This window comes from Papio anubis, chromosome 6 (genome assembly GCF_008728515.1).
Source record: "Papio anubis isolate 15944 chromosome 6, Panubis1.0, whole genome shotgun sequence".
Classification (NCBI taxonomy): domain Eukaryota; kingdom Metazoa; phylum Chordata; class Mammalia; order Primates; family Cercopithecidae; genus Papio; species Papio anubis.
In genome coordinates, this window is record NC_044981.1 from 12253199 (window position 1) to 12325287 (window position 72089).

The window sequence follows — 72089 nt, forward strand, 5'->3', positions numbered from 1 at the left end:
TAATTTTCAGTTAATTAACTTTACTTAAGCTGTGACTATTTCAGGAGTAACAGTCCTGCTTGGAAATTCTTCACATTCTGTAAAGATGTATTAAAGGCAGAATAGCAACATTATCACCTCAAATTTTCACGAGGAGGTAAAACTAAAATCATGTACAACAATCTCAATGACTTATATCGACATAATGAAGAGTATGAAAAAGAGAGTAAGACAAAAATGAGGAACCAAAAGCACATTTGATGTTGCTAATCTAATTTCAAAATAACAGACTTAACAAGCATGCTCTAAGAAAATAATCCTATATATCTCTGAGTCTTCAAGAGCAGATATATTTAAAAGCCTGTTGAAATGATTTCTGCGAACTGACAATTGAAGCAGTTGAAGATTAAGGATTATTCAGATTTTCACAGTCTATGATGCCTAGGTACAAATCTCTTCTTTGTATGCATATTACTAAAAAAATTTCCTAAATTCCATTTTGCTGGTCACAAAAAGTTATTGACAAATTAAATGTGCCCTTTCTGCATCTTCTGTATCAGTTGTTGGGACAAGCAGGATCCACCAGAAGTCCTTTTCAATTTAACAGGATTCATGGTGAGTTTATGCTGAATTCGCTAAATATCTCTTTTACATGCTCAATGAGGGATTTTGGGGACACAAGTTAACAACATAATGAGTCTGGCTGTGGAAATATCTGTAGAATGGAAAATCAGTAAAGACAATTACAATCAACAATGACTACACATGATGAAGGCCTCAGGTGATTTAGGAATTGTAAATATACACTATCTTAATCATAGTTTCCAGTTGTGTTTGGAAAATAATTATGAGACAGTATATTTTAACAGAATTACCTATCTTAAGAAAGATTACAGGACTCTTCAATTCTTACTCTGATTGAAGACAAACTACATGGAGTATAAGAGGTTTTGGAACTGGTTTGTCACGCTTATAAAAGAAAGTCCCTCTCACATGTAAAAAGGCTGCTGGAACAAAATAAAGCCTCAATATTGCATGCTGCAGATGATAATCCCAGTCTAGCAGGGCGTACTACCCACCAACTATTTTTTCAGAGAAAGTAGTTTGTTCTTTGCAACCCGCTCAAGAAATAATCAAACTGAGGAGTCTTAAGAGTGCAAATAATTCTGACATAATTACTGCTATTAAAATACTCATATCACCCTGCTTTGGAAGAAATGCTGCAATTAGTATACAGACAGTGTATACTAATTAGTATAATTGCAAGTGGAGGTGCAGAGGGAAAGTCAGACATTATTCTTTTATTTGAAAAGCTGGCTGGGTGTGGTGGCACATGCCTGTAATCCCAGCACTGAGAGGCCAAAGCCGGCAGATCCTCTGAGGCCAGGAGTTTGAGACCAGACTGGGCAATATAATGAGACCTCCATCTTTTTTTTTTTAAAGAAAGAAAGAAATTAGCTAGTGTGGCGGTACATGCCTGTAGTCCCAGCTACTCAGGAGACTGAGCAGGGAGGATGGCTTGAGCCTGGGAGGTCGAGGCTGCCAGTGAGCTGTGATTGCACCACTGCACTCCAGCCTGGGTGTCGGAGTGAGACCATGTCTCAAAAAATAAAATAAAATAAAATAAAATGAAGCCAATTACATTCAATTGCAGCATTTCTAGATCAAAGGTTTGAGGACATATTTTCATCAAATGATTTATTTAAATGTGAAATATACCAGGCATCAAAGTATAAGTGAAGGTAAAAATCAGAAGCGTGATTCTGAAAGTGTTCGGAAAGCATCTCCTTTCAACTATGTGTGAACCTTCCATTGGTGAGGTTGTATCAGTGGAACTACATCATCACCATTGACCAAATCTTCAAGGCTAGGAGTTTAAAACAAAGTGTCTTTCCCTTCTTTGGTTCTGTAAGGAAAGCTCACTGACAACATCTCTATCTCTATCAGCAGTGCCTATCTTGATAAAGCTAGACAAGATAGCTCCCTTTCACCATGATGAAACTGAGCATTCATTCAACATCATCTGTGTGCAGCATGGTACCCACTGGAGCAGTCTAGTGACTAACACGGCCACAGAATTGCCTGTCCTCAGCCATGACATCAAATTTTACAAATTAAACTACTAAAAATGTTAATAACATTTATAATGCTCATTATAATTCATAATATAATTACGGTAAATTTTGGGTTAATTATATATTCCTGTCATTTATTTTATGTTGATAGTACATGGTGTTGGCTAAATATTAATTCTTAACATTTGGCCTTTCTATATTTCTTTAAAATGTGTGGTCACTATCCTTCTACTTAATAGTATCCTGAAAATATTGGCTAATGCATTAAATCATGAAATAGAAATGAAGTATAATTCCTGAAGGAGAGGAGATAAAATAAATACTATTTACAGATGACACAAATATATGCTCGGAAACCTATGAGCATCAACTGGAATAGTTTTAGAATTAATGAGCGTTCATTAGCAACCTAAAATGTTAGCAGCATAGAGATTTAAAGTAAGATTTAAATAATCAGAAAGATATAACTTTTACTAGTGAAAAAAATTGGCACTGTAAAGATGTAAATACTTCTTAATTAATTTGTTGGTTTAACAAACTCCTGGTCAAATTTCCAGCAGAATTTCTTTTAGAGCGTAAATATCAAAATATCACCTAGAGAAATAAGTGGGTAAAAGTGGCTAATTTTTAAAAATTAAAGTGATGGAAAGAGAATTAATCTTTCAGATAGATACTAAATTACAAAGTAATATTAAGTAAAATGGTATGATTTTTACTGAAAGAAAAGGAAAGATAGCTCTGAAACAAAATAGATGGAAATATATTACAAACCTATGGAGAAGGGAAGGAATTTGTTGTAAATACCTTAAGGATAATTAGTTCTTTGGGGAGAAACAATCAAGAACCTCCTCTCTTGAATTAATATTTAATGAGCTTGCAGTAGTGCCTGACACAAGTATGCTTTATATAGGTATTTATTAAATGAATAAAGCAAACAAGATACCAAGATAAATCTAAAAACTTTAAAGTAAAATAATTAACCCTATAGAAAAAAATACTGGTGATTTGAGAATTTCTCTACAAAAATGATAAAAATTGATTTATTTAGTACATTTGTTCCATGCCAGAAGCAAAATACAAAGCAAACAAACATCTGGGTAAAATATTTCTTAGCAAACATGGTAGACAAATATATAAAAAGCTCTTGCAAATCAATAAGAACATTAGTAAGAGTTCTTGTTAAGTAAAGAACATAGACAAGTGACAAAAATATGACATTCTGGTAGATTTATGATAATAATACTTATTCAAGGCCACACAATTTTTAAAAATCGGTAAAGACTTCAAATAATCTCCATATTTTAGAATATTGTTAAAATTTTAAAATCAAAAGTAAGGAGCTCATGATTAAAAGGATCTCATAATGAAAATCAAGCTTCTTGCCTTCTCCTCCCTACTCTGAGTTCAATTCTCTGAAAGCAAGCGCTTAACTTTGTTGCTTCTCATATTTACCTTCATGTCTCTGAGTGGTAAACCTAAACTGCTTTTCTTATTTTATCAGTTTTATATCTTAGATATTGATTTCTGCAGTAACAAATGAAATTCCAGCTCTCAGTGCATACTTTCCTTTTTCCCATTCTATTCATGTAATTATATCACTTTTGAATCACTAATGTCCTATGACCATGTAAATATGGTTCCCTGTGAAACTCACTAATGTTTTATGATTATATGTCTTTTACTGTCTTTTGCCCCCCTGTCCCTCTGGAGTTTCTGATTGCCCTTATTTTTTTATAGTACTAATTGCCTTTATCATATTGTTTTTTTCAAACGCTTGATTATATCAGGTGTGTTAGCAAATTATCTCCTGGACTTAGACCACTGTTCCATAAACCTAGATCTTTTTGCACCAATCTTGGCTACTTGCTCTGCAAAGATTTGTTGAAATGTTATATGGAAAGAGGGTGTGGTGAGACACTCAAACAGTGCTGGTAGAGTATAAATTGTTACAACCACTCTAGAAAGCAAGTCGTCACTATGTGACAAAAGCTATAAACATTCAAAGACTTTGACCCTACTTTTCACTTCTAGAAATTGCTTCTAAGAAAATACTCAGAAATGTCATTCAGATTTCTGTGCAAAGATGATAACTGTAACGATGTTTATGTGAAAAAGTGGAAGGAACTTGAGTGTCCAGTTATTTGTGAGTTGTTAATAGATTGTGGAGTACTCTGGATTCATTAAAATTCATTGGTAGAGCACTTGTTGAAATCTGCTTCGAGGAAACCCCTGGAAGAGAAAAGTAGCTATCTTCAAGCCACTGAAACTGAAGTATAATAAGAGAACCATGTGATTCCAGCAAGTCCTCAACAGAGCCAACAGAGTCTGCTTTCAAAGGAATCTGCAAATTGAAGGATACAAACAGGTACACTCTGAAATCTCAAGTGTGGAATTAATTGCTGTAGTGTGGCTGTGCACATGGGCAACCGTACGTACCTATGTAGCATGCATGTTCCAGACAGGTAACAGGGGCTTGATTTTTTAATGTAATGATGGTTGTGATGCTCCCAAGCAATGAGAAAGAGGATAGCTATGGATGAATGGCTGTAGGGTATAGGTAAGGATGTGAAACTGACACAGAAGGGAAGAGGTGTTATTAAATAAAGGCTGAATGTTCACACAGGGGATACAGAATATTTCCCCTAACGCTAAGGTGCTGAGGAAAGGCTGTGTGGGAGATGAGTAGATGCACCTTGAGAATTACAATGGGAATTATGTCATCAGGGAAAATCCAGGTTTCACCTGGGATGAGGCGGAGGAGGATGTATTTAAAGAACAGATTGTAAATTTCTGAGCTGCTTGGCAGCAGAACAGGGTTTCCAGAAGACATATGGTTAGAGTTAAGGAAGGGTCAAAAGGGGAAGGATGTGTCACAGAAAGGTCAGGCTGCTCTCAATGGAATGGAGAATTATAACATAGACATGGGGAGGGGGAGGTCACCAGAATTAGTCCCTTAGGTAACTAGGGAGGAGAAATTCTTGGAATTGAGGGGTACAGAGCAAAGGCATCAACAGAACCAATGGGACAGACCTGGCAGCCCCAGCCTTTCAAATGAAACTTTGGAATGAACTTGGGAGGATGCCTCCACAAACTATTGTTTCAAGTATCTCAGGTACACCTAATTGCTATAGGCCTATCAGCATTATTGAGGCTGACTTCAGGCACAAATATTTTGGGGAAAACCTGATGGCTAAGTAATTTGAATGACTGCCTTGAAGGGAATGAAGTGGTAGGGAAGATGGATTTGGAATTACCTGTTCATTAAAGTAAAAGTATAGATGAGAGAGGGTTTGGGGTACACCAGCAAAAGACAGAAAATGCAGTATTAGCTCAAGAAACCTGGGCCAGGTTTTGTGCCTTGAGGGAGCAAGAGGCTTGTGTGGGAACCTTCTGGGACTGTGTGAAATCCTGGCTGAGTTTTGAGTCAAGGTCGACCAGATGCAGGTCTGGCTTCCCCGAGAGTGGATCTCACTCTCTTGCTGAAGCACACATCTGCTGGGAGTGGCTCTGACTTTGGACTCAAGGAAGAGTGAGAGTAAATTAGTAAATAAACTAAAACAGGAAATAAAAATGATGTATGGTTTATAAGTAGACACATAAAAATTTTCAAGGCCGGGCACGGCGGCTCATGCCTGTAATCCTAGCACTTTGGGAGGCCAAGGTGGGTGGATCACCAGAGATCAGGAGGTCGAAACCAGCCTGACCAACATGGTGAAACCCCATCTCTACTAAAAATATAAAAATTAACCGGGTGTGGTTGCGGGCACCTGTAATCCCAGCTACTCGGGAAGCTGAGGCAAGAGAATCGCTTAAACCTGGGAGGGGGAGGTTGCAGTGAGCAGAGATTGCGCCATTGCACTCCAGTCTGGGTGACAAAAGCAAAACCCTGTCTTAAAAAAAAAAAAAAAAAAAAAATTCAATTAACCACTTGACAGTGTTTTGCTCTCCCAGTTCTCCAAATGTTTATGTTTAACCTAGGGCATAATTCAAAGTGGGTGGAGTTGTGGGAGCTGAGTGTTTATATGTTCTTTCTTATTTCTGGGTAATTATAAGGAGTCAATGTGCACATTTTCTTTAGAGCAGAACACATAACTGTGAAGACAACCCTATCATCTTAAAAATATTTGCATTTCAAATATTTTATTGGCCCAAATTTTGAGAAAGGGATCACACAGATAAAAGAAAATGTACTGCATATTCTGACAGACAAAGAAGATTCAGGGAATCGCCAATACTTTTAAGCCAGCTTGTGATCTCATTCCAGATTTCTAAGTAGCTAGACTTGAGTTTCCAAATTTCACCTGCTAAATGTACAATTTTGGGTAAATCTAGGAAACACTGTCCAGTCTTCAAAAGCAGTGAAAGCCACTTCTTTGAGGAATTAGCATAAAAAGAATCTGTTACAAATGTGGGTGTACAAGTGCAAATTTTTGATGGAGAACAAAAATTCACCCAAGCTCTGGTTGTTAGCTCTGCTTTCACACAGGGTACTAGGCATTCACAGACCAGCCCCATTTTTCATTCCTTTGACATAGTCCAGCCCCACCTCTTTGGGTTTGTAGAGAGACTTCTATCTTCCTGATACTCATTTCTTGACTTCCATCATCAGAGTTCTCACGGAAAAACCTTTCACCACCATAAATCAAGTTGGATGTTATTGATACTTGGCCTGGAGTTACACAAACACAATGAGATCGTGGAAGAGAGGGTTAAATGGATTATTCTGGACATCTTTCATGAAAATTGAGGCTCCTCACATTTCTCTCCTGTTTTTGTTTTTCTGAGTGGCTTCTTAATTTCAGTATCATTTTCTTTATCCTTTCCAGTTCCTTGATAAGAAAAGGAAGGAATGTGTTTCCTAGAAACTGTCTTTGTGAACTAACCTTTGCATTTTAAGTGATACTTCTGTTGTCTTGATTTCTAAAGATCATGAAGGTCTAGCTTTCCTAAAACTTAAGTTTGAGTTCATGAATTGTTATTTTGAACCTCACTGAAATGTTTAAAATTATTTCCATTGAGGAAAAAATTTCATTCTACCAATACAACTATTTTTATCTGTAACACTCAAGGGGTTTTGTTGAGTGAAGAATGAAGAGTAATTCCTAATATAAAATGAATAGGCATGTAAGCTTTCATAGTAATACGAATATTCTCATTTTTCCTATGGGTAGGTCTTTGCTCATCAAGATCCCAATGGCTCTAGTAAGAGAAGAAACCCAGGCACCTGAAGCAGTACAGATGGTAGCAAGGGCTTGTGATTAGGAGCTTGGAGTATAAGAGAGCACAACTCTGGCTTGAATCTTTAGCTCCAATAACTGTATAGACGTGAAAAAAGATTCTTTACCTCTCTACTCCTCAGTGTTTGTAGGCGACTAAAGTAGGTATGGAAAAGTGGGTTTCAGATAATGGTTCTGAAGGGCAGAATAATCATTTTTCCAAAAATAATAGAAGCAGATATATAAGAGAATATTATTTGAATTTCTTGTTTAAATACAGTAAGTGGGTTGGAAGGGAAAGAATTGAAGAGAGAGTGCTCTAGACCAGGGGTGTCCAATCTTTTGGATTCCTTGAGCCACATTGGAAGAAGAAGAATTGTTTTGGGCCACACATAAAACACACTAACACTAACGATAACTGATGAGCTAAAAAAAATTGCAAAAAAACTCAGTGTTTTAAGAAAGTCTACAAATTTGTGTTGGGCCTCATTCAAAGCCATCCTGGACCACATGCTGCCCATGGGCCATGGGTTAGACAATCTTGCTCTAGACAAAAGTCATGGCATGAAGATATCCTCAGAGGCAGAAATGGGGAGAACTAGAGAAGATGAGCTGGGGAGTAGGAGGAGATGAAGAAAGCAAGAGATGACTAAGACAGTCCTCTCTGCCCACAAGTTCATAATACTAATCATGGATCTTTTTTACTGGAATTTGATATCACAGGTCACTTGATTTCTTAACTGGGGATTTCTTTTATAAGTCATATCCTAAACTTTGCTGTTCCCTCTCTATTTATTTGAAAAGACAAGGCCAACACATAAAAGAGAATAAAGGGCTATACAATTTATCCAACACATAAAAGTGCAAAAGGATTGCAGAGTCAGAGATGAACGTGGGATGGAGTATGGCTGCAGGCTCCAAGGATCGAATCAGGCTTCAAGAAGTTTCCAAAATGTCAGCAGCAAGTGGAGGTCTTGTTGCTAGCTTTGACCAGGTTGTAGACAGCTTGTACTAGACCTGTCCAATGCCAAGCGAAATGTGCCTGATACGTAATAACTTCTGAATTTGTTAAGGGAATGAAAATAAGAATCTACCTGCTATGGGCTGAACTGTGTCTCTTTCCTCCTCAAATTCATTTGTTGAAGCGCTAACTCCCAGCACCTCAGAATGCCACTGTATTTGAGATAGGGTGTTTAAAGAAGTAATTACGGTAAAATGGAGTTACTACGGTGTGGTCTAACCCAGTGACCAGTGACTAGTGTCCTCATAAGAAGAGGAGTTTATGACAAAGACAGAAAGATACCAGACATGTGCATGCACAGAGGGTTGCCCCTGTGAAGACAGAGGGAGATGGTGGCCCTCTACAAGCTAAGGAAGGAGGCTTCAGAAACATAACCCTGCTGGCGTCTTGATCTTGGGCTTCTACGCTCTAGAATTGTGAGAAAGTACATGTCTGTTGTTGAAGCCACCCAGTCTGTAATTATTTGTTATGGCAGCCCTAAATAACTCATACACTACCCATTTTGTTTTACTTTGCCTTCAAATAACAATGATGTCTTAGTTACATGTGTTGTCTAGTCCCATGATAGTAACTCATTTTTTACCAGCCCTAAATGAGTTATTTAGGGAGAGAGGAGAAAATAAATTTGGAGAAATGCAGAACATAATGAATGCAGAACAGAAACAAAAGTATACATGAAAAAGTCTATAGTTGCGATGGTGTAAGGCTACCCTGGTAAGTTGAGCGAACCCTTCCCTTCTTTCCCAGTGACTCAGAGACTGGTCACTGCTTGACAAAGTTTCTCCCTAGAGAATTCACTGGTATTAGAAGAGGACGCAGAAACCAGGGCCACCCTCTTAAGTCATTGTTTCGGAGATAGGCCAGTGTGGGGGAAGATGTGATGAGACATGGAAGCTCGAATTTGAGCCTTGGTTAGGGAACTGAGCAGACCATAGGAATTGCTTGGGTGGGGAAAAATTAATTACTTGATTTTGTCTCACACTTTGATACATGCAAAATAAGTTTAGAACAAACATCAAGGAAGAAAGAGGAGCTAATAATGATTGAGTCATACCTTTTAAGGAATATGTGTCAAAGATAGCCTTGAAAGAGAAAAGAAGCGGAGAAGATACTCCAAAAACTCAAAATGGAATGTCAGGTGTGGGCAAAAAGAGTTTGGAATAACAGGGAAAGGGTTGACAGCAGAGCAGCAGCAGGGAAGAACACAATGGGACTGGTGCTATTCCAGGTGCTAATCAATGCCCTGGAACTGCTCTCACTGATCTAATGGGGATACAGGCAGGAAAGGCACAGTCCATCTTCTCCAAAATCTCCCAGCCCAGTGATGAGTACTGACAGGTAAATTGTGACAACTCTACAGACTTGTAAGTGCTGAGGTGGGAACCCATGGTGTGCACTGGGAGCACAGAGGAGGGACCTCTTTCCTGGTGCTAAGGGAAGGGGGTCAGAGGAGGCCTCCCTAGGAAAGGTGACATCTAAGCAGAGTCCTGACTGAGAGTAGGGGCTAGGCCAGCAAAGAGATGTGTGGAAGTGCATTTCAGGCCTGTGGAAAGTTTGTGAGACGAGACAGCATGACTCATTGATGGAACCACAGGAAGGTATTAAGGCTGGAGTAGAATTTCTGAAATGTGATCTTTTCTCAGTGGTAGGGAGGAAGGGCAAAGGGGGAGATGTATAGTGTCTCTCTCAGAACTTAAAAATTCTTCTTTTTTGATAATGCAGTTAATATGTGTGTACCTCATCTGGATGATTTGCACATATTCAAGAGTGATTACGGTAAACAAGAATTTAAGACAACACCAAATCCAGCAATATATTTTAAAATGTTTTTAATTTACACATAATTGTACATACTGGTATGCCTCATTTTATTGTGCTCTCCTTTGTTGCCCTTTGCAGATAATGTATTTTTTATAAATTGAAGGTTTGTAGCAACCTTGCATTGAGCAAGTCTGTTGGCACCATTTTTCCAACAGAAGTGCTCACTTCATATCTCTGTGTCACATTTTGGTAATTCTTCCAACATTTCGAACTGTATCATTATTATTTTTCTGTTATGGTGGCCTGTGGTCAGTGATCTTTGATGTTACTATTATAATTGCTATGGTTTAAAGGTACATTCCAAAACTCATGCTGAAACTTAATCCTCAACGTGACAATATTGGGAGCTGGGGGCCTTTAGAAGGTGATTGAATCATGAGGACTCTGCCTTTCTGAATTGATTAACACATTCATAAATTCATGGATTTAGAGGCCTTCACAGGAGGGGAACTGGTGGCTTTCGAAGAAGAGGAAGTGAGACCTGAGATAGCACATTAACATCCTCAGCCCCCTCACCATCTGCACCACCTCAGGGTTCTGCAGAGTCCCCACCAGCAAGGAGGCCCTCACCAGATGCAGCACTTTGACCTTGGACTTCTCAGCCTCCATAAGTATAAGAAATACATTTCTTTTCTTTATAAATCACCCAGTTTCAGGTATCCTGTTGTAAGAAACAGAAAACAGACTAAGTTCATTGGGACACCACAAACTGTGCCCATATAAGACAGCAGACCGAACCCATAATGTGTCTGCTCTGACTGCCCTACCGACTGGCTGTTCCCTCTCTCTTTTCTCTCTTCAGGCCTCTCTATTACTTGAGACTAAACAATATTGAAATTAGGCCAACTAGTAACCCTACAATGTTTTGTGTGTGAGTGTTTAAGTGAAAGGGAGGGTCACACTTCTCTCACTTTAAATCAAAAGCTGGAAATGATTAAGCTTAGTGAGGAAGGTATATCAAAAGCCGAATAGGCCAAAAGCCATGTCTCTTGAATCAAACAGTTAACCAAGTTGTGAATGCAAAGGAAAAGTTCTTAAAAGAAATTAAAAGTGCTACTCAAGGTAACACATGAATTATAAGAAAGCAGAACAGCCAGATTGTTGATATGGAGAAAGTTTTAGTGGTCTGGTTAGAAGAACAAACCAGCCACAGCATTTCCTTAAGCCAAAACCTAATCCAGAGCAAGGCCCTAACTATTCAATTCTATGAAGGCTGAGAGAGGTGAGGAAGCTGCAGAAGACAAGTATGACACTAGCAGAGGTTGGTTCATGAGGTTTAAGGAAAGAAGCTATCTCCATAACATAAAAGTGCAAGGTGAAGCAGCAAGCATTAATGTAGTAGCTACAGCAAATTATCTAGATATCTACCTAAGATCATTGAGGAAGGTGGCTACACTAAACAACAGATCTTCAATGTAGATAAAACAACCTTCTATTGGAAGAAGATGCTATCTAGGACTTTCATACTAGAGAGAAGTCAATGCCTGGCTTCAAAGCTTCAAAGGACAGGTTGACACTCTTGTCAGAGGCAAATGCGGCTGGTAACTTTATGTTGAAGCCAGTGCTCATTTATCATTTCAAAAATCCTAGGACTTTTAAGAATTATGCTAAAATCTGCTCTTATTTTGCCACATAAATGGAACAACAAAGCCTGGATGACAGCACATCTATTTATAGCATTATATACTGAATATTTTAAGCTCACTGTTTAGACCTATATATATATATATTTTTTTTTTTTTTTGAAAAAAGGCTTTCAAAATACTACTACTCATTGACAATGCACCTGGTCACCCAAGAGTTCTGATGAGGATGTACAAAGAGATTAATGTTTTCATACCTGCTAACACAACATCCATTCTGTAGCCCATGGATCAAGGAGTAATTTTGACTTTCAAGCCTTGTAATTTAAGAAACTCATTTTATAATGCCATAGCTGCCATAGACAGTGATTCCTTTGATGGATCTGGGCAAAGTGAATGGAAAGCGTTCTGGAAAGGATTAACCATTCTAGAGGCAGAATAATCCCATTTAACTACTTTTTCTTCTGTTGCATATGCTTTTGAGGTCTTATCTGAACAATCCTTGCCCAGACAAATATCACAAAATGTTTTCCCTATGTTTTCTTCTAGTAGATTTATCTTTTTAGGTCTTGCATTTAGGTATTTAATCCATTTTGAGTTGCTTTTTGTAATGATGAGAGACAGAGGTCTAGTTTTACTTTTCTGTATGTGGTTATCCAGTTTTCCTGGCACCATTTGTTGAAGAGATTGTCCTTTCCTCAATATGTGTTCTCGGCACCTTTGTCAAAATTAGTTAGCTGTAAATGTGTGGATTTATTTCTGTATCCTCTATTCTGTTCCATTGGTCTCTGTGTCTATTTTTATGCCAGTACCATGCTGTTTTGGTTACTATGACATTGTAGTACATTTTGAAGTCAGAGAGTGTGATGGCTCCAGCTTTATTCTTTTTGCTCAAAATTGCTTTGGTTATTTGGAGCCTTTTCTGGTTTCATATGAATTTTAGGATTGACTTTTTTCTATTTCTGTGAAATATAATTTTGTGAAAAATATCATTGGTATTTTAAAAGGGATTGTATTGAATCTGTAGATCACTTTGAGTAGTATGGACATTTTAACAATAGTAATTCTTCCAGTCCATGAACATGAGACCTCTTTCCATTTATTTGTGTCCTCTTCAATTCCTATCATAAATGTTTTACAGTTTTTATTGTGGAGTGTTTTCACCTCCCTGATTAAATTTATTCCTGGATATCTTAATTTTTGTAGCTAGCATAAATGAGATTGCTTTCTTTATTTCTTTTTCAGAGAGTTCTCTATTGTTTTATAGAAATGCTACTGATTTTTGCATGTTGAATTTTGCATCCTGAAACATAAATTAATTAGTTGATGGTTCTAAAGGTTTTTTTTGATAGAGTCTTTAGGTTTTTCTATATGTAAGTTCATATCATTTGCAGACAGACACAATTTGACTTCTTCTTTTTCAATTTGAATGACCTTTCTTTCTCTTGCCTAATTGTGCTTGCCAGGACCTCCATTACTGTTTTTTAATAAAAGTGCTGAAAGTGGGCATCTTTGTCTTGTTCCAGATCTTAGAGAAAGAGCTTTAAACTTTTCCTCCTTTAGTATGATTTAACTGTGGATTTGTCATATATGGCCTTTATTGTGTTGAGGTATGTTACTTCTATTTGTTGAGAGTTTTTATTATGATGTGATGTTGAATTTTATCAAAAGCTTTTTCTACATCTATTTAAATGATTATATGGTTTTTGTCCTTGATTCTACAATGTTTATTGATTTAGGTATGCTGAACCATCCTTGAGTCCATGGAATAAATCCCACATAATCATGATAAGTGATCTTTTTAATGAACTGTTGAATTCAGCTTGCTACTATTTTGTTAACTTTTTTTTGTTTTTGCATCTATGTTCATCAAGGAGATTGGCCTATGGTTTCCTTTTTTGGTTATGTTCTTGTCTAGTGTTAGTATCTGGGTAATGCTGGCTTTATACAATTAATTTACCTCCTTTTCAATTTTTTGGAATAATTTGAAAGCATTGATGTTCATTTTTTAAAAATGTTTGGTAGAATTCAGCAGTGAAGCCATTTGATCCTGGGCTTTTCTTTTATGGGAGATGCTTTATTATTGATTTAATCTTGTTATTTTTTATTGTTCTGCTCTGTTTTCTGTTTCTTCATAATTCAATTTTGGTAGTATATGTACCTAGAAACTTATCCATTTCTTCTAGATTTAGCTTTTTATGAAAGTCACTTATGATCCTTTGTATTTCTAGGATCACTTCTAATGTCTCTTTTTTCACTGCTGACTTTATGTATTTGGCTTTTATCTTTATTTCATAGTTAGTCTGGCTAAAGATTGGTTGATTTTATTTATCTTTTCAAAAGAACAATTATTGGTTATATTGATCTTTTTAATTTTTTTCTCTATTTTGTTTATTGCTGCTCTGATCCTTATTATTTCTTTCCTTCTACTAATTTTGGCTTTGGTTTGTTCTTGTATTTCTAGTTTCTTGAGGTACAATATTAGGTTATTTATTTGAGATTTTTCTACTTTGTTCATATAGATGTTAATTGCTATATACTTCCCTCTTAGAATTGTTTTTGCTGTATCCCATAGGTTTTGGTATATTGTATTTCCATTTTCATTTCTATTAAATTATTTATTAATTTCCTTTTTAATTTCTTTATTGACCCATTGGTCTTTCTGGAGCTGGTTTAGTTTCTATATATTTGTATGGTTTCCAAAATTTCTCCTGTTACTGATTTCTAATTTTATTCCATTGTGGTCTGAAAAGTTACTTGACATAATTTTGATTTAAAAAAAAATTTTCTTGTGGCCTAACATATGATCTATCCTGGAGAAGATTTCATGTGCTGTTGAGAAGAATGTTTATTCTGTAGCGGTTGGGTGGAATGTTCCATAATGACTGTTAGGTACATTGGGTTTACAGTGCGGTTTAAATATGATGTTTCTTTGTTGATTTTCTGTCTGAATGATCTGTCCATTGCTGAAAGTGGGGTGTTGTAGTCCTCTACTATCATTGTATTGAGGTCTCTCCCTCCCTTTAGGTCTAATAATATTTGCTTTACATATTTGGGTGCTCAACTGCTAGTTGCACGTATATTTACAATTGTCATATGTACTACTACTGCTCTCTTTTGGTTTCTCTTTGCAGTCAAGATTATTATTGATAGGTAAAGACTTACTCCTGCTGTTTTGTTAATTGTTTTCTGGTTGTTTTATTTATCTTTTGTCCCTTGCTTCCTCTTTTATGGCTACATTTATGTTTGGGTGATTTTCTGTAGTAATTAAGTTTTATTTCTTTCTCTGTCATTTGTGTATCTGCAGTAATATTTTTCTTTGCAGTTATTATGGGGCTTACATAAAAAATTGTATAGTTATAATAGACTATTTTAAACTGATAATAAGATAACTTTGGTTGCATACAAATATTCTAGACTTTTACTCTCCTTCTACAATTTTTAATTTTGCTGCTTAATTTATACCTCTTTATATTGTGTGTTCCCTAACAACTTATTGTAGCTCGACTTATCATTGACCATGTTCACTTTTTAACTCCACGGTAGAGATATGAAAGATTATGTACCAACATTATGGTAATGAAGTATTTTGAATGTGATAATAGTTTTACCTTTACCAGTGAGATTAGACTTTCGTATGTTTTATGATAGTAATTATCATCCTTTTGCTTCCAATTGGAATACTTCCTTAAGCATTTTTTGTAACGCTGGTCTAGTGGTGATGAATTCCCTCAGCTTTTGCTTGTCTGAGAAAAAATGTATTTCTCCTTCATTTCTGAAGATAGCTTTGCTGAGTATACTATTATACAGGACATTTTAATGACAGTTTGAATATATTATCTCATTTTGTTCTGGCTTGTAAGGTTTCTTTTGAGAAATCTGCTCATAGTCTAATAGAAATTCTTATGTATGTGACTTGATATTTTTCTCAAAAAGCCCCCAAATTCAAAAACTTTTTTGTTTTGAGAATGTCATAAATGACTAAGCTAGAAAGAGAGACGAAAGTAAAGTTGGAGAAATGCAGGACAATCAGTAGATGGAGAACAGAAACAAAAGTCTACATAAAAAATACAGTTGAGATGGTGTACGGCTACCATAATGTAAGGTTAAGGGAATCCTCTCTTTCTTTTTCAGTGACTCAGAGACTGGTCACTGCTTGATAAAATTTTTTTCTAGAGAATTCACTAGTATTAGAAGAGAACACAGAAACCAGGGCTACCTTTTAAACTCATTGTTTCAGATATAAGGTGAGAAGTGGTGTGTTGAGGCAGAGAAGCTGGAATTTGAGCTTTGGTTAGGAAAATAAAGAGACCATAGGAAGAGCTGCAGTGAGGAAAAATTAATTATGTGACTTCTTCTCACACTTACATACATGCAAAATAAGTTTACATAATAATTATTGAGTCATACTCTTTTTTTTTTTTTTTTTTTTGAGACAGAGTTTCACTCTTATCACCTAAGCTGGAGGGCAAAGGCATGATCTCGGTTCACTGCAACCTCCACCTCCTTCATTCAAGCAATGCTCCTACCTCAGCTTCCGGAGTAGCTGGGATTGTAGACATGTGCCACCACGCCCCTTTTTTTGTATTTTTAGTTGAGATGGGGTTTCACCATGTTGGCCAAGCTGGCCTTGAACTCCTGACCTCAGGTGATCCACCCACTTCGGCCTCCCAAAATGCTGGGATTACAGGCGTGGGCTGACTGCACCCAGCTGAGTCATACTCTTTAAGGAATATGTGTGTCAAAGATAGCCTTGAAAGAGAAAAGAAGTGAAGAAGATGTCTCAGAAGCTCTAAATGGAATGTCAGGTGTGGACAAAAAGAGTTTGGGATAACAGGGAAAGGGTTTAGAGCAGAGCAGGAGGGAAGAACACAATGGGACTGGTGCTATTACAGGTGCTAATCAATGCCCTGGAACTGCTGTGACTGATCTAATGGGGACACAGGCAGGAAAGACATAGTCCCTCTTCTCCAAAGTCTCCCAACCTAGTGATGAGCACTGACAAGTAAATAGTGACAACTCTACAGACTTGTAAGTGCTAAGGTGGGAACCCATGGTGTGCACTGGGAGCACAGACGAGGAATCCCTTGCCTAGTGCTAAGGGAAGGGGGTCAGAAGAGGCCTCCCCAGGAAAGGTGACATCCAAACCAAGTCCTGACATAGAGTGGGGGCTAGGCCAGCAAAGACATGTGTGGAAATGCATTTCAGGCCTGTGGAAAGTTTGTGAGATGAGAGACCATGACTCATTCATGGAACCGCAGGTAGGTATTATGGCTGGGATAGAATAATTTTTCTGAAATGTGGTCTTTTCTCAGTGGTAGGGAGGAAGGGGAAAGGGAGAGATGCACAGTGTCTCTCTCAGAACTTAAACATTTTAATAAGGCAATTAATGTACATGTATATATACTACAAATCATTTGGATGATTTACATATATTCAAGAGCTATAACAGTAAAGAAAATGTAAGACAATACCAAATTCAGCATTTGTTTTTCCTTTTAAAAGGATATATTTAAATACTGATGAGAGATGCACTAGAATTGTAGGCAGGACTTTTATTTTATTTATTTATTTATTTTTTCAGTTATTGCTTACCTGCAAAGTTCCTAGTCCTAACAGTAGTTCAGGAATCCACAAATTTCTGAAGTGTGAGCTAGCACCCCAATTCATCTGACCATAGGAAAGGTTTTACTGGACTGGTACAATTCAAGGGAGATTCTTGCACTGTCCTTGAGTTTCAGTAAGTGCCTTTCCTTTCAGAGATACTGGAGAATTAGAACTGTGAAGAAAGTCTTCCAGTGTACAAAACAGAAGCACAAAAAGAGCCATTGACCTTAATGGGACATTTGAGGAGGTTGTACAATTAAAAGAGGGTTGGGGTGCTAATGGGGCTTGAGGTGCTAAATAGAGGGTAGATTCTTTACTTACCCATAAATTGTACTTGGCTTCCACATCATCCGGAAGAAATTTCATCTGTTACTTTCACTTGGTCTTCACTCTTATTTTAAAAAACCCTTCTCTTCAGAGCAGAGCAGGTATCTGGTGAATTATCACTGTGACTAAACAAATTGTCTTTTGCCCAGTAAATTTTAAATATGTATATTACCCACCATGGAATTTATTAGGCCAGCTAAAACTTGAGTAGGAGATGTAACTAATTTTAATGGATTTCATTTTGATGTAGATAAGCACTAAAATTTAGAAAAGCATGAGGCAATTAGCAACTTAAGACCTTGCTAATAAAATGCTATTTTACTTTCTGACAGAGAGTGCAATAGACAGAGATCAATTCTAAGAGTAAATTGGTTGAATATTAGTGCAGAGCCCTGTGATGCCATCAAAACGTATTAGGCATATTTACTATATCATGGGAAAGTCCTCAATAATAGCACATACCTCCCTGATGGAAAAAGTGGCCATTTATTTTTAAAACTTTTATTTATCTCAGCTCAAATGTTTAGGTATGTTTCTCCCCCAGTTAGAATATTAGAATAGGGACTGTATTGTTTATAACTAACTGTATCACTAGCATTTAGAACACTATCTGGTCTCTAATAGGCTCTCCATAAATATTTTCAGAATAAATTAGAATCATCTGCACACCTACTTTGACATACACTGTCTGGTGCTTTCAGATCTGCTGCACTCGATTTTTGTCAGAGCTAGTCAGATGTCCCATTGGTCCATGTGGAAGCTGAGGCTCAGAGAAGCTAACTATCCAAGGACAAATAGCTAGCAAGTGTCAGATGTGGGATTCAGCCCAAGCCTTCTTACTTCACTCTCAAGAATGTTTTCTTGTTTACCTTGGATTTAAGGAACAATTCTGGTTCTTTGCTGGGAGGACTGGGCCCTGGCTGCTAGAAAGCTTTTTGAATTCTTTCTTCCTTCTGCTAGTATCTTTTCCCCAAAAGACCCCTGATATGAACTAGATAAGTTACTACTGGATTTCCTTCCAGGTTTCAATGTTTAGTGATATACCAAGACATCATGCCACCTCAAAACACTTCTAACCCAAGAGCACCTTTAGTGGTACCTGTGAGGGCCCCTCAGGACTCTGGCTCATAAATGGGCTCTCAGGCTTCAGGGCCCTCATTTGGCCACTCAGGGCTCTTCCCTCATAAACATGCTTCCTTGTGTCACATGGACAGACAGAAAGTACTGTCCTGATGAATCATTTTTGGCTCTGAAGCCACTTCTCACTCAGGGGGCAAGAGAGGGATGTGATAGAGTCTTTGCCTGAATTCTTGAAGGGAGAGGCTTGGCCTGGTTACACATATTTCTTTTGTTAGAAAATCCTGATTAAAATAGACATCTTTTACTTGACCCAGCAGATCTGTAGTTGTTTATTTTCTCTCTATTATAACCAAAATTTAGTTTTTCCCCAACCTTTGGACTTGACCATGAAGATGATAACCATTTTTAGGTATTTATATAATATTTATAATATATTTTATGCAATGTTTATATTATATACATTTTATAAATGTAAAATTTCTCGCTTTCTTCATAACAAGATCTGGGGCAAACAATTTCAGGTAGGTTAAACAAATGGTATTTTTAAAAGTTGTAGGGGACACTTTACGGGTAGAGGCCTTGCACCCGTGTCTCCCTCCTTAATTAGCTGGTTAGACTGCAGACTCACTCTCTGAGTGAGAGGGTCTTGGTTTGTATATTTGGGGGCACCGTGTGTGTGTGTGTGTGTGTGTGTGTGCATGCCCGTGTGTATTTGTACACAAGTTAAAAAATAAGAATCCTAACGCACAAGGAGTTTTATTGTTTACACAAAGATGTTGGTAGTTTCAGGGAAATTTCTAGGAAGGGGACTTTCCATCCGGATGGCATTTTCCAGTAGCAGAAAGAGAAGAGAACGATGTGACTCTTAGTGCAAGCACTGTGCTGGGAACTCCATGTACGCTATGAGTTCAATTTGTACTTAAAAATAAGTTTTACTGAGTACCTTCTAAAAGTAAGTTACTGTGCAAAAGCTGGGAAAACAAAGATGAATAAAGTACATTCCTTTACGCCAAGGAATTTACAATCTGGAAGGTGAGGCAGGTGAACAACTGGTGATTATAATTGGGTGTAATAAGGGTTATGCAAGAAGTCTGTACCGACTTATTATGCAGGAGGACTTAGGAGAGGCACCCATATTTTGTCTTAGCCAGACAAGGCTTGATAAATACGTATGTGGAGGGGTTTTAGGGAAGACTTCCCCAAGGAGGTGACATTCACCTTGAGTCTTCAAACGCCAGTCCAGAAGCACAGGCACAGCTTCACTGCAGGCAGAGGGTAAAACACACAAAGCTCCCAGAGGCAGAGCTGGACAAGTTCAAGGCCCCTGCTCAAATACCTATGACTGGGAGGCAGGGCCGTTTTGAAATGTTCAGATTCATTTTGATGGCTGTGGTTAATGGGTCAAGGATTTAAAGTGGGGGAAAAATAGAATTAGTTTTGCATTGATAAATATAAATCTGTCAGCATTTTCAATATAGACATATGATTATTTTTGTTTGCTTTTTTTGGACGTTTTGCTTCGTCAGAATGATAAGAAATAAGGAACAGGGACTTTGCTATAAACAGACATTCACAGGACTACCTGATTATTATGCTGGTCTAATTCTCTTCCCATGCAACATTTTATTGAAAAAGCTAGTGTATTATGAAATTAACTGACTTAAGTTCATTGTCTTACAATATGATTTATGGATTATGGAGAAAATGACACTGGAGGCTGGAAACCTAGCATGAGGTTGTTTGAGCAATCCAATGAGTGGAAATGCTACTAGGAGATAGAATTGAAAAGATTAGGAAGGAGGGGTTGAAGAGACACAGGCCTCAGGGGTATCTTGTGAATTTCTGGCTTGGGCAACTAGGAGGACAATGATAAAACTATTAATAGTGAACATTTATTGAGCACCAACTATGCACCAGGTACTGTTCTATATCGCTTCACATATCTGAGCTCATTTCATACTTCCAATAATGCATGACGTAAGTACTACTCTTTTCACATTTCGCACATGAGGAAGTGGAAACAGAAAGGATAAGGAGCTTGCCCAAGGTTACACAATTAGTAAGAAATAGATTTGGGAGTCGTCAGTTCATAAAGGTCTTGCAGCCGAAAACAATGGATAGAATTACTCAGGAGGTATCTGTTGGGTGAGGAAAGGGCCAAGGGCGAAACTCTGGGAAATTCCAGTATTTCAGGAATCGGCAGAGGAAGAGTCGTATATTTCAATATGTCAGGAGTCAGCCTGTGAAAGAGGATTGAGTTGGACCAGTGCAAGAGGTTGGAGGCCCCGGAAGACAATGGCGTGATAGACACCAAGGGCCTCCAGGGCGGGACTTCCGCCTGCTTATTCTGGATGAGGAAATGGAACCTGGGGAATGGCAGAGCTGAGATTTGCTGGAAGTCCTGAGATTTGCTGGAAGGCTTGTGTTCTTCTCATGGCTCCATAACCCCTTTGGGATTAAGGCATCATTTGTAGGACAAGCTTGTAGTTTTTGTTTTTATTTTTTGACTCGATAATCTGGATTGATGAAGAATGAGGGAGTGGGACTTGGTTATGAATTAAAAATCATATTGTCTCCTTCTTAGAGTGCTGGTTGTAAATTTAATTTCTCTAAGAAATCGTTTATTGGAGCATTTAATGAGTAAGAAAATTACTTGCTTTAAATTATAGCTCTTCTTTTCTCTTTAGTAAGAATTAGCTAAAAAGTATCTAGGAGGAGAAGCAGAAAATCCCAATTATCCTCCGAAAATTCATTCTTATAGTGAACCTTCAGAAAGTTTGTTGGAAACCCTTATTATTTACAATAATTGTTAAGATAAGCTTATTGAATATTCTTCCCAGATTAAAATTCAGCAAACCTCATCAGTTCTCAAAGATCTCTGCCTTCCTCAAGCCACTAGGTAGCCAATAATTTCCATTCCTTTTATTGAATTGTATCAGCTTCAGAAGATGCTATATAATCCTATTGGTTTTTGTCCTTACAATAACACTGCTGGGATCCATCCTGAGGGTCCTTCAGGGTCTTTAATCCCTAATGTCTGGCCACTCTTTCTTCTTAGTCTGAGCTATATATATCATTTTCACATATACCACACATACCATACATGTCCCATTTGTTCAAATCCTACATTTAAAAGTCTCTTGCAAAAGCCAGCTTGGGCCAGGCATGGTGGCTCATACCTGTAATCCCAGCACTTTGGGAGGCTGAGGCGGGCAGGTCTCTTGAGGTCAGGAGTTCGAGACCTGACCAGCCTGGTCGACATGGTGAAACCCTGTCTCTACTAAAAATACAAAAATTAGCTGGGCGTGGTGGTGTGCACCTGTAATTCCAGCTACTTGGGAGGCTGAGTCATGAGAATTGCTTGAACCCTGGAGGTGGAGGCTACAGTGAACCAAGATCATGCCATTGTACTCTAACCTGGGTGACAGAGCGAGATTCTGTCAAAAAAAACCCACAAAAAACAAAAAACTATCTCAAATACTTGAGTCCTTTATGAAGTTTAGCACTTGGCTTATTTTTTGAAGGAATACTACCTTTCTTCCTGAATTTATCTTTTCATCCCTCCTCCTCCAACTTTCTCTGGCAGTGCTTTTTGCTGCTGGACTCCCAATTTAGTCATCATAAAATCATTGTTGTCATAAAACCTGCTTGAATAGCCCTGAGCATAACTTGTCAATTTTTATTTATTTCTTTGTTTACTTGTTTGACTGTCTCTTCCACTACCTTAAATATCTAAGGAGATAGGAATTGTGTATTTTTTTATTTACCATTGTAAATCCTATTTGATTTTAACTCCAGCGTTCTTTTTCCCACAATATACAGGTAGCAGAGGCAGAGAGGGGAGGTATGTCCCTGACGCAAGGACCCTGGAAAAGAGATGAGAAAGTTAGGAAATGTACCCACTCCTAAAGCTAACCAGAAAACTCCATGCTAGGTAGCTGGTGTAAGGGCTGGATCTGTAGGGGAGATGAGCTGGGAGCCAGACGATGAAGTGTTGAGATGGAGGATAAAGGAAAGTCTAAGCCAAGACAGGAGCTGGAGCTAGCTCTGACACACATGGGAAGCTGGCAGGATGGGGTCAGGGGTCAGACAGCGATCAGGGTAGAGTTGGCTTAGGATAAATTTTGCTAAGTCAGGGTGTCTGAGGACAGATCTCTTTTTATTAACCATTTTGCATGCTCTTGTCCCCCAAAGGCCTGTGCCTCCTTGCACATTCATTTCACAGAAAGATGCCACTAGGAAAATTTGAACTGAATAGGAAAAAAACTATCTGGTGAAATGAAAATTATCAGAACCTTAAATGAAACTGTGGCTTATCATTCCTTTCAACAGTCCAAAAGGGAAAATCCAGCATGAAGGCAAACGGATACTAGGGATTACCAAAAGTAGATTACAAAATGTGCAGTCAAAATTAAGTGGAAACCTTCAGAGATTGTTGAAAGGGAAAGTGTCCAAGAAGAATGGGAAGTTAAAACTGAAAACAAAAGTATAACTATAAGCAATCCAATCAAAAGCAATTTTGATGAAGAAGAAAAATGATAACTAGAGATCGGTATAACTACAGGGAGAAGTTTTATTAGAGTTTCTTTTTTTAAAAAAAAAAACCTACATAAATAATGTAAGGAGGGGAATATAATCAAGTTCAGATGTAAACATGGCTTTAATTTATCTGTGAAAAACTAGCTCTGTGACAAAATAAGAGAGAGGAAAAGCTAGTTCCTAGAATGAGTTGAAGATTGCAAAAATACTTAAGCTATGGGAGATGGGTAAACAATAAAAGATTCTTTCAAAGCTATATTCTCAATGAAGATGAGCACCAGGAGCCTGCCTTTTCAGTTTTGATGTAACTTTTTAATAATATAAAAACATAAGGCCTAGAAAGAAAATTTCTTCCTGTATATTCTATAATAACTCAGATTTATTAGTTAATAACTTTATACCCCACAATAAGCTTTTATATGCACTATTTTATTTAATAATATTTGACTATTTTCTTCTAACACATTTTCATAAATTAGAAAATCAACATTCTTCATTCTCTACCTTCTTACTTAAGACATTTTAGTGTGTTGCTTTATCTCTACACAATCTTTAGTGCTTTGCTTTACATCTACAACTCAAAAGAAAATTTCTGTAACAAATGTAGTCCCTGGCTGGGTGCAGTGATTCAAGCCTATAATCCCAGCATTTTTGGGAGGCTGAGGCGGGTGGATCACCTGAGGTCAGGAGTTGGAGACCAGCCTGGCCAACATGACAAAACCCTGTCTCCACTAAAAATACAAAAATTAGCCAGACATGGTTGCCTGCACCTGTAATCCCAGCTACTCGGGAGGCTAAGGCAGGATAATCCCTTGAATCTGGGAGGCAGAGGTTGCAGTGAACCAAGAACGCACCACTGCACTCCAGCTTGGGCAACAGAGCAAGACTCCATCTCAAAAAACAAACAAACAAACAAAACCAAATGTAGTCCCTAATAAAGAAACAATGATAGGAAATTAAAGAGAAAATGACTTTTTTTCTCAGATCATTTCTTTTTCTTTTTAAGATATTTACAAATTATTTTCTCCACTGCCCACTTCATAGCTCACGTCTGGCACTTTCAGCTGGAATTAGGAAGAGCTCATGTGCTCAGCCCCAAAACCATATCTACATTCCAACTGCCTGATTCTTCCTCTTTCAGGCCTCTCTGTACAATGTCTGTTGTGTTTCAGCTTTTTGATTCTTCAAATTAGCATCTCTGCCATAAACTAGATTTTGATATTGTTTCACCCCTGTCAACATTCAGTAATAGAACTTACATGAAAGAGTTCTTCCTCTGTCCTTTGCACATTTTCTTTTATGTTCTGCATTTGATGATACTTTGCTCTTTCCTTTTCTTCTGAATCCTTGATTTGAAAAAACTTTGCATAGCTCTCTGTATATCTTACTAACTAAACTTTTCCAATTGATATGACTGTCTCCATCATGTGACCTACAGCCTCAACGAAACACTTTCCTTTAGGCATCTTGAGATAAGTGGCACATGATATTTTCTCATTTTGTAGTGGGGAAAGGCAGAGAGAGGCTAAGTACCTTGACTATCTGAGTGAGGAGTTGATCTCCAAGGAGCTCTTTAATGAGTAGATATTAGTTTCTATTGAGTTGGATGATCTATATTTGGACCATGTCATTATTAATGTTTTACTTTCCTGAAAATTAGGTGTTCTCATAATTTGGAGTTCTGGCTAAATTAAAGATTGTCATTTTCCCTTGTTCTGTTCTATTTTTCCGATACGTTATTTTTGCTCCCACCTCTGTGTTAGTGGATGGTGGCTTTTCCAAAGGTGGTCGCTGTTTTCAGATTCTGTGTTCCCTAGAAGGGAACAAAGCCCTTGAAAAATCACTGAGAATTTATTACTTATTGATTATTTCTTTCATTTTGTATCTAGGGTTTTGAACTGATATCATATCACTTTCAATTTAAAGAAATAAAGTGAGTATAGATTAGATTAAAAATGAAAAGCATAATTAGAATTAGGATGTCCTAGATGTTTTCTGGTCATCCACTGAGAGCAGAAAAAAATAAATATGTAGATCTACACATATAGGAAAAGATGCTAACCAGTCAAAGAAGAGAGGTGGGCATTTGGTTGAGTTTCTTTGCATGTTGAAAACAGGTGCTCTTTGCCCCATTTTGTTGAATCCAAGTCACAACAAAGTGGTAGAATGTTCCTTGAAAGGGGAGGAGTATGGGAGAGAATTGGGAAAAATGAAGCCACTGGTACAGAGACCTGGTCATTAGTCCAAAAAGATAGTTTCTTCCAGATAATGTACAAAAATAGAATGGATGTGGGGGGAGAAAGAACAGCCAGAAAGAAACAAGGCTGTGCAAATGCTTTATCTAGAAAATGTTAGCCCTCCCAGGCTAATCTTGAAACTGTTTGGAAAAAATCCTTTAAACAAGCTACTTTGCAGTTCATGAGATCCTTTCCACTTTGTTGCAAGATTATGTGCTTTACATGCACATTAGCAGTTTTGAGATGGTCTAAATCATGCTTCATTGCTTCTCTCACACTCCAGGAAGGAGGGAGGTTGAGAATGAGGCCAGGGCTCCAGGCCTGATCCTTTCTCTTCTTCCTCCTCCTTCTTCTTCCTCTCCTCCTCTTCCTTCTTTAAAAGTAAGTCTTCAGTACTGCTTCCCTTAAAGTCTTGCAAGAGCCTTATCTTGAGCTAGAAGCACACACACTGCATATTCCTTCATTTGATCCCATTTTTCTTTTTCCCACGTTTCTCTAAAATAAATCAACATAATAAAGTAATAATTTGGAGTTCTGGCTGAATTAAAGATTGACACACAATGTCATTACTCTTCATTCTTTGCTTTTGCAAGTCACGTTTAAGAAAGAAACATATTTCAATGCCCTTTTGACTGCCCTTGATAAAATCTGTACTTAGGGAAACAGCAGTAATCAACAAATGCTAAACAATACTAACACGACGTATGCAGAAGTTTTTAAGCTTCACAGAAAAAAAATTTAAGACATGAATTTCCAGGAAAATTATTCTTGTAACTATCCCAAACAGTTTTTTTTTTTCCATCAAAGAACAAATGGAAAAAAGTGCAAAAGCCAAATCAAACAAAATCCTTAGTGTGAAATATATTTTGGAGCATGTGGAATTAAATTTGCATTTTCAAATAAATCCAAACACCCATTTAAAAAGTCATCTAACTTTTGTCCTATGAAGACAACCAGTAAAATATACTCTTTCCCTTTTCCCAGCATACTCATGTTTGGGAAAACATGATTATCTGAAGAGAAATTTACTTTTAGTAAATTAGAGTTTGAGGGGGGAGTATGGAAAGAATAATTACAAATTGTCCTTTTATTCAATCTCTTCTCTTGGAAACAAGAAAGAGAAGAGATGTTGAAAGCCACAGAACTTTTCTAAAACGCTGTAGGGATTTTTTTTTTTCTGTAAATATCCAAGTCCAAAAGGAGATTTGCAAAATGTGGAGGAGGAGATTTGAACTCATGCAATCATTTCCTAATACAAATAAAAATCTGAAACTTTTAATGGCGACATAGTCCACACCATGAATGGTCAAAATCACTGGAGCTTATGTACAGGAAGGGGTTCCTCAGGGAACTGTGGCAAATTTTAGCATCTTCCTTTCCTTTTAGGGACTGGACACTCATCCTTAGGACTTGAGAATCATATGTGAAAATTATATAGACTTCCCACAGTCTACTGGCACATTACAGAGATACTGGAAATATTAACCACACACGTTGTCTACATCCTCTCTTTCTCCTCATCATAAGCCACCTGTGTTCTCACTGACACTGCAAATCCAGTAACCAAAACATCCTGTTAAAATTCTCTGGCCCTTCTTATCCATGTTCTGTCCTTTGCCACAGCTCCTAAATCCTCTTACCTTTGAAAATCTTTCCTGCTACCCTTTAAAACCTCCATTCAGCGTCTTTCTCAAGTTGCTTTGTACCTAATTTCCTCATAGCTGCCTTGTAGGAACCTCAGCTTCCTCACCCCAATCATTGTTCTCTTTTCTCCACTGGTATTACTTTTCCTCCAAGGGTATCTATTGATCCTCCATCAGTCTATTGACTTGTGAATATAAAATCCATGCTACCTTCACATTGGAACACATAATGTACCTAGAATTCCTTTTGACACCTAGCAGTGGCTCGATAAACATGGATGCACATCACACTAGAGAAATGGAGTAAAGAGAGTTTTCTGAATCCAGATTTCTTACATGAAAATGAATTTCAAATGAATCAATTTCTCACTGTTATTTTAGGATAGCTCTCTGAATTTTAGTAGGACGCCAAAGACCATTTATTATACAAAAGTTGAGAATGATTGAAGTTATTTTGCTTAATTTTTTTGCCGCTAAATTTGATGTGCCAAAGAAACTTCTAAAAAACAAAAAAGAAATGCATAATATTCCCAGCTACTCAAGAGGCTGAGGTGGAAGGATTGCTTGAGCCCAGGAGGTCCAGGTTGCAGTGAGCCGTGATCGCACTCCAGCCTGGGTGACAGAGTGAGAAACTGTCTAAAAAGGAAGGAAGGAAGGAAGGAAGGAAGGAAGGAAGGAAGGAGGAAGGAAGGAAGGAAGGAAGGAAGGAGGAAGGAAGGAAGGAGAAAGAGAAAGAAAGAAAGAAAGAAAGAAAGAAAGAAAGAAAGAAAGAAAGAAAGAAAGAAAGAAAGAAAGAAAGAAAGAAAGAGAGAGAAAGAAAGGAGAAAGAGAAAGAAAGAAAGAGAAAGGGAGGGAGGGAGGGAGGAAGGAAGGAAGGAGAAAGAAAGAAAGAAGGAAAGAAAGAAAGAAAGAAAAAGAAAGAAAGAAAAGAAAGAAAGAAAGAAAGAAAGAAAGAAAGAAAGAAAGAAAGAAAGAAAGAAAGAAAGAAAGAAAGAAAGAAAGAAAGAGAGAGAAACCATGAAGGTAGCTGCCATATTTCTGGAGGTACCTGCTCTCCAGAATTAGTTCCTTTTACCATCTCATTCAGACACATGGAAAGCTTGTTTAAAATGACTCCACAAATTAGACTTAATGAAGTGACTTGACTCAACTCCCCTCACCCTCCAGTGGTCTTTCCCTGCATCAGAGTCCCTTTAGTTTCAGATGTCACTCATGACATAGAATGAACACTTAAAAGATGAGGAGGCAGCCACTGGCTGTCACATTTTTCTGAGATGTATGAAATATTCTAATATTAATAATAATTATTATTAACAAATACTAATATCCTAATATAATTATTAATCATGAATTATTCATACGTAATCATATCATTATTGTCTCTTAGTCAAATTTGTAGGTTCAGATATGTGCATGCATGTGTGTCAGTGGCACTCAGAGAGGAGATTTAAATAGAGAGTGGGAATGGAGATAAAAGATAACTACTGCAACACTGGAGCAAGAAGCCAAGGGGAGGTATCCATTAAAAACTTTTTGGGATGTGAACTCTTTGTTTTTCTAGATTCTGGATGCCAGAACATCTGTTTTTTTTTGAGATGCATCTGTAGGAGTGTTTCAGTGTGGAATATTTGAAAGTCATCTTGAAAGTAAAGGTCAGAGACAGGAATTGAAACGGGGTTAATTCTTAAAGAAGAAGGTATAAGATATTGCAGTTGATGGAACTGTGGTGAGCGTGTTCCCCAAGAGTGGTGAGCGTGCCTGTGTGGGTATATAAGATACACGTATGAACGATTTTATTTTATTTTATTTTATTTTTTTATTTAGATGCAGTTTCACTCTTGTTGCCCAGGCTGGAAGTGCAGTGGCACAGTCTCAGCTCACCACAACCTCCGCCTCCCGGGTTCAATGATTCTCCTGCCTCGACCTCCTGAGTAGCTGGGATTACAGGCAAGCGCCACCACGCTTGGCTAATTTTGTATTTTTAGTAGCGATGGGGTTTCTCCATGTTGGTCAGGGTGGTCTCGAACTCCTGACCTCAGGTGATCCACCTGCCTCAGCCTTGAGATTACAGGTGTGAGCCACCGTGCCCAGCCAAACATTTTTATTTTTAATAGCTTAATGAATGTATAATGATTAAATGTTTAGCATGTATTAAACTATGATTTCATGTAGATTATTTAACCATACCAACCACAATTTCATGTACATTATTGCTTAAGATAGTTATGATATAAAATTTTCTTAAAATTATTCATGTAATAGAAACAAGTTAGTTAAAAGGAAAATATTAAGTAAAAATATACAGGTGGCACCCAAATATGGTAAAAATTGTGAAGCAGTTTAATGAATGACTGAGCTTTGGGAAATGCCAGGTTAGAGAATTGGAAATACTCTTTTAAATAAGCACTTGCTATCTATTATTATCCTATGGATGAGTGTCCAGGAAATAGAGACGCATATGTTGTATGTTTTTAAAATGTACGGAATGAATTTACATTGACCATCATATTTCCTGTGCTAAATAAACCATTATTTTTTGGACTATAGGGAGAAACTATGTTTGCTCATAGCTCCTGGAGATGTGTTATGTGTCACAGGCCTAATAACTATAGTACATGATTTTTCACAAAAGTGCTACGTAAAGTAGAAATGTACAATAGTCACCAACCCAAGACTGAACCAGGTCTAGTGGTGTGGATAGCTTCACTTTGCCTAGGATAAAAGACTTCCTCATTCTTTGTGTGATTTTCAAGCAACTTAACGACTGTTAGCTTTGCTGAGCTAAATGCAACATCTTGTACCAAATTTATTGGCTTGGCAAAGCTACAAATTTTATTACGCAAAAGTTGAGAAAGGAAAGCTGGAGAGTGCTAAAAACAGTACACTTTGCTACTGTGTAGTATCTGTATTGGGGGCTCAGCATGTTTTATTTATAGATATCTATTAATACAGAGATACAGAAAGAAATACATAAAAAATAGTTTTATCAAATAATTTCCAGCATTCAAGTGTAGCCTCAAAAGCGAGAATAGGCCAGGAGTGGTGGCTCACGCCTGTAATCCCAGCACTGTGGGAAGCCAAGGTAAGAGGACTGCTTGAGGTCAGGATTTCAAGACCAGCCTAGGCAACATAGTGAGATCCCTACCTCTACAAAAAAAAAAAAAAAAAAAAATTAAAACTTATCTGGGCATGGTGGCTTGAGCCTGTTGCCCCAGCTACTCGGGAAGCTGAAGTGGGAGTGTCACTTGAGCCCAGGAGGTTGAGGCTGCAGTAAGCTGTAACTGCACCACTGCCCTCCAGCCTCGGAGACAGAGTGAGACACTGTAAAAAAAGAAAAAATAAATAATAATAATAATAAAGGCAAGAACAACCACAGCAAACTTTCTGTTGGGGAAAAAAATCCTCCTCTTTACATCTTTCCCTTCCTTCCCTTCCCTCTCTGAGAATGACTGTGGTTGAAAGGAGCGTTTTCCCCCTGCAGTCCTCTGAGGGGTGGGGTAGGGCTATGAAGGTATCCTCCATATTCACTCCTTTGTCCAGCTGGGTTTTTTTTTTTTTTTTTTTTTTGAGACGGAGTCTTGCTCTGTCGCCCAGGCTGGAGTGCAGTGGCGGATCTCGGCTCACTGCAAGCTCCGCCTCCCGGGTTCACGCCATTCTCCTGCCTCAGCCTCCCAAGTAGCTGGTACTACAGACGCCTGCCACCACGCCAAGCTAATTTTTTGTATTTTTAGTAGAGATGGGGTTTCACCGTGTTAGCCAGGATGGTCTCGATCTCCTGACCTTGTGATCTGCCCGCCTTGGCCTCCCAAAGTGCTGGGATTACAGGCGTGAGCCACCGCACCCGGCCTGTCCAGCTCTTTTAACCTCTCCTTCTTCTCCCCACATCTCTATCTAGCAGTGCCTTAAGTGGAGGAGGGGTGGAGGCATTGAGCTTGTAAAACTGGTTTGTTGGGGTTCTCCTTCCCCACTTACTTCTTGATTCTTGGGAAAATGTCTTGCTGGGAGGCTGCCTGGCAATGCCCTAGCTGCCTTCTGTAGGCTCGAATGGGGCTTCCCTCTGCCCCTACAGGAGGAAAAGGGAGCCGCTGCCAGAAGGAGAACTGGAGAGATGGACAGAGAAGGCAGGTGCCATCCCCTCACCCCTGACACACAAAGAAAAAGACATAGAAATATCCTCTCTCTCTCTCTCTTTCTCTGACACACACACACACACACGCACGCACGCACGCAGGCACACATCTTGGAAATTCAGGATTCAAAGAGACAGGGGCAACATTATATTTGGCACGGTGGGGCCCTTCCAGGTCTGAAATCCTGCATTCTTCCTTACCATTTACTTCACTTTCTCCAAGCTCAAGAAGGGCCAGGTGTGGGCGATGGCTGGCCACGTTTTGTGTTTCCAATTCATATTCACGGGATGACACAGATGGGGCGGGAGTGCTGTTGGAGGCGCGTGGGCAGTTTCATTTTGCTCCACTTCTCCACCTGAAGGCTGGGCGTTGCTGGAACCTGCAGGGGCAGCCTCAGCAAGGTGGGGTGGCCTGGAGTGGGGCGGGAGACGGGACCCCAGCTGAAGGAGAACCCAGGCTGGACCTGGAGGGCATGGGCGGTGGTTTGCAGGTAGGGGCCTTGAGGACAGGTTGGTCCTGACTGTTGTCAGTGTTTGGTCAAAGTTGCCAAAAGGTTACAAAAAAAGGTTGGGGAGAATCCCTGCCAAGACATATTTCCCAGGCCACCTTTCTTCCGCGGGTGTGTGTGTGGGGGTTGTGGGGGGAGGTGCCGCTTGGATCCTGTGAATGTGACATCAGCTCTCCTCTCCTCTCCCAAGGTCGGCTTCAGAGAGGGAGGTCAGGGCACCCCTGCCTGGCACAGGCGGCAGCGCTGGCTTCCGGCTCGGTGCCGCCTGTCCTCGGGGAACTGTGGCCTCCCTGGGCCCCGGGGCTAGGCTGAGGTAAGCGCACCACGGAGGCCAGGGGCCCAGGTAGAGGCCCTGGGGATAGGGTGGAGGCATCTTTGGGTGTGGGTGTGGGTGTGGGTGTGGGAGGGAGAGTTCTTGCCTCTCTCTCTCCCATCTCCAACTCTTGCTTCAGTGGCTCTTTTAGGGGATGCATGTCATTATGGACCTGTCGCTGCCACTGTCCCTGTTCCCCCAACTGTGACTTCGAGGGAGGTCTGGGGGTCTGAGTGTGTCCAAAGCCACGGCTTTGCTGTTGGGATAAAAACTGTCCTTTTGATTTTAGAAGGAGGAGGGAGAAAAGGTTTCCCAGCATGTGTGTTGTGCCAATCTTGGAAATTCATCCATGCTTGAATTCCACCCTCCATCCCCAGAAAACCTGGAGTAAAAAAGAGGAGATGGACAAAGTGTGTATTTGATGGCATCCCCTGGGAAGAGACTGTAAATTTATCCCATAGGTCTTACTGGGTCACTGTGAGCACTTTGGTGAAGAACAAACAAAAATTCTGGGTGCTCAGTTGTCTCACCTGAAAAATGGGACTAGTGGAAAAAGCCAATGTGTTCCATGCATGTTTTGCTTTCTTTATTAAGGCATGATGTCACCTGTAGAGTAACTGTCCTCTGCATACTTCGGGGGGAGGGGGGCGGTTTCAAGGTTAGACAGACAGGAAATTGTTTTGAAAGTGTAAACACATTATTAAATATGAAGTATTATGTGATTCCTTGTTCGAATGGCATTTCCTTCTCAATACCACCCTCCTTGCATATTCACTTAATCTTGTCCAAGAACACCTTTTTTGCCCTAAATGAAGACCCTCCCCCCTACCAAAAAAAAAAAAAAAAAAGTCCCAGAAAAGCTGTCCCTGCTTGTGCGGGGAGTAAATGGAATACTCTGAGGTTCATTCCTCCTTCCTATGTTAGGCACCATTCCTTGACCCTCCTTGGCCCCCAAGCCAGGTTGCGTTTTCTTTTGCCATTTAGAAGGCTTTTCCTTTTTGTCCTAGTAAAACATCAGCCCCTGCAGCTCTTCATCTCCCCCTGGTGTTCTTCTCCCGCCATGTCTTAAGATTGGTGGCACCGACCAATCTTAAGATTTAAGTTCTGTATGAAAAACACCTTTGCTTTTCAATCAGTTTATCAGCCTCCTTCGCAGGGGAAGTGTGGACACACAAAAGAACTTATGGGGGCTTCTGATCAGTGATAGGGAAAAGGTTGGGTATGTGCCTAAACGAGCTCTGATTGTTTTTTAAGCTCCCTTTCTTGCCAGTCCCTCACGGATCTTTCTCCGATAGACGCAAAGAACTTTAGCAAAAAAGACCCGCAGGAAGGGGCTTGAAGAGAAAAGCACGTTGATCTGCCAAAATAGTTTGACCCCCCGTAGTGGGGGAGTGACGAGGGACAGCATTCCCTTGTTCGACTGAGACTAGAATCGGAGAGACATAAAAGGAAAATGAAGCGAACAACAATTAAAAAAAAATTCCCCGCACACAACAATACAATCTATTTAAACTGTGGCTCATACTTTTCATACCAATGGTATGACTTTTTTTTCTGGAGTCCCCTCTTCTGATTCTTGAACTCCGGGGCTGGCAGCCTGCAAAGGGGAAGCAGACTCCAGCACTGCACGGGCAGGTTTAGCAAAGGTCTCTAATGGGTATTTTCTTTTTCTTAGCCCTGCCCCCGAATTGTCAGACGGCGGGCGTCTGCCTCTGAAGTTAGCAGTGATTTCCTTTCGGGCCTGGCCTTATCTCCGGCTGCACGTTGCCTGTTGGTGACTAATAACACAATAACATTGTCTGGGGCTGGAATAAAGTCGGAGCTGTTTACCCCCACTCTAATAGGGGTTCAATATAAAAAGGCGGCGGAGAGCTGTCCAAGTCAGACGCGCCTCTGCATCTGCGCCAGGCGAACGGGTCCTGCGCCTCCTGCAGTCCCTGCTCGCCACCGCCGCCGCGTGCCCCTGCAGACGCTCCGCTGCCTTCTCTCCTGGCAGGCACTGCCTTTTCTCCCCGTTAAAGGGCACTTGGGCTGAAGGATCGCTTAGAGATCTGAGGAACCCGCAGCGCTTTGAGGGAACTGAAGCTGTTTTTCTTCGTTTTCCTTTGGGTTCAGTTTGAACGGGAGGTTTTTTTATCCTTTTTTTTCAGAATGGATTATTTGCCCATGATTTTCTCTCTGCTGTTTGTGGCTTTCCAAGGAGCTCCAGAAACAGGTAGGCACGCTCGTTGACTTGTGAGTCTCGGAATTACAAGTTAATGTGTTCTTATTCACCTTCATGCCTTTCTTGCTTCTATTTTTCCCCATTCTTTTCATGACTGCAGCTTAGAGATCAAGTGTCTGAGAATTATTGCTGAAAGCTACTTAAGTCTTCTAGTGAAAAATGTAAAAATCCTCTATTGAATACAATTAGATACACTTGACTATAACATGGCATTAAAATAACGTATTGTTTTATTATTATTATTCCATTATGTGTTTCCTTGGCTTTTAAAAAATAAGAAGAGTATGGACATACACAATTTAATCAAATGTATGTTTGTAATATATGTGTTTATACAGGTATACAGGACATATAAGAACTTAAATCTTATTTAAGCACTATTTTAATAGTGTGTTAATTTGTAAAATATTTAAGAATTTCAGTTTGAAGCCAAGGAATTTTATCCAAGTCGTTCAAGCAGTATGTGTGCAGTAAAATCACCTGCAGAACAAAAGTCTGTTGACTAACTACCGCCCCTCCCCACCCCCCCGCAGGCGGTTTCTGGGTGAAGCAGATGTTTTCTTTAAAATTTGTCATCATTGACTTTAGGTTTCTTTTGGCAGGTTTTTGGCACCCAGAACAGTGTGAGCTCTCTTTTCAGTTTTATTCACCTGTCCTGGGAGGCGAGCTAGGATACTTCTTGGCTGCTTAAGGATTTAGGCAGTGCATGTGCATCTGCCCCAGTCCCCCCGTTTTTAGGGTCAGTGCACTTTTTTTGTCTTTTCGTGACCCTGACTAAAGAGAAAGGATGTCAAGGGAATGAAAATCCTGGAATGTGTCTGATCATTTGAAATGTACAAAATTGAGCAGATAAGCTGCATGGCTAAATTGTCAGGAGGAAGAGGCAAGGCAGTAGTGGAGAAGGGGGAGGTAGCGGATCCCACACAAGCCTGATGCCCAGGGATTCAGAATTCAAAACCCACGAAACCTTCCTTCGGTCCCCTGACCTGCTTCTCAGCTCCATCTTAGGTCACTGGTTTCCATGGAGCTACCCTCCTGAATTGAATATTGTATAGTTAATTTCTCTCTCCAATCATTTTCTCCACCTAATTTTGAAAGATATATATCATCTGGGGCACCCTGTGCCCTACACAGGATGTGAAGTGGGTGGGTACTCACTAAAAAGAGGGTCATCCTGAATGGGGAAGTAGCCCCAAATCTAGGAATAACAGTGTGATTTCTAGTCTTTAGTCATGTGCCAATGTTAAGCTTCAGCAGACTGTGCTGTCCAACCAAGTTCCTTGTAGAAGTCAACCAGATTTTCAACAGACAGCATTCCAAAGCATTTCCCTGAGCCTGCTTCAAGAGGGGTGGGGGAAATCCCTTTTCAGGTGTTTGTCTTCTCTGCATTTGTATAATCTCCCTGAAGGTGGATAAGCCAAGGGCATGAGGGGGAGGCAAAAGGTGAAGTCATGTTAAGGAGGGAAAAAATAAAGAGCCCTTTTTTCTGTGTTTCTTGCTGATGGCAGGCTGTGTGCTTCATCTGCTTTTATCTGCTCTGCTAGCTCTGACTCTCCTGTGATCCAGCATGTCTCTCAGCCTGTGAGGAGACATCCCGCACTGACCTGCTCTTTCTCTCCCCAGCGGTCTTAGGCGCTGAGCTCAGCACGGTGGGTGGGAACGGCGGGGAGAAACCCACTCCCAGCCCACCCTGGCGGCTCCGCCGGTCCAAGCGCTGCTCCTGCTCGTCCCTGATGGATAAAGAGTGTGTCTACTTCTGCCACCTGGACATCATTTGGGTCAACACTCCCGAGTAAGTCTCTAGAGGGCATCGTAACCCTAGTCATTCATTAGTGCTGGCTTCACCAGGAGCCTAGTTTTAGAGTCTCTTTTCTAGGGACTCTGAAGGTAGCCCTTCTAACAACATCCAAGCGCCTCAGCGGGGACAGTTTCCCTCTATTCCTGAAAATAACGACAGCTTGGTTCCTAGCAACCAAGGGGAGGGTCTTCTGAGGCCCCTTAGCTCAGGCTACTCGTGATGGGATAGACAGAAGGAGCTGACGACAAACAGGAGGCTGCTGCACATTTCAAATGAGGAACTTCAGTGAGAGGGCCTCAGGGGGACACTCACGGTGGCATCTGATGGGGTTTCGGGAAAAATTGCCGAGTTCAGATGTGGGTTTGTGCGACCTGTGCTTCTCGTGGGAGAGTAGAGACTGAGAGGCAGAAGGGATTATACAGAGGGTTAGAATCTCGTAATTTTACTTATAGAAACACCTCGGCTCAAAGCGTTGAAGTCATTCATGCAGGAGTGAGTTTGTAGCAGAGCTAGAACTGGAGCCTGGATTTCCTTTGCTGCTATGTTTTCCCTTTAGAAATGCCCAGTTCAGAACCTTAATGGAAATACTATCCATAGGCTTCTCTTTCACCTACAGAGAAGAAAAGCAGTTTTTCCCCTTCTGCCCGGGACACTAGTTCATCGTCTATCAGAAGCAGTCATAAACAAGCACACATTTACTGTGCGTACAATGTCCCGTTATGGCAAAGGAGGACAAAACTCCAAACAATATCAAACCAAGCCAAACACCACAAGGAGCCTAATAATTACTAAGGTGATACTTCCAAAGGGAGGACTTTATTTCTTAGATGAGAATGAAAATAGACACATTGGAAATTATTGGAGAACCCTCTGGCAACGAGTGCTTCCACAACCATATGATATCAGTGACTGGCAGGAGAAATGTGTGTACATGTGCCTCCTCCTCCCCCAACCACCGGGGGTGGTGCGGGGGACGGTGGCACTTTTAGCAGTATCCTACATGGTTGGAATTGAAAATACGTTTTAAAAATCCTGTGACTCATGGTTTTGCATTGAAACCTCTTCCCACTGCATACCCACAAATAGTTGTTAAACCATGAGAAAAGGAAGAAAATATAAAGCAGATGCCAAGCAGAGATGTCTTAATTGTTGACAAAAAAGCAACGTTGCTTGTGTCAAGAAGAAACTGAACTTTGTGAAGAGTTGAAATGGAATTCCACTGAATTAGAAAAACTTGTTTTCTCCTGCCTGGATACATAACAGTCAGGGCCATTGATGCACAGGTGTTCCTGGCTGTTGTTACACTTTACCCTCTGAAATGATGCTCCCAAGTGCTATGTGATGAGCTCCTTGCCTGCCCAGTGGAATGGGTGCGCCCATACGTCATTTTAAAGACTATTAATTATGCTAATATAGTTTCTTTCTCTCTTTGGATAATAGGCACGTTGTTCCATATGGACTGGGAAGCCCTAGGTCCAAACGAGCCTTGGAGAATTTACTTCCCACAAGGGCAACAGACCGTGAGAATAGATGCCAATGTGCTAGCCAGAAAGACAAGAAGTGCTGGAATTTTTGCCAAGCAGGAAAAGAACTCAGGTGAGCAGAAACACCTTTGCTTTTTCAATCAGTTTAACAGCCTCCTGACCTCCTTCCTGTCATGGTGCTGCCTTCCTGTTTTAGAGAGAGTTACAGAGACATTGAAAGTCAGGGTAAAGCCGAAGATAAGATTGCTGAAATGTTTTTCCTTGTGTATTTTAACAGGGCCAAAGACACTATGGAGAAAGGTTGGAATAACCATAAGAAAGGAAAAGACTGTCCCAAGCTTGGGAAAAAGTGTATTTATCAGCAGTTAGTGAGAGGAAGAAAAATCGGAAGTTCAGAAGAACACCTAAGGCAAACCAGGTAAGAGGGAAGGAAGAAAAATTAGTTAAGAGGTTTGGTTCACAAGAGCAACTAGCCCTGGTCAGTGGTGCCAGTGGCCTGTTCTGTTCCTCCAGCCCTTCTTACCTGGGCAGGGGAAAGACTTAGAAAACAGTAACAGAGGAGATCTATGCATCCTATAGATTAAAAAGAGCAAAAGAATCCCTCTTAAATATTTCCATGAAGCTCTGGAATGCAAACTGATGTCCTCTGTACTTTTAGCACGTACCATTTCATCTACAGGTAGATTTCCCAACCAAAATATATCCAGAGATACCTTTGTCATTTGGTTATATATAGCCTTTACCTCTCTGAGTCAATGCATTTGCCACTTTCCCTGAGAAATCAAAAATCATTTTGGGGAGAGGACATTTAGAAAAAGAATCAAAATGTCATGGATAATCAAATTCTTCAACAAGTAGCAGTTATTCAGATGGTCAAAGGAAAAATAAAGTCATTAGGTAGGGTTGGTAGAATTTAGAACCTGCTGTTTTTCAGGTTTATGATCTTTTTTTTTTTTTTTTTAATAGGGAAATGTATTTGGTGCAGAGCCAATGTCATTCCAAAAAGCTCTCTCTTTTCCTGGTCAGTCATGCGCTGGGACGGAGAAGGGATCTGGATTTGGCAATATCATAGAGTTGCTCTGAGCTGCTCTTTGGTGATAATGCTTCCAAATCCCAAACTTTTTGGAATTCACAAGCTCGAAGGAGGAAACCCACTCTCTGATCTATCACATGTTCTGCTTTTCTCTGTCATGGTCTATGGAAACTTTTCTAGAAATCCAGTGGCAAGAAGTCCTGTGATTAAAGTGTTCGGAGCTCAGGGCAGGCAGTCATGAACTACTTCTGAGTTGTTTATTACTGATTCGTGGGGCAGCCTCAGCTATCGGTTTCTTCATACCTGCCATGAGAGTTTCCATGCTTATGCTTGAAGGCCAGTAATGCTCCCCACGAGATCAGTTTCTGAACGAACCTGGAATTTTGTATGAGTTTTTATTATGCCAACTATTAAATCAACATTACAGTTCTCCCCTCTGTACTTCTCCTGTAAAAAGAAAACATTAGGCCTGCAAATATATGTATATATATGTTTAAAAATAATTGCCATAAAGTATTTGCTCTGGGCCTACTGTATGCCTCTTTTCTTTTTCTCTCTTTTCAACTAAATCACTGTCAATTTATTAAGATGGCCATAACTATTCAAAACCTAGCTGAGTTCCTCAAGGCAGGGTTGCATTGTGGTGAAGGTTGGGTTGGGGCTACAGAAGAAACCAGAACACCTCTAGTTTATTTAAAACTTGTATTTACTGCCCAATTCCCCTTAGACTTGACCATATGACCCCTCTCTCCCATTCTAAGCATAGGGGCCAGCTTTATTTTTACAATGGTAATAGATATCACTTGAGGTTTTATCAAAGAGTTGCGGTGGGTGGTGAAAGTTCACAGCCAGATTCAGATTTTGTTTGTGCCAGATTCTGATTTTAGATGTTTCTCTTGCCAAAGGGTGATTTTTTAAAGATAACATTTGTTTTCTCTTATCTTGCTTTATTAGGACGGAGACCATGAGAAACAGTGTCAAATCATCTTTTCATGATCCCAGGCTGAAAGCCAAGCCCTCCAGAGAGCATTATGTGACCCACAACCGAGCACATTGGTGACAGACCTTCGGGGCCTGTCTGAAGCCATAGCCTCCACGGAGAGCCCTGTGGCCGACTCTGCACTCTCCACCCTGGCTGGGATCAGAGCAGGAGCATCCTCTCTGCTTGTTCCTGACTGGCAAAGGACCAGCGTCCTCGTTCAAAACATTCCAAGAGAGGTTAAGGAGTTCCCCCAAACTGTCTTCATTGGCTTGCATCGGTGGTAACTGCTTTGGTCTCTTCTTTCATCTGGGGATGACAATGGACCTCTCAGAAAGCAGAAATGCACAGTGACATTCGAATTCGGGTGGCATCCTCCAGAAAGAGGAAGGAGATTCCACACCAGGGTGGAGTTTCTGACGAAGGTCCTAAGGGAGTGTTTGTGTCTGACTCAGGCGCCTGGCACATTTCAGGGAGAAACTCCAAAGTCCACGCAAAGATTTTCTAAGGAATGCACAAATTGAAAACATACTCAAAAGACAAACATGCAAGTAAAAAGAAAAAAAAAAAAAAGACTTTTGTTTAAATTTGTAAAATGCAAAACTGAATGAAACTGTTACTGCCGTAAATCAGGATATGTTTCATGAATATGAGTCTACCTCACCTATATTGCACTCTGGCAGAAGTATTCCCACATTTAATTATTGCCTCCCCAAACTCTTCCCACCCCTGCTGCCCCTTCCTCCATCCCCCATACTAAATCCTAGCCTCGTAGAAGTCTGGTCTAATGCGTCAGCAGTAGATATAATATTTTCATGGTAATCTACTAGCTCTGATCCATAAGAAAAAAAAAGATCATTAAATCAGGAGATTCCCTGTCCTTGATTTTTGGAGACACAATGGCATAGGGTGGTTTATGAAATATATTGAAAAGTAAGTGTTTGTTATGCTTTAAAGCAGTAAAATTATTTTCCTTTATATAACCGGCTAATGAAAGAGGTTGGATTGAATTTTGACGTACTTATTTTTTTATAGATATTTATATTCAAACAATTTATTCCTTATATTTACCATGTTAAATATCTGTTTGGGCAGGCCATATTGGTCTATGTATTTTTAAAATATGTATTTCTAAATGAAATTGAGAACATGCTTTGTTTTGCCTGTCAAGGTAATGACTTTAGAAAATAAATATTTTTTTCCTTACTGTACTGATTTTGAATCATTACTGAAATTTCTAAGGAGTGGGCCAAAGTGATTAAGAATTATAAAGGCAAATAGTTAAAGATGGTTTTGTAGAAAAGTGACAATTAAAAGGATATTACAGTCTAAGCTAATTATATAAAGAATTTTACCTATCTCTTAAATGTTGATTTTACATTGCATTGAGGTAAAAACACAAAACAAAAAAGCAGCTTTAATACCTCTGTCTTCTCTTGGGTAGCAGGCTCCTGCTTCCCCTTCACCTGAAAACTCTCCAGGGACTTCATCCATTAACTTGGCTCAGGCTATTAGGCAGGATTCAACAGTTTAAGCCGATGGTGTGGTGAGAGATGCTTTCTCCGTATTAATGGACTGAAGGAAGTAATGGCAAGACAACCCCCCAAAACATACCTAATTATACAAAGTTACACACCAGAGTTGCGTTTAGAAAATGGCCTGCTCAGAGCAAGTAGAGGTTTCCAATGGCTTTTTATTTTCTCACATTAAGGAGTTTGTTTTTTAAGGAACATTGAGTACCATTGCTTCTTCGTGATAGCCTAGGACTGGTCATATGCCCATGGAGGTAGAGACACCAGGTACTGATTCTAGGTCATCTGCCACAAAGCACCACTTCCTCTCCACTTTGCCTTGGCTGGCCTTGTCTAATCACTGGAGAGCACAGTATTGCAACTGCAGTATTGCAACTGGTCACTACTAACTGAATTCTCTAAGAGCTTGATCAGCCCTCGAGAATCTTCATTACCGTTTTCTAATAGTGTCTGAAGGAATTCTTGGCATTTAACAAATATTAGCTTGTAGTGATCACTGTTGTCCTAACAGTGACACATCAGAAGGATTTCAAATAACAATCTTCAGGCATGCGTGATCAATGTCCTGGGCAAAGTCTCCGTCCTCATTGATCCTCATTTTTCTCTTTAAGGCACAGTCCAATGTCTTTGGGGAATTGTTTATAAAGTTTACTTTATCGAGTAAACTGTTTCTCAGTGTGTGACTTCCAAGAAAATTGTGAAGGTTTGCCAACGTTGACAAGGTGCTTGGTCTGAACTTGGCCAGTATTTAATCTTGAGCAAACGATTCAATTTCCTTGTATCGTGAGTTTTCTCATCTGTTAAACTAAGGGAGTTGGGGGAGTTTATTTCATACCTCTGAGAAAGAGTTTGAGATTGCATAAAGAAGTTGAAGTGGCATGAAAAAAAATTGAAGATCTGAGCTTAGAAGGCATGGATCTAATACATTTTAAGAGGACGTCAGAATGAGACAAGCCACTGAACAAAACAGTCCAAAGGACAACATAGTAAGTCAGAGTGATAAGAGTTTTGGTTGGGTTGTTCATCAGTCAAACCCTTAAGCCCTCTTTTCCCATGCTTCCTACTTCAGTATCCAGTAGGAAAAATGAAAGGGATGACGTAGACACTCTAGGGCATGAGGATTTGCAGTAAAATAAATTGGGAGACTCACAGAAAATTAATATTTTTCAAACATGAAGCAGAAAAATTCAATTATATTACAGGCCACGTCAGCTTGAAGGGTAAACTGATGGGATGGTCTGTCACATTTCTGGCTGTCTTTCCAGTAAAAGCACGGTTTCTGGAAAGCCACTTAGGACAGCTTTCTCTCTTTACACTGATAGCCCAGGTAAGCTTTGATCTCAGAACTCCAGAAACCAGAGAACTCTAGGTGGAATGTGGTGACTTTTGCCAGGGCAGAGGGAACACCTGTTAATGGGTACTTCATTTGCACCACCAGAGATTGGAGTCTTTTTTGATGGGTCCACTGGCTTCGATACTCCCTGTATTCCTGCAAAACACAGCTTGGATGTTGGACTAACCTAGAGCTCCTTCAGGAGAACTCTTGCTGACATTAAGAAAGAGCAACATTTTGTCTTTCCAGGTGAAAATCCAAGGCCCTAAAAGGGAGGTGACTGACCTAAAATCACAGAAGGAACTGTAGCATCTCTGGAGCCTGAACACTTAACTTAAGCATGACTGTTTCAGCCAGAGGGCCCCTGGAGGTCTGCAGAAACAGATGCCCAGGCAAACCTTGCTAGAAGGCTCTGGATACCAAAGGCAAAAATCAGTCTTTATGAAAGCTTTGCCTCCCAGCCTTGTAGACAATCCTTAGCACACCCATCCCCTCAAGAGGAAAGAGAAAAAGAGAAGAAATGTAGGGGAAGAATAAAGGACTAGAAGGAGGCTGACTATCTCATGGCATCGGTAAGTAAATGTCTATAGGATAAAATAGAATATAACTAAGAACTTTTAATTATTATTTTTAGACTTTACTCACCAAAGAATCTATCTGAGTGAAGGGGGAATTCTCTTGGTCAGTTCTTTTTCTTTTTCTTTCTTTCTTTTTTTTTTTTTTTTTTGAGATGGAGTTTTGCTCTTGTTGCCCAGGCTGGAGTGCAATGGCGCAATCTCAGCTCACTGCAACCTCCACCTCCCGGGTTCAAGCGATTCTCCTGCCTCAGCCTCCTGAGTAGCTGGAATTACAGGCATGCACCACCATGCCCGGTTAATTTTGTATTTTTAGTAGAGACGAGGCTTCTCCATGTTGGTCAGGCTGGTCTCAAACTCCTGACCTCAGGTGATCTGCCCACCTTGGCCTCCCAAAGTCTTCAGATTACAGGAGTGAGCCATCACGCCTGGCCGGTCAGTTCTCTTTTGCTCTACAATGCAAAGCAGTGGTCTGGTTTTTTTGTTTTGTTTTGTTTTTGTTTTTTCCTCTGTGTCTAAGGTCTTGAAAATACCTGCTTTCAAATTTAAGTTCTCAATGTGTAAAACACTGCTTTCAAGCCCATGTTCTTAATGGAGTCCCCTCTGCCTTGGCTTTCTCTCACCTTTATTATACTCACAGTTCCTGGGGACCTTGGGTCTGGAGCTCAGAATTTATCTATTGCAAGTGAATATTACACATTTCACAGTAACCTCTTATCTTTGTAGAGAATTTGGTTTCTTGTAGCTTTTCACATCCCTTCTTTCCTTCGACCCCTACCCTCACACAACAATCCTTTTGGGAAATTGGGATCACATCACGTATCCATCTGACAGCCAAGGAAAGAGACATATCGAAAGGGTGAGTGACTCATCCAGAGTCCAACATCAGGCAAATAGCAATACTGGAACCCAGGACCCCTGATCCTTTCTTCTTAAACTCCTCCAGAGCCAAGGGGATACACTGGACCTGCAGGTTTTTGGCGAAGGTAGATTATTTCCAGCTTGTGAGTGGAAAGAACTTGTTCTTATTCTCTCAGGAAGATCAAAGCTCTGTATGTACCCTGAGCCCTAGTTTTGAATGTCTCTGTCGTATGATTTTTTGTTTACTGAGTCATTCTTTTTATGACAATGCATGGTTGGCAGAAAACTTGCTAGCATTTACAAAGTTTGCCTCAAATCTGGTGATGAAGCCATGACAACTTCACTGACAACTACTGGCCATCGAGCCAATACATTGGAGGAAACAGTGATGAATATGATGGCAGCAGCCATCAAATTTCCTCAAATCTTGGGCAGTAATCAGAGAGATCTAGGGCTAGTGCCACTGGCTAGTAAAAAGAGAAGGGCTTAGGCCTTGGAGACAATGGATGATGGAAATGATGGGTCCTAGGGATGACAAGCTGCCCACAGCTCAGAAACGCATCACATCAGGAGTCTGGCATGAAGTTTTGCCCATTTAGAGTCTTCCGGGTTTCGGCACCCTATTCTTATTTTTCACATTCCGAGTCATTCCAGTTCCCTTCTGTGGAAGTTGCTGTGGAAGTATCCAGGGATAATAATCACAATATGAAGCTACCATTGACATGGCATGGGCACTGACCAGTTAGAAAAGGCCGGGACAGAGCTGTGGGGCAGGGGCTCCTGGTGGACTCTGCCTGGGACAGGTGTTCAATCTCCTGATGTTGGCTTGTAGGGGACCTTGTGATCTGGGGCAGGGGCGAGCAGTCAGGGTGGAATTTCCAAGCTTCTTGTTGCTAGGGCTATTTACTAACCAGGGTGAAATCATTTCAGTGTTTTACAAACTGGAGTAGTCTCACTGGGATGTGCTCCTGTGTTTCAGATTTAAAAATATTGAAACCATTCTCTGCTTGATAAATTATTCTCTTTACAGCTTCGCTGAGTGAGATGACATTATCTTCATGCCCGTGGAGATTTGGCACCAAATCTTTCTGCCCATGCACCTTTGGTGTCCCGCTGCACTGTCATCTCTGGTCAATGCCCCTCTCTCTATATGTTCCCTTCCCTCGTGCTCTGGTGCCCTTTGGGAGAAGGAAAAAGACCTTAAGTGTCTTTTATTGAAATAGAAAATGTGTAAAATAAAAAATATTTTACTTTAAAATTTTTTTTATTTTACACGTTTTCTATTTCAATAGCTTTAGTGGTACAAGTGGATTTTAGTTACACGGATGAATTGTATAGTGGTAAAGTGTAGGATTTTAGCGCATCGCTTACTCAAGTAGTGTACATTGTACCCAGTAGGTGGTTTTTCAGCCCTTACCCCCTCCTATCCTCCCCAACTTCTGGGTCTCCAGGGTTCATTATACCACTCTGTATGCCTTTGTGTACCCATAACTTAGCTCCTACTTATAAGTGAGAACATGTTGTATTTGATTTTCAATTCCTGAGTTACTTCACTAAGAATAATGACCTCCAGTTCCATCCAAGTTGCTGCAAAAGACATCATTTAGCTCTTTTTTAATGGCTGAAGAGTATTCCATGGTGTATATATACACTACATTTTCTTGGCCTACTCATCAGTTGATGAGCACTTAGGCTGATTCCATATCCTCACAATTGTGAATTGTGCTGTGATAAACACACTCATGTAGGTGTCTTTTTGATGCATTGACTTCTTTTCCTTTGTGTAAATTCCCAGTAGTGGAATCGCTGGATAGAATGGTAGATCTGCTTTTTAGTTCTTTGAGAACTCTCCATACTGTTTTCCACAGAGGGTGTATGAATTTACTTTCTTCTTGGAGATTTTTAGCAGGGCAATTTTATGGTTGCCAAAGTCAAGATCTGCCTTAGACCAGGGGTTCCTAGGGCCCTAGATCTGGAATAGGAAGGAACAAGAGGGATGAGTTGCCAGTAAGATTAAATCTTGCCCTCTTAGATTAATTTGGGACTAGGAAAGAGTGGCCCTATAATTTATTATTTAAACTGGGACATATTTGACAGTACTTGGTGACACTCTTAACAGTTCTCATGGAGCTCCACACTGGACTGTTGTGGACAAACTTGGACATATGGTCACCTTAGATCAAAATAAGCCTTGAATCAGTTCAGAACTTCAGAACCACCCTGGCTTCTTGGAAATGCTGGAGCTTGGCACTGTGTAAGCACACTCAATATCTCTATACCTTTACCTGTAGACCAGGCTGCAGCACAGCACCTCCCCCTTTTCTAGTGCCTACAGCCTCAAGCTCAGAGCTTGGGGCATGATATATCATTCAACAAATGCTTATTCAATGACTGAATAAACACAGAGGTGAGTTCCAGTGTTCAGTAAGAGTGGGGTGAAGGTGATACTCTTCTAGCCAGAATGCGACTAGACAACAGAAGATTTATAAGACCCATTGCAGAGCTGATATAGGGCTGCCTTTGCAGAGCTGCCTTTGCAGAGCTGATATAGCTGAAATCTTATTTTGTTGAGGCTCCACGCTAGTGGTGAATTATTTGACACAATGGGGTATCCTTTCTACTTCTTTCTACTCCAACCCATCCTGCATTTCACCATGATAATAATAACAATAATCTTCTCCAAATGCTTTAGTTATAGTTTCAATAAATACAGAGCTGGAAGGAAGTTAAAAATAATTTTTGCTATTACTCCCATCTCAAAAATTTTCCATTGCTACTCTGCCTATACAATAAAAATATGCTATCTACTGAGACAGGCACCAGACTAGGAAGAAAGGTTGGGAAATGTTACAATTTCAGTATTGAGCGTGTTAAGTTTTAAATTTGTCACCATGGTGTGAAAGTTGTCAGAATCAAAATGAAATCACCTGTGTTAAAAACTCTGACAAATGGAGCCAGGAACGGTCACAGAGGGAGAATTCTCACGCACAAATGCCTGATAACCAAAGCTATCACAGAATACTTTGCAAAAACCACAATCTTGCACAAAGGCCATCACAACCTTACACAAAAAATACTTCAGTGAAGACATCCGCCCAGCAACTGCTTGTATAGCCTGGGACTGGTGTCACCCTTGTTATTGATAATTGTAGCCAAGGATAATGATCTCAAAACGATGATGTTATCGTCCTCATTTTTCCTTTAACGATCTTTGTTTAGCTTTACCTGCTTGAATATGCACATAGTTTACTATGGCATGTGTATTTTCATTGCAATGTCCATCCCTGAATAAATAAAGTTTTATTTTCATTTATTAATGTATTTGTTTTTTGAAACTGGGTCTGCCTCTGTCACCCAGGCTGGACTGCAACAGCACAATCACAGCTCACTGTAGCCTTGACCTCCCAGGCTCAAGTGACCCTCCCACCTCAGCCTCCTAAGTAGCTGGGACCACAGGTGTGCAGCACCATGCCCTGCTAATTAAAAAACATTTTTGTAGAGATAGGGTCTCCCTATGTTGCCCAGGCTGGTTTTGAACTCCTGGGCTCGAAAAATCTCGCCTTGGCCTCCCAAAGTGCTGGGATTTCTGGAGCTATTGTGCCCAGCTCAATTTCTTTTAGGGAGTCTCTCTCTGTTATCTAGGTTGACAGTGGTTATCTTCAAATACATCCAACATTTGAGAGAATAGTGTAATAAAGCCAATATACCTAGCATATAGTTTATATAGTTGTTGAGATACGATGGTTGTTGTTTTATCTCTACCTGCATCCTGCCCTCCTTCCTTGAATTACTTTGAAGCCAATCCCAGCTATCATTATTATCTTACCTGTAAATATTTCAGTGTAGACGTAATGAACTTGATATGCTTTGTTCGATCAGGTAAAATGTGAAATAGTCAACTAGATATGTGGGCCTACAGCTTAGAGTAGATGAAGAATTCACAATAACAAACGCCTCATGGAACTCACAATAACAGAAGAGACGGTGCACGTTGATAGCTTGTGTTTATGTGGTGCTTACTAATATCCCAGACAGTCTTTTGAGAACTTCCCATGCATCAGCTCCTTTCATTCTTACTAAAACCCAATGAGGTATTTATCCTATGTTGTAGATGAGGAAACTTGAAGACAGAAATTCAGTAGTAACTCATGCAAGGTCAGGCAGCTAGTGAAGAGGTAGGAACCAGGTAACCTCATTCACTATGCTTTTTTTGATTAAGAAGAATCCAAAGTGATAAAGGTTACACTATGGGATAATCAAGTCCTATGATGGTATCAAAGTGACAGTGATCAACTCTGCCTGGGGGCAGGGAGGGGAAGTGGTGGTTTCAGGGAAGGTTTCATGTAAAGAAACAGTGAGAAATCAGCCTTGAATTCCTAAGCAGGATACCATTCGAGAAATTTAAAGCTGAATCAAAGGTGTGAAGAAGTCTCAGTAAAATGCTTTGTCGATAGATGACTTGATAAAAAGAACATAACCTAACATGCTCATGTGACTGACTCATAAGAAAAGTGAACAGGTATCTAGACCATTAAAAGATGATTTATCTTGCCATAATTCAATGATGTCGAAAATCTTAAAGCAACACACCAACAATAAGACAGAAATCTCTAATTTTCAAGTGGCAGTGATTGAATTGAAATTTTGGGGTATGACTTTAAAAATAGAAAGCAACTCTAACAGATTTTGACTGAATTTTCAGAAGTTAACTACATTTGTTAACATTATAATACAATGAAATAATTACACTAAAAATCACAGTACTTACTGAATGTAAGCTTATTTTATAGTTCAAATGTCCTATTGACCTCCTACTCTTCAATGCATGGTCACAAAATTCCTCTCACCATGTCAAGAATTCCCTCTGGATACATGGTTAGGAATAACCCACCTGTCAACTTAGGTGTCTTCCTTGTGTTTGAACAACTTGCTAAGGTACCATTACTAATTGACCCTGCTCTGACACTGGTCACTGGTGTGGTTCTTTCCATATAACCTCATCATTTTGCCCTGATCAGTGGCCACAGTACCCCTTGGTTTGGTGAAAGACAAAATGCCCTAGACAATTAAGGAGATGATCTTATTCAGGCTATTACAATAAGGAAAATGTTCATTAATGAAGACTGTCTCAAGGAAAGGAAGGAAACCTGGGGTTTTATAGAGACAGTAAATGAGGGAGCCACTCTGAATCTCCTGGTAGTCATGAGAGGGATGGAGATGGTCTTTTCTTAACCATGAAGAAAGGGTGGAAAGGAAGAGGTGAGAGCAGGGTGTTTCCTTGCAGTTAGCCATGTCTCAGGACACAAAGAAAGAGGAGATTTGTTGAGGGACACAGGACTCAGATGAAGTTCAACAATACTTGGATACATATTTGACTAAAACAACAGTAAAAAATTTAAAAAGTAAATATAAGAGGTAACATGATTGTAAAGAAGCTTAACTCTTTCCTAAGAAACTCTGTTTTCTTTAATCGAGGACATTGTTGTGGTTTGAATGTTTGTATCCCCCAAAAATTCATATGCTGAAATCTAATCACCAAAGTAATGGTATCTGCAGGTGGAGCCTTTGGGAAGTGATTAGGTGATGACGGCAGAGCCCTCATGAATGGGATTAGTGCCCTTGGAAAAGAGGCCCAAGACAGCTTTCCTGCCCCTTCTACCATGTGAGGACATAGCGAGAAGACATCATGTACGAACCAGGAAGGGGCCCTCATCAGACACTGAATCTCCCAGCGCCTTGGTCTTGGATTTCCCATTTTCCAGAACTGTGGGAAATAAATTTCTATTGTTTGTTAGCCCCCTGGTTTACAGTATTTTGTTACAGTATCCCAAACAGACTAAGACATAAAGTCAGCATAAACCAGGTTATTCTAGTAAGACACAGATACTTTGTTTTCTAGGTAGATTGCACAGAAGATAAAGAATAACCATTTATAATCTTTTATCAAAAGCAAACCAATAATACAAGAAAAAATTCATTTAACAGAAAGAAAATAAAATTTTAGCTTTCTAAAGCTGTTTTTTTTGTTTGTTTGTTTGTTTTTTAGACAGAGTCTCACTCTGTTGCCCAGGTTGGAGTGCAGTGGTGTGATCTCAGCTCACTGTCACTGTAACCTCCACTTTCCAGGTTCAAGCGATTCTCATGCCTCAGCCTCCCAAGTAGCTGGGACTACAGGCATCCCCTCCACACCTGGCTAATTTTTGTACTTTCAGTAGAGACGGAGTTTCACCATGTTGGCCAGGCTGGTCTCGAACTCCTGACCTCAGGTGATCCACCCACCTCAGCCTCTCAAAATGCTGGGATTACAGGCTTGAGCCACTGTGCCTGGCCTCTAAAGCTGTTTTTGAAAATTTTGTCTGTATATCCATTAAACTTTACCTAACTTTGGCCATGACAAATAAAATTCCTTTTCTGAGACGCTTCTACAGTTTTCTGTGTTCATATGCATCTCTACTAGTGTAACTTCTCAAAGTGCCAGAAATTCATTAATAGATATATACAGATTTTTACTACATAAAATAAGAGACAAATTATATAAACTTAAAGTGATGTTTAGCAATTAATGTTCAGTATTCTACTTTTCTCAGAAATGATCTAGGCAGCTACTGGATATCCATTCATTAACTCAATTTATTATTGGCCCAAGGTTTTATGTTTCCTAAAGACTTTGCAAATTATCTTCAAGCTGACACATTGTATAACTTAATTATTGCTGAAATAAAATTTGTCAAAATAAGTCTTCAAAATTACTTAAACACAAATTTACATTTTTTTCATTTAAACATTTAATAAAAGTGATGCTAGCTTACTCAGTTAGTAAATCTGTATAAGTATAACAAAATCTATGCTTATGCAGTATTTAACACTGATAAATTAGAGAAAACTTGGCTGTATTGATTAAATCAAAATATTAAACTAGACTAATTTGCCAAAAACATACCAAAATTACATAAAATTAAATTTCTAAATTCTGAGTTAATTTCTATAAAAATACCTTTGATAGTCTCCACACTAAAAGCATTGGAGGTTCAATTTTCTTAATTTTTCTTAATAAAGGAATATTTAATCTATATAAATGCTGATTCATCTCTAAGTAAGTCAGACTAGAGATTCTTTAAGAGATTACATAATCTAGCTTATTAATATTATCAGGAGGTAGAAAAATATTACACACACAATGAGAAGTAAAGGCCTTTCTAAATACAGACATTCTCACAGAGAAAGCTTATAGTTTCATTTCTAAAATTTCAGTCAGATGTCAGACATAAGCCCACAAATACAAAACTTACCAGTCCAGATATTAAATTCCTGGTTGGCATAATATTCTTAATAGATTTGAACTAAAAATAGACAGAAGCAATTCTAGCTAAATTCTGTCACCTTTCACCCAAGAGAGACAATATCTTTACAAACCATCAGCTGCTTACAGAGATCATCAAATGTTTGGACCATGAAACTAAAAGTTGTCACTAGAAATTGAGTAAATGCTCAGGAAAAGGAACAATCAAACCTACTGTGCTACTGATGAATGCAAGTCATATAAGCTGGACTCACCACTGGGTCCCCAAATCTGTAGTCCGGAACACAAAGAGCTCCAGCTGCCTAGATACCCCTGTGGAGTAACAGAGGTCTGAAGTGAGGCCCAATCTATCCAAGTTATTGTACCCAACAGAGGGAGTCCTTGCAAGGAGAATGGGGTAAGAAAGGCAGCCTGGTCAGCACAAATGTATCAGGAAAGTGGCTCAAGTGCAGTAAAATGACTAAGAGTACGGTCATTGTATTCAGATACACCTGGATTTAAATCATGGGTCCACAGCTTACAAGCCCCTTGGGAAGCTATTTTACCTTCCCAAGTCTTCATCTATTCATCTATAATATGGAGATAATAATACCTACCACACAGTGTGACTGCAGATTACCATTCCATATGAAACTCTGGAGACCAGCCCTTTATTCATCATACAAACCCTTCTCCATATGACTGTAACTTACTTTTCCTGTTTTTTTGTTTGTTTGTTTGAGACAGGGTCCCTCTCTGTTGCCCAGGCTGGACTGCCGTGGCATGAACACAGCTCACTACAGCCTCGACCTTTTGGGCTCAAGCAATCCTCCCACCTCAGCCTCCTGAGTAGCTGGGACTACAGGTGCCCACCACCATGCCCAGCTAATTTTTTTATTTTTTGTAGAGATGGGTCTCACTTTGTTACCCAGGCTGGTCTCAAACTCCTGGCCTCAAATAATCCTTCCGCTTCAGCCTCCCAAAGTGCTGGGATTACAGGTGAGAGTCACCATGCCCAGCCTTCCTGTTTTATCTTCACCCTACCTCGGCACTGTCGTAGGGGAACATTTCTCAAATTTTGTGTGCAACAGAGTTAACCTGGAAAGATTGGCAAAATGAAGATTCCCAGGTCACGAACGCCAGAAATTATGATCCAGTAAATGATAGAACCTAGAAATCTTTGTTTTAGCAAGAATTCAGGTGGTTCAGGTATAGGTGTCTTTAAATTATGTTTCATTTAAAAAATATACCATGTTAGTAGCTGGGCACAGTGGCTCACGTCTGTAATCCCAGCACTTTGGGAGGCTGAGGTAGGTGGATCACAAGGTCAGGAGATAGAGATCATTCTGGCCAAATGTAAAACAATTTTTTTTTTCCAGTAATGAAATGAGCTGCATGTGGAAACCTGAGTTACCAGGCACCATTTTTCTGATTTATTATAATGATGTGTTAGCACCATTTCTTAGAAACTGATATTCCAGAGAGGTGCCCAGTCTTTTATCATGTTTTCATGATGAAACTCCGTCGCTACTAAATATACAAAAATTAGTTGGGCGTGGCAACGTGCACCTGTAGTCTCAGCTACTCAGGAGGCTGAGGCAGGAGAATCTCTTGAACCAGGGAGATGGAAGTTGCAGAGCCGAGATCGCGCTACTGTACTCCAGCCTGGTGCCTGAGTGAGACTCCATCTCAAATATAGATATATATACACACACATATATATACACATCTATCTATAGATATATATGTATATATAATGTTAGCTGTTCCTCACCCTGGCTGTGAACTTTCTCTCCACCTGGGCTTTTGAAATGCTACTTTCTCAGAGAAGAATGGCTTTTCTTCAAGGTTCTGCTGGTGAACTTTTTAAAAAAATGTGTTCTCTTCTGTGAGGCTTTCTTGGACTTCTCAAGGCAAAAAGGCTGTGTGGTCTCTACTGTGGTGTTTGTCCACAAGTCTGATTCCCCACCTGACAGAGAGCTCTTGTAGGGGAGGAACGGCATCTTTTTTTTTATCTCTGTGTTCTCAGCATCCAGAGAAGGCAGGCTTTGAATGTCTGTTAATTGAAATGACAATCCCAACCCTATATTGCAGGGAGAATGATTGGAATCTCTCCCATACTTGGCTTTAAAGTCATCTACAAGCCTGAACTGAGAGTCTTAGAGAGTTTCAGGCCAGAAGGTACTAAGGGGTTTGTCAAGTCACAGACTGAAGAAAGTATTTGCAATACATATATCTGATAAAAGACTGGGCACCTCTCTGGAATATCAGTTTCTAAGAAATGGTGCTAACACATCATTATAATAAATCAGAAAAATGGTGCCTGGTAACTCAGACACCTGCTAACTCAGGTTTCCACATGCAACTCCTTTCATTATGGAAAAAAAAAAAATTGTTTTACTTTGACCAAAGTAGATGATGCCTTCCAGTATTAAAAAGACATTCCTTCCCAGCATCAACCTATCTCTGTTATTTTTGTACATGAATATGTTACTAGCAGCAACGACAGGCAGCTACCATCTGAGTCCAGCCACTCGACAATCATTTGAAGTCAGCAGGAACAGACGTGCTGAAGTCAAAAAAGACAAGATGAATTGCTCTACCTAGGGAACAACACTTTGCATTATATACGTGTCACCGACCTCTACTTAGGAATGTGAGTAAAAATTGTCCTCTGGCTATGGGCAATAACATAAGCCATGAAATCAAAGAGCTCCAAATAAATTAAAATGATAAATTTAGCGATTTAGTGTGAACATAAAGGGCTTTACAACTTCATGAACTAAAAAACAGTTTCAATGTTAGAAGTCAAGAGAGCAGCTCCCTTTAGGGGGTGGGGTGGTAGTGGGTAGAGGAGAGCCTGGGGGACTTCTGATCTTCCGTTTCTTGGTCTGGGTGCTAAGAACATGGGTGTGTTCACTTTGGAGGAATGCTCCAAGCTGCACATCATGATATATGCTCTTTCCCATATGTGTTATGCTTCAAAAAAGCTTACCCCCTCCTCCTCTCAAAAAGCATTTTTTCCTTTGTTGTTTTATGTCTTCTTCTTCTTTTTTTTTTTTTTAAACTAAATACACACTGAACAAACAAAATATGCAAAGAATAATAGCTTGAAGGGGTGCCAGCATGCTAGCGTGCCTCCGGGAGGATACATGTCTTGGTCTGGACTGGGCATCAGATGTGCATTTTCACTGGATGCAATTCATTTCCTTGTTCCATGACCCAGCTTTCCTCTTTGGGGTAAAGGCCTCTCCAGCATTTTTCTTGGACAAGGTCGCCACCTTTGCTGCATCCAGGGAAACTCCTTCAGTGCCACGGTCCTGCCTCAGGTTAGTTTCCTTGTACGTGTTGCCTCTCTTTGTCAAGTCTTAATGCCATCCTGAAGCTGGTAAAATGAGCCAAGTGACTTCATCTTTCATGGCACACCTTAAGGACATTACTTGGGCATGAGCCAATTTACTGCTAACAGCTCGAGAGACATTTTTTTCCCACGAGCTAGCTCCTCTCCTCCTCTCTCACAGATAACTTCCTCTATGGGAAAGGACACATCAGAGAACAAGGAGCATTGTAAGGAGTGAGAAATATGCTTGACATGGGGAAGGAGATGCCGTCCTCACTCCCTCCTTCACCCTCCCACACTGATGTGTCAACTGTAATTTCTCACTAACGCTTGGGTTTCACTCTAAGCTCCCTTTGCTTGCTCATGCCCATCAACAGAAACATCTAGGAAAAGAAAGAGCAACAGGAATGACTGGCCTGTGTGCAAGCAATCCCTCGTTGCTGCTGACTGCCTTCTGCAGCTTGGCGCATTTGACTCTTGGAATGCACAGACAGAAGTAGTATTTTTCTCTCCACCAGAAGTCTGACACTGACCGTGTCAATGAGCGTCAATTGGCTGTACCTGTGTGTTGGTTGACCCTTGACATCAAGACGAAGCTAAGCATTTGCTTTCCTTTGATCAGTTCCACTGTTCCTTCCATTTGGTCGATCCCATCACTCTCTGACCCAGGGCCAGAGGAACATAGTATTTCTCCTAACTTGGACAACATTGCAACACCAAAAAGGCTTGTACTGAAGTACGGAGGAGGTAGGTGTGAAGAGCCATCCTTCTGTCAGATTGCAAAGGTGTTGCAGCCCATTAGTTTCAGGATGTTTTTATTTTGTTCCCTTCCAGTAAATGTTTTCAGAGATTTTGCCTCGGGTTTTTCAAGAGGTTTTATAAGTTATGGGTCTCTTTAAAATTGAGAATCATCTTAATGAGGTATAATTTATATACAATAAAATGCCTAGAAAATGATCCCATTTGATGGATTTTACTATTATATATACTCATCCAAACCAAGATATAAAACATCTCCTTCACCCAGAAAAACCCTCGTTTCCTTTTCTAGTCAATTCCCCTCACACACACTCACTCCTGCCCTGCCCCCAGCCCCACTAGCACCTAGAGGAAGTCACTGTTCTGATTTCTTTCATCATAAATTAGTTTTGCTTCTATAAAATGTAGTACCTCAGTATATATTCTTTTAGGTCTTGCTAATTTTGCTCAACATAATGTTTTTGAGATTTGTTCATGTGATTGCCTTTGTCAGCAATTTGTTCTACTTTATTGCTGAGTAATATTCCATTGTACGAATATATCATATTATATTTATCTGTTCTCCTGTATGAGTACAATGTAATTGTTTCTGTTTGGAGTTGTTACTAAGACTGCTATGAGCACTCTTGTAAAAGTCTTTTTTATGTTCTTTTTTTTCCATTTCTTTTGCATAAATACCCGAGAGTAGAATTGCAGGACCATAAGTAGGGTTTATGGTTAACTTTATATGAAAGTTCCAGAATTTTTCCAAAGTGGTTATACCAGTCTTATAGTCTCACCAGCAGTGCCTGGGATATCCAATTGCTTCATGCTTGGTATTGTTAATATTTTTATTTTACTTAGTCCAACATTTGGTATTATCACATTTTATTTACTTAAGCCGTGATGATTTGTGTGAAATGCCGTTTCACTGTGACATTAGTTGACATTTCCCTGATGATCTATGGTGTTGAGCTTACTGGCCATTCATTCTTCCTATGTGATAGGTACATTCATGTATTTTGCCTGTTTTTACAAATTAACTTGTTTGTGTTTTTATTGTTGGTTTTTAAGAGTTCTCTATACATCCTGGATATGAGTCCTTTATTAGACATATGCACTGCATATGTATTTTCCAGTTTGTGACTTGAGAATTCATTTTTTAATGATGAACAGAAATTGTTAATATTTATGAAGTCTTACATCAATTTTTTAGGAAATTACTCCTTTTAATGTCCTGTTTAAGACATCTTGTCTTCCCAAAGGTTGTGCTGTATTCTCAAGGTTCCTGTTAGAGACTTTAGGTTTGTAGTCTTTGCGTTTTGGTCTATGAGCCATATCAAATTAATTTTTGTGCATAGTATAAGGTGGGAGGTGGTCAAGACTCTTTTTTTTCCCCAAATATCCAGGTGTTCTAGCACTATTTGTCTAAGTCTTTCATTTCCCCGTTGGAATGAGTTGGTGCTTTTGTTAAAAAGCCATTAGTATATATGTGTGTGTGTCTATTTCTGGGTTCTCTATTTTGTTCCATTGATCTATTTCTGGACCCCTTTCATTTCAATAGATTACTATCACAATATCTGTAGCTGTAGAGTATGTTTTCAAATTGATTAGTGTAAGATCTCTAACTTTTTTTTTTTTTAATCAAGATTGTTTGGCTATTTTAGGCCCTCTGGGTTTCTATATTTATTTTAGAAATGACTTGGCACTTGCTTTAAAAAATTATGCTTGAATTTTGATCGAATTTGGTTAAATTTATCCTCAATTTAGGGAGGATGGATATCTTAATAACATTCAGTCTTATAAAAACAGTATGCCTTTTTGCCAGGCACAGCGGCTCATGCCTGCAATCCCAACACTTTGGGAGGTTGAGGTGGACAGAACACAAGAGGCCAGCAGTTCGAGACCAGCCTGGTCAACATGGTGAAACCCCATCTCTACCAAAAATACAAACATTAACCAGATGTGATGGTGCATGCCTGTAATCCCAGCTACTTGGGAGGCTGAGGCATGAGAATCTCTAGAACCAGGGGGGTGGAGGTTGCAGTGAGCCAAGATCATGCCACTGCACTCCAGCCTGGGTGACAGAGCAAGACCCTGTTTCAAAATAAATAAATAAGTAAATAAATAAAATTAGATTAAATAAAAGAAACCAGTATGGCTTTTTATTTAGTTAGGTCTTCAGTGTCTTTTAACAATGTTTTGTAGTTTCAGTGTAGAGATCTTGTATATTTCATTATATGTATTCCTAGCCTTTTAATTATGTGGTCATATTTAAAAAATTTTATTTGCCAGTTTTTATTGTTAGTAGAATGTATACTGACTTTTACCCTGAAGCTTCACTGCACTCTTTTATTACTTTTAATAATATTTGTGCGCATTCCATGGAGTTTTCTATGTCACATATTCTTTGAATAACAATGGTTTGATTTTTTCCTTTAGAATCTTCATGCTTTTTATTGCATTGACTTACTCTATAAAATTACTATATTTTCTAGAATACTGCAAATAAAAGTGTTGATTGGATGTTCTTGCCTTGCTCCTAATCCTAGTGGAAAAAGATTTAATGTTACTAGTTTAAAGAATAATCTGTTATTTGATTGAGAAAGTTTCTTCTATTTCTAGTTTGCTGAGAGTTTTTATCATGAATCAGTGTTGAATTTCATCAAGTTCATTTTCTGCATCTATTGAGATGATTTTTTTCTCCTTTATTCTCTTAATGTGGCAATTTGCACTGATTTATTTTCACACATTGAACCAATCTTACATTTCTGAATATATCCCACTTGGTCATGACTTATTTTTTTATTATGGCTTTTTGTGTGTTGCCAGATTTGATTTACCAATATTTCCTTAAGGCATGTGTATGTGTGTGTGTATATATATACATATATATATATATTATTTTAAAGGTTATTTCTGAAAATATAGGCTGAGTATCCCTTACCCAAAATGTTTGAGACCCAAGGTGTTTTGAAATTTGGACTTTTTTTGGATTTTGAATAGTTAGATAAATATAATAAGACATCTTGGGGATGGGACCGAAGTCTAAACACAAAATGCACTTACATTTTATATACACCTTACGTACATAGCCTGAAAGTAATTTTACATAATATTTTAAATAATTTTGTGCATGAAACAAAGTTTTGACTGTGTTTTGACTATGACCTGTCACGTGAGGTCAGGTGAGGAATTTTCTACTTGTGGTATCATGTTGGCACTCAAAATGTTTCAGGTTTTGGATCATTCTGGATAAGATATTCAACCTATACCAACGTTTTTGCCATCTTAGGGCCTGGTTTTATTGACTTTTTTTTTCTTTTTTGCTTGTTTGTCTTCTTGCTTTTTTTGTGTTTGTTTTTAAATTTCAGATGGAATGCCAGACATTAAGTATTTTTTGAAAAACAGTAGAGACTGAGACAACACTTATTTACCCTCAGAAAAGGGCATGCCCCATCTTCCGTCCAGTTACTCATACAGGGGTTTGGTGGATGAAGTCTGTCATTGAGGTGGGCCTGAACTTTGTTGTTGCTTTAGTTATGGTAATACAACCCAAGTTTGAAATGAAACTACATTCTGATGCCTTTTATTTAGTATAAGCACGGGGTGCCAGAGAGCATCCCTCAAGTCTCCCGTTATGACTACAGACTTCAGGAGGCTCTGTGCCCCTGCAGCCCCTGCACCTCAGGAGAGATCTCTCCCAGCATTCCTGCCCCTTGGCCAGTGGCCAACTGCTATTTCCTGGCACTTGGTGTAAAGCAGGGGTGTGGGAGGGTTTCTCTGAGTTCTCCTGATCCACCATTAGACCAAGGCAGCCCTTCTGCACCTGTGGCTCCTCAGCTCCTCTGCCCTCCCCCAGATGTTGACAAGGGTGCCTCATGCTTAGCACACAGTTCTGAATGCTGGACCTATTTCCTTGGCTTTCCTGCTCCACCCTCAACCTGAGACAGGCCCAGTGCCACTATGCTCAGGGAGGTCTCTCTCAGGCCTCCTGACCCTTCCTGGTGTCAGGCTGTTCTGCCTAATAGGCTGTGTAAGGTCTGGAGCACAGCAAGATTACTTTTGGTTTTCCTGCTTTGCCTTCACTCTTAGGTTGATCACGTTTGCCTGAATTTCCCTGGATTTCTGACCCTTTCCCATTTGTGAACTGTCACTCTCTGCTACTTAATATAAGGCCTGGAGGGTGAGAAAGTTTTCTCTCTTCTTCTGCCACTCCTGATGCTGCCCATATTCTCGTTCGGTGTGGACCTGGCACTTCTTTTGTGAAGCAGTAGCTAAGGAGACTTTAGAATTCACCATGGCTAAGGAAAAGCCCAAGGGTTTGTCAATGAGACAGATTCGATTCTGATTGATAGGCAACCAATCCATGAAACAGACACACCCGCACAGTTGGAAATGGAGGATGAAGATACAATTGCTGTGCTCCAGCAGCACGCAGGAGGTGTCTACTGAAAGGGGCACCTGTTGCTTTTCTCCAGAATGCTGTTCTTACAGACCAGTGTTAAATTCTCAGTCAGAAAACTGCAATTTGGTTCCACCACATCTTGACTAATACAGTACAGTTTTCTCTATTCTTTCATTTTCCTTTTCCTCATTCCTTTACAAAGTTACATGGAGTAACCAGTGTATTACATTTTTAAACTTTCTTATATTAAGTGGCCAGTGGTATGTTTTAATTGACATCAAGTGGAGATGGGATGGGGAAAAACACTGATTCTGTGAAAATACCCCATTTCTCCACTACCAGCATGCTCATTCAGCTCTTATCTTTATATTTCAGTAAGTTATTTTGCTCTCACTGTTTTAACAATAACCACCGCAACAGAAAAAACATAAAAATCTTTGCATACCTTGTTCAACTGAATAATTTTAATGATTTCTTATTTATTATTGTAAAACCAAGGACAATTCTATAACTTTTTTGTACATAGCTGTTACATGTAAGGCAATCTGTCTTTAAGTAGGGTTGAATTGCTCTTAAGAAGAACCCTAGATAGTTTTATCTTCAAGCATGTTGTTGTTTAAGCTTCTTATTTAAAAATAAATTAAAGTTTTCTTGATTCCTCTGCTCTCTTTCTAGTGTAGTCAGCTGGCATACTGTGTTACAGTCTGTTCACCACTGGTTTCAAGTCTTTTTTTTTTTTTTTTGAGATGGAGTTTCACTCTTATCACTCCAGCTGGAGTGCAATGGCGTGATCTTCCTCACTGAAACCTCTGCCTCCTGGGTTCCAGTGATTCTCCTGCCTCAGCCTCCCGAGTAATTGGGATTACAGGCACCTGCCACCATGCCAGGCTAATATTTGTATTTTTAGTAGAGACATGGTTTCACCATGTTGGCCAGGCTGGTCTTGAACTCCTGACCTCAGGTGATCTGCCTGCAGTCAGGATCAGGGCTTTCCTTCAGCTGGGCTTGAGATGTAAATATCAATGAGATCTCAGAGATCTCTTTATGGTTTAAAACTTGAACCTGGGTGTATGTCTCTCCCTCTGTGTTTGACCATCTGGCAGCTGGATTTTTATATTAGATTTTTCTCTTCAGTCACTCCTCTAGTTTTCTGGCTCTTGTGAGGTCTTTCTCCTTCCTTTTGTCCTGTAAGTGTCCCATTAGCACTTACTGCTTGCCCTTGATGAAAGCCTAGTATTCCTTGAAAAGACTTCTCTCTTGGTTCTTCTGCCCTTGTTCCAGCTTTCAGCAGGCCACTGCTGGTGAGAACTTGGAGTATCTCAGGGCACATTTCCTAGTTCTCCTGCCCTGCTTCCAGTGAAGATCCTGAGTGCTTTATTGGGGTTCAATGAGCTCTCCTGCCCTGTCTCCAGCCTTTGGCTGCCTCTGCCTTGAACTTGTTGAAGCCGCCATGTATCTCATGGCGGATATCTCTCAGATCTTCTGCTCTGCTCTCAGCCTTCTGTGTACTCAGTAAAGACCCATAAAAAACCAGGAGAGTGGCTGTAAACTCAATTGGTGACTAGAGCTTCTTGAGACTCCAATCCATCATCTCAACCAACCAACAGGCATCAAAAGTTCATCAAGGACAGGCATGGTGGCTGATGCTTATAATCCCAGCACTTTGGGAGGCTGAGGTGGGTGTATCACTTGAGCTCAGGGGTTTGAGACCAGCTTGGGCAACATGGCAAAACCTTGCCTCTACAAAACAAACAAACATTGGTCTAATGTGGTGGCAAATGCCAGTAGGCCTAGCTACTCAGGAGACTGAGATGGGAGGATCACTTGAGCCCGGAAGGTCGAGGTTGCAGTGAGCCCTGATCATGCCACTGTATTCCAGCCTGGGTAACAGAGTGAGACCCTGTGTCAAAACAAAAAAAATGTTTATTAACAGTTCAGCTGAATTCTCACTCCATTCACAGCAGATTCCTCCTTTCTCCACCCTAATTTGAGGTTCAAAGCAGCTATGGTTTTCTCTCTGCTGAAATTCATTTCATTTAGATTGTCTTGCATCCTCAGTTCTTTGGTAGGTTTATTTATTTATTTATTTATTTTTGAGACAGGGTCTTGCTCTGTCACCCAGGCTGGAGTACAGTGGCACAATCACAGCTCTCTGTAGCCTCAACCTCCTGGGCTCAAGCAATCTTCCCACCTTAGCCCCTAGAGTAGCTTCATAGCTGGGACCACAGACATGTGACACCATGCCCAGCTGATATTTATTTATTTATTTATTTATTTATTTACTGAGAGATGGTGGTCTTGCTATGTTGCTCTGGCTAGTCTTGAACTCATGAGCTCAAGCAATCCTCCCACCTAGGCCTCCCAAAGTGCTGGGATTATAGACATGAGCCACCATGCTTTGGCCTCTGGTGAGTTTCTTTAAACCATCATTATGTAGCTTGTCTAGATGTATCTTGCTGTAAAGGTGGAAGGAATGGTCTCTTGCTACTTTTCATATCTTTTTATATCCTAATAAGAAGCCAGTGTCTAAAAGTGGTCTTAAAAATTATTAGGCAGCTGAAATCACACATCATTAAGTACACATACACACACACACACACTCACATATACACACATGCACAAACTCTCACACACACATACACTACATTTCCTAATTTCTCTTTTTTTCTACTCAGTCATCCACAGCACTTTTTTTTGTCCACCTGTGGTTCTCAATTGCAAATGATTTTTCTTTCCAGGGGACAGTTGGCAATGTCCGGAGACATTTTTGATTGTTACAACTGGGGAAATGGTGCTCTTGGAGTCCAGTGGTGTAGAGATCAGGGATGCTACTAAACATCCTATGGTAACTAGGACCACTCTCAACAACAAAAAAATTATCTAGTCCAAAATATCAATGGTTCTGAGGTTAAGAAATTCTGTTCTAAGGGAATATGAACAACTACCTGTAGCAGATACAGTCATTGTTTTTCTACCAACAAATTCTGGTGGCTACCAAGAAAATCAAAAAGCAATAGAAAAGAATAATGTGTGTATTATCTTTCTGATTTCAGGAAGGCAGTGAGTGGATCTTACACATTGTCACATCTCCTGTCACAGTGACTTGTCATGGCAAGGTCATTAATAAATGTTTGCTGATTGAATACATGCATGAGTGAGTGAATGATTCAACAAGTGAATTGAAGATGCCACCTGCTCTCTGGCAGGCCTCATCTATGAAGCCTTTTCCTGAGCACTCCACTACTTGTGAAAAAACTAGAGCGTTTGAAATATGTGTCCCATGAGTTAATACACTCATACTTTGCTTTTTGAAATTAACTAGTTGAAGTATCTCCTCACTTAGTCTGAGTGTGCTTTCAAAACTATCCATTCGTTTCTACATTTGTTACTGGCCAGCTACTATAAGACATATTGTTGAGCCCTGAGATAATATATTGACTACAGCATGGACTTTGCCTTTGAAAAACTTATTTCCTGGGGCACGCTAAAAAATGTGTATACCTCGAATTATTAAATACGGATCAATGTTTGTGATTATGGTTATAATGAAAGCAAAGGCTCAAACACTGTTTGAAATTTGGAAAAGGAAAAAGATACACAAGCAAGTCTGCTATAATCTTGATTAATAAATTTCGCTCATGTACTGAAACTCAGTATTTTAATTTGACCAATTATCAATAGAAATTTATAGTTTCCAGAATCATTTTGGGGACAAGATGCAAATCTTAACAATTTACTCAGAAAGAAATGCACTATGAGTTAGGCTGATGTGAGTTGCTGGCTTTTATTTTTGCCCTGATTATCTGATGCAGATATCCTAGTGGATGATTTATCATGATGTTTGAGTCCTGAGGCTTTTACGCTGAGGCTTGAATAGTGAGGAAATGTTTTTCAAATAGTTCTGATTCAGACAATTTAAATTAACTATGTGTGTCTTTGTCGGCATATATATTTGTGCCCTGAGTTGTATGAGAAAGTTCCAGCAGTTTTCCCTTTTCTTTAAAAAGCTTTTTAGACAAATAAATGTTGAAAACCACAAAAATGGATGAAATGTATTTTCTTCATCTTTTCACTAATCTTTCTAACACAGGATTATGTTAGAATACTCACCCCCCTTTTTTCTCCATCAGGTTTTCCCCTGGCTTCATGAGATTTAGAACTCTTTCTTAAGATTACTGTAGTGTTAAGAGTTCTGGCTGAGGGGAAAGGTGAATATTCAGAGCCTGTTCCCATCAAGCACATCCTGCAGTAATAGCCCAGCTAGCTTCATCTGCTACAGTGATGCTCCTCCTATTTGCCTCTGATTTAGGTTTCTGCGAGTGAGGTCCTCTTAGTGACCATATAAGTCAAAGGGGAAAATCTCGATATCCGGTGAAGTCAGTCTGTGCAAGTACAACAGAGTGAAGACACACACACAGTGCCTAGTGTCTGGTTTCTCTGCAGCTTAGGGACTAGGTGTGTCCCAGCTGTGACTCATGAACATGGCATTTATTAAATTAACATAAGGAGACTACAGACTTTATTTGCTGTCTTTGTAGCACCTTTATTCAGCAGAAAATTCAGCTTGGCAAAGAGAACTGTATGACTCTGAGTTTGAAGGAGGCAATCTCTAAATCAAAAGGCCAGAATCTATGTTCATCTTGGTGTACCTGCTCTGTTGTAAAACAGAAGGAATAATTTTCTATTTATTACTCATAAGACCTGGACTTAGGGATACTGAGCTCATCAATAGAGAATGAAGCCCAAATCAATAATTGTCTTCTATTGCAAAGTATTATTTCCTCCATACTGGTCTTTTTTTCTCTGGTGAAGGATTCAGTGAGTATTTGCCCTTTGAGCTGTTACTACATAATTATCATACAGATAAGGTCAGTAGATAAAAGCAGAGTACTTCAAATAACTAATTGAGGCTTCAACTCTCTCCTTTGTGCCTCCAACCGAGGATGTGGTTAGAAAACACAGGGAAGGAAGCCCTCCCCACAGGCTGGTAGGTTATCTCATTGCTCTGAGGGGGCCCTGCCTTCTGTTGCCTTCTTAGTTTGCATTACCCCTAGGGGCAAGGCCTGTTGGTTTATCACTTTCTGGGTGGTAGGAGTCCTGCCAGCTCACGGTGGGAGACTCACAGATGAGGAGGGACCTTGTCAACACCCTGGGGGTGGAACAAGACCTCACTCATTAAGCCTTTGTTTCAGAAGCTAAGCATCTAATTAGGATTTTTCTGGTGGAATTACAGTATTTCTTTTTTAAGTGGTTTAAGACAAAGGCCTGGGAATGGGGTAACAATACGACAATTTTTAAACATATAGTAGCTGATGAGACTCAGAAGAGAGGAATAGACTCCCAGCAGGAAGAATTACTAAGCCCCGGATGTTAAGACTAAAGAAAATTGTAAGATTTTATTACCTGGCTGTGTTAAAGAATATGATACGTCATAATTTCTCTGCAATTTGCAAGATAAAGCCAGCCTGGCAGGAAACGCACAAGGATAGTTTCTTCATTCACTCAGAAGGCACCTGCCATAAGACAAGGCAGTGTGCAAGATTGGTCTGGGGAATGCAAAGATAAATTGGACCCAGCCCTTACCCCTCACATAGCTTCTCTTCTACCTACCAGGGAATCCAATGACCATTTATTGAGGTTCCTTGGTATTATTTTTAAAAATACAGGGTAATTTCTTTTTTTTTTTTTAAATTTATTTATTATTATTATACTTTAAGTTGTAGGGTACATGTGCATAACGTGCAGGTTTGTTACATATGTATACTTGTGCCATGTTGGTGTGCTGCACCCATCACCTCGTCATTTACATCAGGTATAAATCCCAATGCAATCCCTCCCCCCTCCCCCCTCCCCATGATAGGCCCCGGTGTGTGATGTTCCTCTTCCTGAGTCCAAGTGATCTCATTGTTCAGTTCCCACCTATGAGTGAGAACATGCGGTGTTTGGTTTTCTGTTCTTGTGATAGTTTGCTAAGATGATGGTTTCCAGCTGCATCCATGTCCCTACAAAGGACACAAACTCATCCTTTTTTATGGCTGCATAGAATTCCATTGTGTATATGTGCCACATTTTCTTAATCCAATCTGTCACTGATGGACATTTGGGTTGATTCCAAGTCTTTGCTATTGTGAATAGTGCCGCAATAAACATACGTGTGCATGTGTCTTTATAGCAGCATAATTTATAATCCTTTGGGTATATACCCAGTAATGGGATGGCTGGGTCATATGGTACATCTAGTTCTAGATCCTTGAGGAATCGCCATACTGTTTTCCATAATGGTTGAACTAGTTTACAATCCCACCAACAGTGTAAAAGTGTTCCTATTTCTCCACATCCTCTCCAGCACCTGTTGTTTCCTGACTTTTTAATGATCGCCATTCTAACTGGTGTGAGATGGTATCTCATTGTGGTTTTGATTTGCATTTCTCTGATGGCCAGTGATGATGAGCATTTTTTCATGTGTCTGTTGGCTGTATGAATGTCTTCTTTTGAGAAATGTCTGTTCATATCCTTTGCCCACTTTTTGATGGGGTTGTTTGTTTTTTTCTTGTAAATTTGTTTGAGTTCTTTGTAGGTTCTGGATATTAGCCCTTTGTCAGATGAGTAGATTGCAAAAATTTTCTCCCATTCTGTAGGTTGCCTGTTCACTCTGATGGTAGTTTCTTTTGCTGTGCAGAAGCTCTTTAGTTTAATTAGATCCCATTTGTCAATTTTGGCTTTTGCTGCTGTTGCTTTTGGTGTTTTAGACATGAAGTCTTTGCCCATGCCTATGTCCTGAATGGTACTACCTAGGTTTTCCTCTAGGATTTTTATGGTATTAGGTCTAACATTTAAGTCTCTAATCCATCTTGAATTAATTTTCGTATAAGGAGTAAGGAAAGGATCCAGTTTCAGCTTTCTACTTATGGCTAGCCAATTTTCCCAGCACCATTTATTAAATAGGGAATCCTTTCCCCATTTCTTGTTTTTCTCAGGTTTGTCAAAGATCAGATGGCTGTAGATGTGTGGTATTATTTCTGAGGACTCTGTTCTGTTCCATTGGTCTATATCTCTGTTTTGGTACCAGTACCATGCTGTTTTGGTTACTGTAGCCTTGTAGTATAGTTTGAAGTCAGGTAGCGTGATGCCTCCAGCTTTGTTCTTTTGACTTAGGATTGTCTTGGAGATGCGGGCTCTTTTTTGGTTCCATATGAACTTTAAAGCAGTTTTTTCCAATTCTGTGAAGAAAGTCATTGGTAGCTTGATGGGGATGGCATTGAATCTATAAATTACCTTGGGCAGTATGGCCATTTTCACGATATTGATTCTTCCTATCCATGAGCATGGTATGTTCTTCCATTTGTTTGTGTCCTCTTTTATTTCACTGAGCAGTGGTTTGTAGTTCTCCTTGAAGAGGTCCTTTACATCCCTTGTAAGTTGGATTCCTAGGTATTTTATTCTCTTTGAAGCAATTGTGAATGGAAGTTCATTCATGATTTGGCTCTGTGTTTGTCTGTTATTGGTGTATAAGAATGCTTGTGATTTTTGCACATTAATTTTGTATCCTGAGACTTTGCTGAAGTTGCTTATCAGCTTAAGGAGATTTTGGGCTGAGACAATGGGGTTTTCTAAATATACAATCATGTCATCTGCAAAGAGGGACAATTTGATTTCTTCTTTTCCTAACTGAATACCCTTGATTTCTTTCTCTTGCCTGATTGCCCTAGCCAGAACTTCCAACACTATGTTGAATAGGAGTGGTGAGAGAGGGCATCCCTGTCTTGTGCCAGTTTTCAAAGGGAATTTTTCCAGTTTTTGCCCATTCAGTATGATATTGGCTGTGGGTTTGTCATAAATAGCTCTTATTATTTTGAGGTACGTTCCATCAATACCGAATTTATTGAGCGTTTTTAGCATGAAGGGCTGTTGAATTTTGTCAAAAGCCTTTTCTGCATCTATTGAGATAATCATGTGGTTCTTGTCTTTGGTTCTGTTTATATGCTGGATTATGTTTATTGATTTGCGAATGTTGAACCAACCTTGCATCCCAGGGATGAAGCCCACTTGATCATGGTGGATAAGCTTTTTGATGTGTTGCTGAATCCGGTTTGCCAGTATTTTATTGAGGATTTTTGCATCGATGTTCATCAGGGATATTGGTCTAAAATTCTCTTTTTTTGTTGTGTCTCTGCCAGGCTTTGGTATCAGGATGATGTTGGCCTCATAAAATGAGTTAGGGAGGATTCCCTCTTTTTCTGTTGATTGGAATAGTTTCAGAAGGAATGGTACCAACTCCTCCTTGTACCTCTGGTAGAATTCAGCTGTGAATCCATCTGGTCCTGGACTTTTTTTGGTTGGTAGGCTATTAATTATTGCCTCAATTTCAGAGCCTGCTATTGGTCTATTCAGGGATTCAACTTCTTCCTGGTTTAGTCTTGGAAGAGTGTAAGTGTCCAGAAAATTATCCATTTCTTCTAGATTTTCCAGTTTATTTGCGTAGAGGTGTTTATAGTATTCTCTGATGGTAGTTTGTATTTCTGTGGGGTCGGTGGTGATATCCCCTTTATCATTTTTAATTGCGTCAATTTGATTTTTCTCTCTTTTCTTCTTTATTAGTCTTGCTAGTGGTCTGTCAATTTTGTTGATCTTTTCAAAAAACCAACTCCTGGATTCATTGATTTTTTGGAGGGTTTTTTGTGTCTCTATCTCCTTCAGTTCTGCTCTGATCTTAGTTATTTCTTGCCTTCTGCTAGCTTTCGAATGTGTTTGCTCTTGCTTCTCTAGTTCTTTTAATTGCGATGTTAGAGTGTCAATTTTAGATCTTTCCTGCTTTCTCTTGTGGGCATTTAGTGCTATAAATTTCCCTCTACACACTGCTTTAAATGTGTCCCAGAGATTCTGGTATGTTGTATCTTTGTTCTCATTGGTTTCAAAGAACATCTTTATTTCTGCCTTCATTTCGTTATGTACCCAGTAGTCATTCAGGAGCAGGTTGTTCAGTTTCCATGTAGTTGAGCGATTTTGATTGAGTTTCTTAGTCCTGAGTTCTAGTTTGATTGCACTGTGGTCTGAGAGACAGTTTGTTATAATTTCTGTTCTTGTACATTTGCTGAGGAGTGCTTTACTTCCAATTACGTGGTCAATTTTGGAGTAAGTACGATGTGGTGCTGAGAAGAATGTATATTCTGTTGATTTGGGGTGGAGAGTTCTATAGATGTCTATTAGGTCTGCTTGCTGCAGAGATGAGTTCAATTCCTGGATATCCTTGTTAACTTTCTGTCTCGTTGATCTGTCTAATGTTGACAGTGGAGTGTTGAAGTCTCCCATTATTATTGTATGGGAGTCTAAGTCTCTTTGTAAGTCTCTAAGGACTTGCTTTATGAATCTGGGTGCTCCTGTATTGGGTGCATATATATTTAGGATAGTTAGCTCTTCCTGTTGAATTGATCCCTTTACCATTATGTAATGGCCTTCTTTGTCTCTTTTGATCTTTGATGGTTTAAAGTCTATTTTATCAGAGACTAGTATTGCAACCCCTGCTTTTTTTTGTTCTCCATTTGCTTGGTAAATCTTCCTCCATCCCTTTATTTTGAGCCTATGTATGTCTCTGTGTGTGAGATGGGTCTCCTGAATACAGCAGACTGATGGGTCTTGACTCTTTATCCAGTTTGCCAGTCTGTGTCTTTTAATTGGAGCATTTAGTCCATTTACATTTAAGGTTAAGATTGTTATGTGTGAACTTGATCCTGCCATTATGATATTAACTGGTTATTTTGCTCATTAGTTGATGCAGTTTCTTCCTAGCCTCGATGGTCTTTACATTTTGGCATGTTTTTGCAATGGCTGGTACCGGTTGTTCCTTTCCATGTTTAGTGCTTCCTTCAGGGTCTCTTGTAAGGCAGGCCTAGTGGTGACAAAATCTCTAAGCATTTGCTTATGTGTAAAGGATTTTATTTCTCCTTCACTTATGAAACTTAGTTTGGCTGGATATGAAATTCTGGGTTTAAAATTCTTTTCTTTAAGAATGTTGAATATTGGCCCCCACTCTCTTCTGGCTTGTAGAGTTTCTGCCGAGAGATCTGCTGTTAGTCTGATGGGCTTCCCTTTGTGGGTAACCCGACCTTTCTCTCTGGCTGCCCTTAAGATTTTTTCCTTCATTTCAACTTTGGTGAATCTGGCAATTATGTGTCTTGGAGTTGCTCTTCTCGAGGAGTATCTTTGTGGCATTCTCTGTATTTCCTGGATTTGAATGTTGGCCTGCCCTACTAGGTTGGGGAAGTTCTCCTGGATGATATCCTGAAGAGTGTTTTCCAACTTGGTTCCATTTTCCCCCTCACTTTCAGGCACCCCAATCAGACGTAGATTTGGTCTTTTTACATAATCCCATACTTCTTGCAGGCTTTGTTCATTTCTTTTTCTTCTTTTTTCTTTTGGTTTCTCTTCTCGCTTCATTTCATTCATTTGATCCTCAATCGCTGATACTCTTTCTTCCAGTTGATCGAGTCGGTTACTGAAGCTTGTGCATTTGTCACGTATTTCTCGTGTCATGGTTTTCATCTCTTTCATTTCGTTTATGACCTTCTCTGCATTAATTACTCTAGCCATCAATTCTTCCACTTTTTTTTCAAGATTTTTAGTTTCTTTGCGCTGGGTACGTAATTCCTCCTTTAGCTCTGAGAAATTTGATGGACTGAAGCCTTCTTCTCTCATCTCGTCAAAGTCATTCTCCGTCCAGCTTTGATCCATTGCTGGCGATGAGCTGCGCTCCTTTGCCGGGGGAGAGGCGCTCTTATTTTTTGAATTTCCAGCTTTTCTGCCCTGCTTTTTCCCCATCTTTGTGGTTTTATCTGCCTCTGGTCTTTGATGATGGTGATGTACTGATGGGGTTTTGGTGTAGGTGTCCTTCCTGTTTGATAGTTTTGCTTCTAACAGTCAGGACCCTCAGCTGTAGGTCTGTTGGAGATTGCTTGAGGTCCACTCCAGACCCTGTTTGCCTGGGTATCAGCAGCAGAGGCTGCAGAAGATAGAATATTTCTGAACAGCGAGTGTACCTGTCTGATTCTTGCTTTGGAAGCTTCCTCTCAGGGGTGTACTCCACCCTGTGAGGTGTGGGGTGTCAGACTGCCCCTAGTGGGGGATGTCTCCCAGTTAGGCTACTCAGGGGTCAGGGACCCACTTGAGCAGGGAGTCTGTCCCTTCTCAGATCTCAACCTCCGTGTTGGGAGATCCACTGCTCTCTTCAAAGCTGTCAGACAGAGTCGTTTGCATCTGCAGAGCTTTCTGCTGTGTTTGTTATTGTTTACTGTGCCCTGTCCTCAGAGGTGGAGTCTACAGAGACAGGCAGGTTTCCTTGAGCTGCTGTGAGCTCCACCCAGTTCGAGCTTCCCAGCAGCTTTGTTTACCTACTTAAGCCTCAGCAATGGCGGGCGCCCCTCCCCCAGCCTGGCGGCTGCCTTGCCGGTAGATCGCAGACTGCTGTGCTAGCAATGAGGGAGGCTCCGTGAAAAATACAGGGTAATTTCAACAAACTCGAATTTAATGCTTGGCATTATATATGTCAAGATGAAGCTAGACACAAGAGATCTGCTATGCTTTGCAATGTCTCTTTTTAAAGGCCTATCTTACCGACAACATGAGATAAGTGCTGTCTGTGCTGCTGCCTTGTGGCTGCCCTCCATCCCCAATTCTCTATCAAAGAGATGTTGACAGGGAGATGGTGACAGTAGAACATGTAACAGCCAATCAACACCTTCCATACAAAGCTCTGTAACCAGATACTGCAGTCAAAGGAACCTATCAAATTATATATTTCATCCACTTTATGCTCAGCACAATTAGACAAATATATCCTGGAGTGACACCAAAAGCAACGTGTCCCAGGTGCTGAACAGAACATGGAGAGACGAGCTCCCCACCCTCAAGAAGTTTCCATTCCCCATGGAACACTGATAACTCCCTCCTGAGACTGTTGCGGGCAATTTAATTGACAAAACAAGAGGAGGCTCAATGAGTGGTGCAAACTACCCAAGGATGAACGGGAAGGAGGAGAAGGAGAAAGGTGAGTGTTTATTACCATCTCAGTCAAGACCTATTGATAGTTGTTTCTATGCTCTACTTAGAAATCCTGAGTTCTTAATGATACAGGGGCTAGAAAGAAACAATTTAGGCAGTTAGTGAAGGAAAGAGAGTCCTCAGCAAAGTTTCCCTTTTAATAAAAAGCAGCACCCAAATGATTTCTTTTCTAACCAAGAGCAACCTGAAAAATCAACCTGCAGACACAGATAAGCAAGCTAGAAGCTTGCACAGGTTAATGCCTGCAGCTGTGCCAATAGAAAAGGGCTACCTAGGAGCCAGGCATATCCAACATGGAGGCTTCATCTTCCCTTTCCTTTGTCACCACATGTGCAATAAGGGAATAGGTAACGTGGCACTGGTCAGGTAGAG

The 72089-nt window shown here is 39.8% G+C and overlaps 1 protein-coding gene across 1 annotated transcript; it reads left to right on the plus strand.

Annotated features, from left to right (window-relative positions):
• Window positions 1-33579: 33579 nt before the first annotated feature.
• Window positions 33580-40804, plus strand: EDN1 (endothelin 1). The gene is made up of 6 exons (XM_031666916.1): window positions 33580-33849; window positions 34230-34294; window positions 35927-36095; window positions 37542-37697; window positions 37863-38003; window positions 39573-40804. Exons 2-6 carry the CDS (start codon window positions 34231-34233, stop codon window positions 39676-39678), a joined length of 636 nt encoding a protein of 211 aa, XP_031522776.1. The 5' UTR covers window positions 33580-33849; window position 34230; the 3' UTR covers window positions 39679-40804.
• The last annotated feature ends 31285 nt before the right edge of the window (window positions 40805-72089 follow it).

What these genes read in the sequence shown, in the direction of transcription:
- EDN1 (XM_031666916.1), top strand. Translation starts at nt 34,231, where the DNA reads ATGGATTATTTGCCCATGATTTTCTCTCTGCTGTTTGTGGCTTTCCAA. An exon ending in CCAAGGAGCTCCAGAAACAG is followed by an intron (nt 34,295 to 35,926) that starts GTAGGCACGCTC and finishes TTCTCTCCCCAG; the next exon opens with CGGTCTTAGGCGCTGAGCTC. An exon ending in GAACACCTAAGGCAAACCAG is followed by an intron (nt 38,004 to 39,572) that starts GTAAGAGGGAAG and finishes TTGCTTTATTAG; the next exon opens with GACGGAGACCATGAGAAACA.